The 72,089-nt window shown below is 46.7% G+C and overlaps 2 long non-coding RNA genes across 2 annotated transcripts; both read left to right on the plus strand.

The window, feature by feature from the left end:
* The first annotated feature begins 3,246 nt into the window (after positions 1 to 3,246).
* Positions 3,247 to 18,361, plus strand: LOC146170646 (uncharacterized). The gene is made up of 3 exons (XR_014703152.1): positions 3,247 to 3,428; positions 7,086 to 7,409; positions 15,446 to 18,361. It is a non-coding gene; the product is annotated as an uncharacterized LOC146170646 (long non-coding RNA).
* Positions 18,362 to 26,408: 8,047 nt separating this feature from the next.
* On the plus strand, positions 26,409 to 33,308 carry LOC146170647 (uncharacterized). Its single transcript, XR_014703151.1, has 2 exons — positions 26,409 to 32,330; positions 33,091 to 33,308. It is a non-coding gene; the product is annotated as an uncharacterized LOC146170647 (long non-coding RNA).
* The last annotated feature ends 38,781 nt before the right edge of the window (positions 33,309 to 72,089 follow it).

The raw sequence follows: 72,089 nt of genomic DNA on the forward strand, positions 1-72,089 counted from the left end.
TGGATTTCTTGTAGCAATTTCGTGGAGGAGGCCGTTCCAGTCTATGGTGGTTCGAATGAAAAACGAAGCAGTAAAGGCGGTCGTCCGGCGTGTGGGTTCGCAATGTGAAGTGGATGACTGGTTCGTTAAGATATGCGTGCTGCTGCAGTGATTAATGGGGCTTGATTAAGTGATGAAAAAAAAAAAAAACGTGACACAATAAAATGCTGGAAATGCGATGTCGACATAAAAGTGTCGATACACCGGATTCTGTTTTTAGGGATCAAAACCTGATTTTCTATGAGTATGATGCATGAATCAATGTAACAGCGCAATCTTTAACCAATTCTTTTTGACGAGATATGCTTGATTGGCCTCCAGATGTGTCGCATGCATTTTAAATTTTTGGCCTAACAAATGAATTATAAGCCAGTAGTTTTGAACACGGCGGTGCATTCCACAAATTCTCTGAGTTTTTGTCAGATGTTGATATAATGTTACTGACGTATGTCCTGACGTTACTGACGTATGATATAATGTTACTGACGTATGGCAGTGGCACGCCTGCTCCTTGCCACTGCCAGCAAGTCGACCAGCGGCTCGTCGTCCCTCAAAGCGTCCCTCCCGCTCCACTGGCGCTGTCGAAGACACAACCGGGGCCATAATTCTCACCAAACTCGGCGGGCCTGCACCACGTGTCGGCAGAAGAGGTTCCTGGAAGTCCAAAGGGAACAGCGATGGGCTGAACCGCGTCCATGCCACGGATAGAAGGTTTCAGGCCTGGGCATGTGTACGCGCTGGCGGCCTAACCAGACGCGGACGCCCGCCTGCCCTGAATTTCTAGCCTACGAGGCGGCTGCGGGCCAGCACCGGAGACGCAAGGAGGATTCCTCTGTTACCGACACCGCCGAACGAGCGCCGCCACTGCCAGGTTCTAAGAGCCCACGCAAGCGGGGGCCCCCCTAAAGAAAAAGGAAAGAAAGGAAGGCCTGTAGAGAGGAACACGGCCAACCGTCATGAAAGGAGTAGCTTAAAAGACGCCGAACGAAACGTTTGTCATTTGGAATTTCTATAATGTTTCTTCCATGTAGCCATTAAATCAGTTTGTGAAGTTTCACCGGAGTTTTATTCTGTGACCAAATTATGCCAACGCAGACACGACGACAACAACGATTACGACAACATGTGCGTCCCAAGACAAATCATGAATAGGGTTACACGTAAGCATTTACAAGAATGTACCTGTTCAAGCGGGGGGTTAACAGTTGCGTAAGGAAAGAAATAGGGAGCGCGATGGTGCGAGAAGGACAGGCAAGTGAATTTGCTGGTGATTACGGTCATTAGTGTAATATTGCACCATTCTGAATCGTTCTTAAACAAGTTCTAGAGAGCAGATTGGTGCGATGCGTTATAGATAGTGCGGTGACACAGTCGTCCGCAAATATGCGTATATTAGAGGAGACACATTAAAGTGAATCATTAAAATATATGAAAATAACAGGAAGGCAAGAGCAGATACTTGCAGCATACCGGAAGTTACTGGGAGGGGGCTAGACAAATTATTGTTGACCGAAACCATTTGCGTACGAATATACAAAAATTCCCGTATCCACATCAGAACATTAGGATCCAGGTTTAGTAGTTGAACTTTTAGTTGTAAGCGGTAGTTAGGCACTTTATCAGATGCTTTCTCTAAATCCAAAATAGATTGTACCGATTCGCACATCGATGACCAGGTTAAGACGCAAGTCATGAAGAAAATAGTTAATTGGGTTTCACAGGAGAAAGCTATGCGAAACCTATGCTGTGACGGGTGAAAATAGTTGTTACCATCTAAGAAAAAATAATTTGACAGTAGACGTGTATTTTGATTTTGCATGACACGCTTGTTAGCGAGATAGTTCGATAATTTAATGAAGAGCTTCTGTTGTCTTTCTTGTAGATTTGAATGACCTATGCCACTTACCAATCATCCGGAAAGGTAGTGAAGAAAGTGACTGAGAACAGTAATGACAGGCAATAAGCAGCCGGGTGTCTTGTGTTTCTTGGAATTTTATAGTTCATACCTTCATGCCACACGATGATGATAGTGCAGTCTTCAGAGTTATGGATGAAATTCCGTCTTCATAAACTGCGATGCTTAGTATGACACCTTTCATATTGCAAAAAGAAAAAAGAAAAAGAAAGGGCCTTTTGATTTCATTCGAGAATACTGAGGAAAATGCGGAATTAAATGTGCCAGCACATTCAACGCGTGTGTCATTGGTGAGGGTAAGTGCGTATTTTGGGTTAGAGTGTATTACTTGCCAAAACAGTTTTGGGTTAGTACGCAACAAATTTGGAAGTGTAGTATTATAAAAAGGACGTTTTATGCTGCGAATGACAGTCAAATATTCATCTTGAGCTACCTAACATATAGTTTTGCTATCAAATTGTGTTGCCGCTATCTTCCCAATAGAGGCGCTTATTTTTCGATTTGTTTTTAAAGAATCAGTAAAGCATGGTTTTTGGCTACTTGTACGAATGTTGACGGTTGGTATATGTTTATCAGGTGAATCATTTATTTATTTTTAAAGATTGCCCAGTTATCATGTGTCGATTGAATGTCATATGTAGCTTGTTATGCAGGAAAGTAGGTCTTAAGTTCTTGATTTATCGCCCCTTAATGACTATTTTCTTAAAGTGTTACAGTCTTCTTCAAGGTCATATTTGGCATTACAAGAAAAAAGAAGGCGGCTGGAATGACATTTTGGTCTATAATTCTCTGAAGGTAAGTAATGAATGAGACGGCATCGGGTTTACTAGCCAAAATAAAGTCAAGAATGATTTTAGATTGCGATAAGGTGCGCGTTGGTTCTGAAAGCAATTGTTATAAATTACCGTTGAAATGTATTGCAATAAAGTTGCCTTTTGCGGAACCTACTATTGAGGCAGGTGGAAGATTACGCAATTCTATGTTTGGGAAGGTAAAATCCCCGAAAAGGAGGATAGAGGCACTTGGGGTAGCTTGCTGTGAGTTAGATTAGGTTGTTATTTTGCTCGTTAGAAAAGTCATGGGTCGAATGGGGTCGCCTGTAGCAGACTCCCAGTAACAGTGCTATTGGTTATGAATGACACAGTTACTTAATTATTCCGGTCTTAGATTAGCCATTTTGGGGCTCCGCAGCCTCTTTAGGTGTTTTAAACCGCGCGCGCGTTTTCCTATTTGTGTTGTGTTTGCGCGAGCAGCGCGAGTGCGCATGAGTGAGCAGATAATCTTGGGGGCGGGATGTTAGCGGTGAAAGACGCGGGCAGATACGCGCGTCGAAGCAAGGCGCGAGGCCTTTTTTCGCCCCGGCGGGGCAAGCAGCGAGCGACATGGGCCAGCGGGGTGTGCAGGGACTACGGAAAGCAGACCGGCGTCACGAAGGTGGTAGGAGTGCCTGCAGAAACAGCCTGGGCGTATTCGCGTGAGTTGCTGTAACGCGAGGAGCAATGCTTCTTGTTCCGCCGTGAGCGCTTTGGCCTTATTGCTCGCCCTATTCGCTTCGCAGTGTGTTTTGTCTCGCCGCGGTAAAGCCCTGACATGTTTCCCGCTTCTCTTCGCTGTTCTATTGTCGCGCGCGTGAACAGCATGTTCTCAGCGCAGTAGCGCCTGATGTTGTTTCCTTTCTTTTTAATGCATTTTAGTTTATCCGGAATAAAGCGGGGTTATTAAGAGACTGGATTTGTCACTCTTCAGTCGAGACCATGGCTCGCGGACCGGTTTTTTGAAGGCGAGGCCTTCATCTGGCGCCCAATGTGGGGCCTGAACCCATGACCCTGAGGTTAAGTCTCATGCTCTACGGACAGAGCTAGCCGGGCCCTCTGTCGCTCACTGTTAAGTCAAAGTCCCTTCACGTCTAAATGACGAGTGGCGCCATAAAACGTCATTATTTCAGCTGTGAGAATCGGAGCGGTGACCACGACAAACGATTTCTAGGGAAAGTCTGCTCTGAACAGCTGCCAACTAGCATATCCGTTATGCTGTCAGAGTGTAGCTTGCCTTGACAGAAGCGTCCATTCAGTTCGTGGTGACATCCTCGATCATATTGATAAAGCCATACAACTGATTGAACGGATAAAGGAGGCCTTCCCGTTCACAGTATTTTGTTATCCTCTCCTCTTTGTTAACCTCATTACTTCATTTTTTTCTTGTACGATGTGCACCTAAACATCGAGCACATAAGGTGGGTGGCCCGAAATGGAACTCGCATACTGGGCTCGTGCCGTTCAGGCACTCGTCAGCTCTGTGATCTGTGGTCTGTTGAGATTCCCCTACTCATTCTGCCTGATTTTATCCTTGGAAAGGCCAAAGACATTGATGCTGATGATTACGACGCAGCTGCTGATTTCGTGGTGCCGGTTTTATGTAAACCACGATTTACAGGGGGCTTAGAGCGAGGAGACAAGGATAAGAGAGTGACACAGGACGGTCGCTCGTCTGCTGGCGCTAAACCTCCCTGTAAATCATGGCCTGCCAACTGTACCAAAACTCAGCTTTGCTTAAACTATGTGAACCGTACTTGCGCGGGCAGAGGAGACTTATCGGGAGATATAGGACTGTGGTCGTACAACCAGAAAGTTCGGTCAAAAATCAGGAGTCTCCCGCGGACGTCAGCAGAGTTGGCAGGCATGCGGAAGAGCCTTGCAACTCGGCCAAGTTGATGCCTGCGCTGGGCTTGTGATCCACGAGCTCATGGCTTTCCTCTGCATCGGCGATTCTGCAGAACGTGGCAATGCTCTGCCCCAGGCACTCTGCGGCCTCCGCAGAACAAGCTCGCGAGACCGTAGGCAGTCGGTAGCATAACGTGACTCAATCATTCTTCTCTGGTCCAACCTGTTCGGCCTTCGTCCTCGCTCAACATTTTTAACGCACGACGCGCCAACGCCAGGTCGTTGCGAAGAATAGCCCTATATTCATTGTAATCGGCCATTACAGGAGTTCAATGCAAATGCTAACACTTGAATTGGTTATGAGCGACACAGTAACTAAATTATTCCGATCTTAAATTAGACGTTTACATCAAAACATAAAATTTGCTGACGATCTGCTATGAGAACACCACCGCTCTTTGATAATTCACGGTCACTTGGGTGAACTTTGATATCAGACAAGTTGCGCCAGAACTTTGATATCACTAACGTCATTTTGTAGCCAGTTTTCTGTTAGAATAAGCAAGTTGCCTTGTGTTGATGCGATGATGTTAGAAACGAGCCTAATCTCCTCTGAAGATAACTGCGTACGTTAATGAAGATTGCGGGAAACGAAAGATCCCTTCTGGGAGTTAGTGTACTCTGTCTCTATTTATGGGATGCGGTGACTGCTACTCGATTTCTGTTAGTTATACACATCGTCGAAAGCTTACCATTTAGGGCCAATGCGATCTGAATTTGAGTCCGGACTTAATCAAGACTCAGATCATGATCTGAGCGTGAATGAGCCCGAGAGAGTCGATACATGTGTGCGTCCGCCGACCTGTGGGTGATTATAAAATGGTCTGAGCCTCGCGCCTGGAACCGCAGTGAGTCTGGTGAAACCAATACAGGGGGGCGCCACTCGCGAATAAAAAAGATAAAAATGCCGAATAAAAAAAAACACGAACAGGATGGCAGCAACGCGAGCACGAAAACGCAGAATTATTCCCTCCTGAACAAAAATCCAAACGGGTTGTTTGTTACTTAGAAATATTTTATCGCGCCTTTCAAATAAAAAATTCAACTGCACTATATCTCAGTTTTCACCACTTATGATCTAGTCATCCGAAACGGGTGACGTGCTGTGCGCAGTTCATTTTGGTCATTTTGCATTTGACGCTGACTCTAGTCACTGTAAGCGAAAACGCGATCAATTTATAGCTCTTGCTTAAGATGAAAATCGAAATGCCTGCAAATAGTACTCAACCCCATCCCGTCTTTGTGCTTATGAGTGTTGAATTGTATTGTTGATCGCAGCGTCAGTACAGCTCCTTAGTCGGCGGTCATTTTGAGTAGATTCCTTGAGCAGTCAGAGTACTTTTCGTGTTCCTGCATACGATATCGCGTGCTAAACAATGGCACAATTTATCTAAGTATCTGTAAGATGCTTGGATATCGCGTCTTCAATTTCTTAAATTTCAGTACACAGGGAAGCGTGCGACCCCCGAGTAAGGATCGTTTGTTCGTGCTGCCCAGAAGCTTGTCACCTGTTTCGGGATCTTTTCAGCGCATGGCCGCTGTTCGGCGCCGTTTTGTTTGATTGGTTCTCAGAATGGTCATGTGTTTCAATCTTGTGGCGCAAAATTTTGAGCTGTCGAAATGGCTTCTTGCAGTGCCGTCAAAATGACGTTAAGTTGCAGACACATCTTTAGCAGAGCTATTCACGCCGACTGAATAGTAGATATCAGTAACTGCGGACGGAAAAAAAAAACTGTATAGATGATTGGGAGGAAAAAACTTATGCTTGTATTACGGATGAGATAAAAGGTACTATTCCTGTAATCTGACTGGTTCACGTTGTGCAGCGGTAAATACGTCATGCATACACATCAGACTGTTATGACAAAATGAAGTTTCATGACATAAACAATGTCCTGTCATTGACGAAAATGGCAGAAGTTGGGCGCCACGTTAGGCGAGTGCATAAAGCCGCGAATTTGATGTGGAGTACAGGAGGCTGTCAACTCACCGCTGTTTGGTACAAAATTACTCTCGGTGGTGATGTAAGCTGAGACATCTTGCTGTAATTACAGAAAGTACTGAAACGACGCTATAAGAGTAGGTTTCAGCCGCGCAACCTTTTGAAGGATTAAAATGGAAGCGCAAATTTACAGCCGCACGAGGGCACTATCTGTCTTCCCGTCGCAAACGCTTTGCTCTCGCAGAGAAATCATTGATCCGTGAGGTTGCCAAGCGAAGCAATGGCGGTCTGCTAACTCAAGCGGCTTATCTGCGCGAGATGAGGCATTTCAGAGAGCACTGCGACGCTTTCGAATTATCTGTCTGGACAGTTCGTAAGTGCGACCACCCGAGGAGTCATATGGTGCTGTGACAGGCTCGGCGGCACCGTTAGACGCACGATGCTGAACTTCGTACTTTTCTTTGCACAGGCGCTACTGGAATGCAGTGGATCGGGCTGTGGCGACTTCCATGTGTCCCCGGGCCATCTGTCTTTTGTGACGTCGGTGACGCGACATCGGCAACCAAGTTTGCATACGGGTGTATTTGGGTCGCTTATATCGGTGCAATCAGATGGAAACCGCATGGAAGGACTATCACCGTTACCTCGTTTGGACACATCGTTTGGCGCAGCGGCAACATCCGAGACTTCGTGGGAACGGCCTAAAAAGACTGGACGGACAGCAGATCTCTTCAGTGGGCTCGGCGGCACCGTTAGACGCATGATGCTGAACTTCGTACTTTTCTTTGCACAGGTTAGTGACAAATGGTCATTCACAAGTTGCCTTAGAAGCGATTGTGCCTGCCTTGTCGTGCTGCCGATCCCCCAGTGTATTTTTTGTTGCTGCCATGAGTAATCGCGAGTGCTTTGCATGCTGTTGAAGCTAAGTGGCGATGTGGAGGAGAACCCTGTGCCTGATGAACAGAAACTGGATCAAATTCTGAGCACTGTCACGGAAATTAAGGCTACCCAAACTGCTTTGCAAGGTGAACTTGAGGGTGTTCAGTTCAGGCTCACTGAAATAGAAGACACATTAGCGTCGCTAAAGCTATGTAATGAAAAAGTGCAGAAATGTGAGGAATCTGTAGTGGTGATGCATAAGGAATTGTCCCAAATCACTAAAAGACTGGATGCCCTGGAAAATAGGAGCCGTAGAAATAATATTGTGACCTATGGATTGAAAGAGGAAAATAACGAGAGTGCCTCCGAGCTTCAAAAAAAAGTAGAAAACAATCTCTTGAGAAGCAAATTGGAAGTCCAGGTCAGATCCATAAAACGCATCCATCGTGTTGGCAGGAAAGATGCTGGCAATGAACGCCCTGTCATCTTGCGCTTTTATGATTTCACTGAAAAGGTTAAGGTTTTTCAAAGTTGCCATAAGCTAAAGAACAGTGGAATATCAATATCTGAGAATTTCTCGGTTCCTGTGCGCGAAATACGCAAAAAATTATGGCAGTATTTAAATTGAATCGTGACAATGGGGATAAAGTAAGTTTAGTTTTTGACAAGCTCAAAATAAACAATAATATGTACGCATGGGATCCCACAGAGGATAAAAGGGTACCAGTGAAGCAAACGAAAAACACATTTTCGAAATCTCATGGTGCTCCCGCTGAATGACGTTTTCACAATATACCATTAATCATTCTGAGTTTCAATGCTAGGAGCATTGTTAATAAGGATGATAAATTATAAGAATTATTCCTGCTTTACAGTTCAGACGTACTAATAATTACAGAAACGTGGTTGCACTCTTCCATACATGACTCGGAAATCGTCCCTGAGTCTTACACACTTCTTCTGATCGGAACAGCCGTGGTGGTGGGGTTGCTATTGCCATTAATCAGAACCTCTACTTCAAGGAAGTGGAAGGCATGGACGGCCATTAAAGTGTTTGGTGCATGATAACAACGGGTAATGATAAGCAGTAATCGGTGGTATTTTTAGGTGCCCGAACGCAACAGATGACTATCTTTTGAAAGGGCATGACTATTTGAATTCTAAAATGAAAGAACGGACTAAAATCATATTATCTGGAGATTTCAATTTACCCGTAATTGATTGGACCACCTTAACTCCTGGAAGAAAGGAAGTGACCAATTGCGAACTGCTTTTAAACCTAATGTTCAGTTTTTTGTTTACAACAGCTGGTTACTATTGCCGACACGCATTCAGTGTTAGACTAGCTCAGTGCTCAATCTTGTTATTGTATCTAGCATGTGAACCCCGGAACTTGTCATTGCGGAAAGTATATCAGACTATAAGTTACTCGCATTAACATTTCCACAGATGGGACAGCAGAGCACCGCAGTCCACCTTGAGCAGACACGTATTGTAACGAAAGGTTATAGTCTGGCTTATGACGTGAGCATCATCGACTTTATAGATTTAAAGTCGGATATTTATATTTTGGAAAACCGGTCAGTTGTTTAAGACTTACGGCTAAAGCTCAAGGAAACGATAATATACTGGGAAGAAAAATTCATTCCATCCAAGACGAAAAGAAGACAACGTAAAACGCCATATATTACCCGCAATATCATTCACCTAAAGCTAAAGAATTCGTAGAAGTAAAAAATCACTTGCGGAAATATGTGAACTCCCCCCCCCCCCCCCCCTGTTCATGAAAAAAATTAAAGAGGCGAGAGTAACGTTTTTTTCAAGCACAATGTCGAACTTTATGTCTACACAACCACAGAAATGTTGGCGCTATTCTTCAAAATCTGATGACGCGATCTCAAAAATATAAGTTGACGGATGTATCATAAATATCAGTGAGCGATTGCAAACTATTTAAATTCATACTTCCAATCTGTCTTCACACGTGCAACACCGGTGAATGCAACCCCTGCCCAGCACACTAGCCACATGCCCGAAGTGGTGATAACACAAACAGGCGTAATTAACTTACTCTTGCAAATAGATACGAAAAAGTGTCCTGGTCCTGATGGCATCTCAAACGTATTCATTAGACGCTATGCTGAGTAGACTGCTCCTTTTCTGTGCGCAAAATGTACCGAGTCACTTAAAACAGGTACTGTTCCACAAGATTGGCTCCATTCAAAGGTGAACCCTATTCACAAGGGCGGCAGCAAATTGCTGGGGAACGCATACCAACCTATATCATTAATCAGTTCTTGTTGCAAGGTAATGGAGCATATAATTCATAATGCTATCATAACATACTTAGAAGAGAACAACCTTCTATTCCCCAGACTACATGGCTTTCGAAATAAATTGTCAACAGCTACTCAACTGTTTGAAATCACACTGACCTGGCATCAATAATTATTTCTCGACTACAGGCTGATACAATCCTCATAAATTTCGCTAAAGCTTTCGATCGTGTTCACCATAAAAAATTGATTTTAAAACTAGAAACGATAGGTAGTGATCTGAAAATAGTAGCATGGATAGAAGCCTATCTTTCCAACCGTAAACAGTTCATGTCAATAAATGGTTTCGACTCAGATCACCTTGAAGTCCTTCGGGGGTCCCGCAGGGCTCCGTTCTTGGGCCCCTGCTGTTTCTCATATATGTAAATGATATCTATTTGTGTGCCGAACATGGAGTGACAATGAGATTTTCTGCAGATGACTGCGTGATTTATACAGCCGTGAACAGCTCTGGTGACCAAATGAAACTTCAGTCTTCTTTAAAAAACATTTCTGACTGGTGTGCAGCATGGGACATGCAAATTAACATATCGAAAACGGCGCATTTAAACATAACAAGAAAAAAATTCCTTTGTCTTACAACTACACATTATCTGGCTCCCCGATACCACACGTAGCCAAAGCAAAATACCTGGGGATCACACTAACCCAAGACCTTAAATGGCATGCACACATCGAGAACATATGTAGCAACGCATTCAAGCAGCTTGGTTTTCTTCGCCGCAGACTAGCAATGGCTCCACCGCACGTGAAGTTAACAGCCTATAAAACATTAGTACGACCTATCCTTGAGTATGCAAACATAATCTGGGATCCCCATCAAGCGTACCTGATCGAAAAGTTAGAAACAATTCAGTCGAAAGCACTACGATTCATATATTCAAAATACTCATGTCATGAAAGCGTAACAGCCATGCGCATCACTGCACAAATACAGATCTTGTTTTGTCGCCGGAAAGCGACTGTAATGAAGTTCCTTTACAACATTTATCATCATAGATTAAACATACATAAGGAAGACTACCTGTTAACACTCCAGCGTCGATCCACCCGAGGTAACCATAACTATTGCATAAGACCATTCTTGGCGCGTTGCAACACGTTTAAATACTCGTTTTTTCCTAAGGCTATCGAAATGTGGAATGCGTTACCAAGTGAAATTGTTAACATTACTATCCCTGACAGGCATCGATAGATCGCCAAGTACTGCCTTAAACTTCAGCTCCAACACTGCCATATTTGTCTAGCACTATGCATACACTTCAATGTCAACGAAATGGAGTCTTCCCACTATGGAAGAAGCAAGCAAATTTACTGGCAGCTTCTTTTTTAATAAGGTAATGTACGCGCCATGTATATGGAACATGTTTGCTTGCCACTTATGATGTATTTCACGTAAGGTTTTGCAGATGTGTGCATACAGGCTCACCATTTGCTTATTATTCGGAAAATAAAAATAATTACTCAAGAGCACGTTATGACACTACGCTGTAATCATATGATGTTGTTAACTGACTTTTTCCTTGACTGTTTTTTAATCCAGCCAAAAAAGAATCTTTCTTTATTGCTTTGCATTTTACCGTTACGACACTAATGAACATGTGCACGCGGCGTCACCATAGCTTCATACCACGATTTCCAGTCATCTTTCGCTTTCTTTCCCTTTTCTCATTTGATCCCCGTCTGTATGTGCAAATTGGCCCCCCTGGGCATTGACAAGTTAACCTCCCAGCTATACTCCGTTCTTCTGTTTCTGTCTCTCTTTCTCAGAAATCTTTCGCGTTACGCAGGAGCCCTTTCGCGCGCTAGCGCATGAAAATTTAACAGACTATGTATGCCTTCCACTAAATTGGTTGTGTGCGTGTCTGTAACTGGGTTACACTTGGTTATATTTTCATGCGCTGGTGCGCAAAAGGCTCTTGCGAACGCGAAAGATGTCTCTCTCTCTGCGCTGCTTTCCGCGCTCCACACAACTCAAGTTAACACTTTAAGAACTTAGCAGGCTTGCTGACCTGATGGTAGCGGGGTTTAAAACGGCTGTTCAAAAAGGTGGACAGAAAAGCCAGTAGCTAAGGCTAATTTTTGATATTCTGAGACTGGACATGGATCATGACGGATGCGCGGGCGCCGCTTAGCCAGTGCTGGAGCCACATCGCAAATCTGTCGATTCCATTGTTTACGACGGCGTTCTTAAACGTTTTAGTTCTTGCATTCAAATGCCGCTAATACGTGGATGTGAGAGGTCATCGGCGGTTACGAGGGGCAATGCCATTTTCCGCTCCTATTCTGTGCCAATCAACTGCGAATATTTCGTTGCCATTCTTTCTCTTCAGCTGTAACGTTCCTCGAGTCTCATAAACCCATTCAGCCTTTCCGTGCGTAGCTGCTGTTGAATGTGCACTCGCCAGCAGGCTCCCGCAAACGCAATGCCACCTCACGACCGCGCTCTTGCTCGCGCCGGCCGTTCGCGCATGTATTGTTACTTTTGATAAAGAGGGTATGGCATATGTCATCATTTTGATTTCAATCGCAAACTAGGCTTGCGACGGCGTTCTGAAGGGTAAAAGAAATAGAATGGCACCACCCGGAATACTGCAAATGAAACACATGTTTGATATAGAAGTTGTGAAATCTTCCACCACATGGAGGTCCATTAGTGATGCCGTACGCCATCGTTATGAACCCCGTCGCCTGTTGACAATCCCAACTGCATCTAGTACAACTACAGCAATGGCAGACGGATTTCGCATTATGGGGCTAGTAAGACATTTGCGTTATTATGCCCATAGATTTCGTGTACACTATTTCAATAGACACGAGTATCGAGCTCAGTGACCGGAGGAACAAAGCGGATGCCGAAAAATTGTATCGTTTGGTTTACAAATACTTTTGTGTGGTTTGGTAAGCCCCAGGCCACAGAGAATTCAGATATTAACTAGAGTTGCACTCAACACCTTTAAATATCGGTGCTTCGTCGATAAACATGCATTCGAACATTCTTGGTGACTGACGTAGCCGAAGCTAGCCACCGCCGGCGTTCAGATTCAGATGCAGTATATCGCTTTTGCTTCATTATCATGCAGTTAAACCATGCCGATAATACTGCGTGAAAAGATAAGTGCGTATCATCCCACGAGACAGGTAGATGATAATACACCGATGCACATAACCCTGTCCATTTATGCGCATTAGTTTATGGCAACATGCACAGTCTAGGGTAATGGTCATTTCCGGGGTAAAAAAAATAAAACGCTGAATAGGAAAGCGTACACTGTCAATCACACTTAGCGGGAAAATGCTTCCGCGTGATCATGCACCTGTGGAACGCCATTGCATTTAACTGGTCCGCGAATCAATGCTAAGCGACGCGCGAGAAGATTTACAACGATGTGGTGCTTCATGTTGACGGCCACTCTGCATCAGTTTGCTACCCGTTTGGGTACAATAGCGCTTCTCACGCGTGCAGCCCGCGGGGCCGGGTTCCTGTTTAGTATGATTGACTCCCCATGCGCGAAAAGAGAAATCCCACTGCGCGGACACACTGACAAGCTGCGTCGTTCCAAAGGCAGGGCTTGATTTTTCCCAACTACTGCCCTTGCGTCACCAGGGCACTCAAGTTGTATAGATTGGATTGTATAGATTGTATAGACTTTGTATAGACTGGATTGGCTGAAACTGAACGCGCGTCACCTGCTGATCGGACGCGGCGCACCAAAGAAAGCGAAACGTGCACACAATATTAAAGCATAACAATGGTTAGTCAGCCATAAATACAGTCAAAATAAAACGAAGGTTAAATGCTCCAAATATCAAACAGCCACAGCAAAAAAAAAGGCCTTAGCGCACCATAAAGACATCCAGACGAATTACCATAAAGCAATGCCTGAATGTAACGCCATCAAACAAAAACAACATAAAATGCAAAAGCTTTCTCCCGAAAGCTCACCCTGCTTATGATTGTTCATCGCATCGGCCCATCTAGCCGTCTATTATTTATTAAATGAGGTTTTCAGCGTTTATTTGTAACGCTACTCCCACCTCTCAAAAAGGTAGTCATTGGGGATATGTTTACCCGGAAAGCAAAAATGTCAACGTTGAAAAAGATTAAAGAACGCTGGATATGTCGAGGAAACGACTTCCGCATGTAGATGAAATTTCAGAGACTCGCCGTTTCTTAATTTTGTTCCATTCACTTCATTCCAGTGTGGCTTTCGTTTCAGTTTTAATTCGCTTTGTTCTTTTTCTGTTAATCGTTAGTTTCTCCGCGCTTTCTCTTATAATTTCGTTTCCTTTTGTATATTCACCTTTCCCTCCAGTTTCTTTTTTCCCGTCTTTCTTTGCTTTATTTTTGTCGGTACTATTTTTTTTCCTTTCATATACAATTTGTGCCCTCCTCCTATGAGCGTCTTTTGTAATTTCTCCGTTTCTTCCTTTTACTTTCCTTCTTTTTTTTCTCTTCGTGCGAACCAGTTTTTGCTTGTGCGCTGGTTGTAGAATGTTCAGCTATGTGTGAGCTTAAATGATAATGCATTCTAAACATTTCGGTGTGGATGACTTCCAGGGGACTTGCCAATTAACAACACCGTTCTTTTTTCCTAACTGGAGTCCCTGGGAACCTTTGGCCGAACTTTAACATTTATACGCAGTTGCCTTACTGATCATTTCGAAATAATAAACTTGGCCGACATTTTATTGCACCCAGCATCCATTAACAAATGTACGCCTCAGGGTTCAATTTTAGGACGACTGTATTTTTTAGCATGCATCAAGAATTTTTCTGGTTATTTCACCAAATCTAACTGCATTTTATGCGCTGATGACACTACATTATATACTAGTGACAGAAATATAAATTATCTAATCAAAACTTTGAAGCTGAACTAAAACTTACAGCTGACTGGTTTCAGGTAACCAGATTGAAATCAATCCTTTAAAGAAAAGGAAATTTTACGATGTTTAATTCGCAATCATAAACAAGCGATTAATATTGCTCTACTTTATTTGGATAACCAAATTATACCACTTTCTGAATGCACTACATTTCTTAGTGTCCCACGAGACAAACATCTGAGATTTAGTATGCACTCGGAATCATTGTCAGAATGGGCTTTTTGTATTGGGGTGCTTCTTAGAACACATCATTACTTTCAGCAACATATCCCCCGGGCACTTTTTTTAACATATTCACAATCAATTAACATACTGCATATCAACTTGGGGAACTGCATATCTCATTAATATATCAAGCATTCATCATTTACAAAATAGTGCAGTTCGAATATTTAGCTTTCCTCGGTCCTCTTCCCCCCCCCCTCCCCCTATACCGGAATCTTATTATCCTTTCTTTGCTGAGTCTGCTTCGCCACAACAGTTCTGCTAATGGTGATATTGTAATTACTGCTCTTTTTTCATCTTTGTTCAATTTTGCGGCAATTTGCTACTGCCCATAATTAACACTATCTATGACAAGCAAAACCTTCTGTTTTCAGCTATAACTATATGGAACTCACGGCCCTCATGCGCTAAAACAGATCAGTGTCCAGGTTTTTCAATAATAACGTCAAAGCAATAGCGGCTGTGACTCAGTGCTAAAGTGGTGTCTCTTCCTGTGCAGATCCTTGGATGCATCGACAAGCTGGTTTCATGGAACAATACTCCAAGTGGCGTCATCTGCGCATGCTTCGCAGACGGGTCATCGACTTACGAGCAGCATGCTGAAACCTTCGCCAGTGCATCGCCCCTGTGTGCCATAGCTACGGCTTGCCGGGTGGATCAACGGCTCGGCTCCTGAGTGTTCCATGGAACTTTGGTGCTTGTGAGCGCACCGTCGACTTCGGGAGCAGCGCGACGTCACCAGCCAAGAGCTTAAAAGCGCCATACGAGATCTCGTTCTTCAGTGGACAAAGCAACAGCGGCTGTGACACAATGCTAAAGCACTGTCCCTTCATTGTGCAGGTATGTTACCTTGAGAATACTCGGTGCCTAAAATCAGACAATCGATCATTGCTGCTGTTTCTTTGCCCACAAGACGCAGTTGGTTTGTGTTGGAACGCCATGTATTATATCAGCCACCTATTGTTGAGTGGAGGCGTGGAGCTCAATCCAGGACCTCCTTAATCTGACCCCCCAACGAAGCCCGGAAACTTATCAAAATGTAATCAGCCTAATTACAGCACTTCTGTACTGTCCACGTGCTCTGCAAAGACCGCTCAACAATCGGCTGCTGTAACGTGTCCAACTGAAACTGATAACATTGTGACCATGCATGCCGAAGTTGTTGAACGACACAAGCATATGGCTGAGGACCGTGGCAATATTAAGCCATTCCAAGCATTCGTTAACTCATGTTTTGATATGCTTGAAACCCGCGTGGCTGCACTTGAAGCGTCACCATCTAGCTTAACAGTTAGCGCGTTCCGAAATTAAAACACTAACTGAACTGTGGCTCGGTTGGTTGAAAAGAATGAGGACCATGATAACCGATCCAGTCGCAACAATATTGTTACGTTAGGCGATCCATGCGCTCATATGCGCATAAGAAGGAAAAAGAAGAATCTCGGTAGTTTTTGGTGAAGACGACGACGACGTTCAAGCAGTGTGGGCTGCTGGTGCCTGCAGGAAAGGCCTGTTGTGTGAAAGCCTTGTCTTCTTGTCCTAGCCGTTCGCCATCGCCTCGAGCCTACCGTACCCGATCACCTACTCCTCGCCGCAGCTTGTCCCCAACGTACCAAGGCCCCTACTCGGGAAACTAGGGAACGCAGCGCCCGGACGTGGCGCTGTGTTACCAACCCGGACAGCCAATTGTGTTTCGACCATCGCACCACGCAGCAATTTGATCAATGCCCTCGTAGATAGAGTCCCTGTTCCCGCTCTCATTGACACTGGAGCCCATATTTCAGTCCTTAGCTCTTCGTTCCGCCAACGCCTCAAAAAGTTCTTACGTCCGCTAACACCTCTGCAGTTCGTGTTGCTGATGGCAACACCGCTACCATCATCGGAATGGGCACCTCGCGCGCTAGCATCGCCGGCCACCACGTCCCTGTGCTCTTCGCCGTCCTTACTACTTGTCCTCAAGCCTTCATTTTAGGCCTATACTTTTTATCAGCCCATTCCGCTTTTATTGACTGTTCCTCCGGACGTCTGCGCCTAGCCCTGGTCCATTGTGTTCACGACCCTAGTGCTGACCATTCCCAGCCTCGCCTCCGCTCTAGTACATTTACTCGCCTACCTCCCGAGGCGGCAGTATACGTGCCCATGTAACCTTTTCCTTCCCTTCCTGACGGCGACTACGTTGTAAACCCCATCACCGACGTCGCTCTACAGCGCAATATCGTCCTACCTTATAACATTGTGCACGTCGCGAATAACCACACCTACATTCCCGTACTCAACTTTAGCATGTCTTCGCAAGTTCTCCCGGAGAGAGGTTTTCTTGCCGAGCTCTCACCTTTGTCCAGCTTTACTATATCAGCAGTACTGTCTGACCATGACGCCGAGGTACCTGCCTAACCAGTCTCGTCACAAAGCCCGGAGGACCGCATCTCAGCTATGGTTGCCTCTGGCCTGCGTCCCGAATAGGGCAGAGCCTGTGCCGGCCTTTTGCGGTCATACAGCGACATTTTTTATTTCGGTCACGGATCCCTGGGCCAAACGTCTGTCGTTACACATCGCATCGATACTGAGATGCCCGCCCTATTCATCTACGGCCTTACAGAGTTGCTGTTTCCGAACGCTGGATCATTCAAGAATAAGTGGAGAAAATGTTGGCCAGCAACATTATTGAGGCGTCGAGCAGCCCCTGGGCGTCTCCGGTAGTACTCATCAAAACAAAGACAACAGCTGAAAGTTATGCGCAGATTATCGACACCTAAATAAGATAACAAAGAAAGACATGTACCCTCCTGCAAGGATCAAAGACGCCCTCGACTGCCTGCATGGTACCAGAAACTTCTCTATTAACCTCAGTTCTGTATATTGGCAGATCTCTGTTGACGAAAGAGATCGCGAAAGTGCTTTTGTCACCCCGGATTGCCTCTATCAATTCAAGGTGATGCCTTTCGGCTTATGTAATTCCCCTGCGACCTTCGAGCGCTTGATGAACTCGTTACTACGCGGGTTCAAATGGAACACATGTCTGTGCTACCTCGATGAGGTCATCGTATTTTCATCAACATTTGAGGGCCACCTCCATCGTGTTTTGGTTATTCTTGGCGTCTTCCGAAGAGCTCGCCTTCAGTTGAACTCCAAGGAGTGTAGCTTAGGTGGCAGGGAACCGATGTCCTAGGATATTTAGTCAACACCCATGGCATCCAGCCGGACCCCGACAAAATTCGCGAAATTCTCGATGTAAGTGGTTTTCCTATCCCGAAATCTCGCAGCGACGTGCATAGCTTCCTCGGACTTTTCTCATATTTCCTGCGATTTGCACCAAACTTCGCGGAAATTGCCCGCCCACTTACGCAGCTTCTGAAAAAAGAAGTCGCCTTTTCGTGGGGCCACGAACTATCGGCCGCCTTCGCCGCTATTATTCTCCGCCTAAACGGTCCGCCGGTGCTGGCTCACTTCAATCCGTCAGCGCCCACAGAAGTAAGCACTGACGCAAGTGGGGATAGAATTGGTGCCGTTCTCGGAAAACATCAGCTCGTTTCCCCTCGCGTCATCGACTATGGCAGCCGACTCGACTCCTTTCTGCGGCCGAACAGTATTATTCCTTGACTGAACGTGAGTGCTTAGCCCCAGTTTGGGCCATTACGAAGTTCCACTCTTACTTGTATGGGTGGCCATTCACAGTAGTCACTGACCACCGCGCATTGTGTTGGCTTTCTACACTCAAAGACCCTACTGGCCGCCTTGGGCGTTGGCCTTGCGCTTACAGGAGTACAATATTTCAGTGGTCCCTGTCCCATCATCCATTCGACCCACCAAGCCAACTTGATTGTGACAATGATGCTTGCGTGCTCTCTATTTCTGACTTCTCCAATATTCGCCGTGAGCAACGCCAAGACCCTCAGCTTCGCAAAATTATCAATCGCCTTAGCGCCGATCGCCATGACCATTCCCTTCATTTGTTTGTGCTCCATGACGGCAGCTTATACCGGTACAGTATGCGATCTGATGGCCCCGACCTTCTACTAGTAGTCCCTCAGCACCTACGCACAGCCGTCCTTGAACAGCTTCACGACGTTCCCACAGCGGGTCGTCTAGGCGTCTCTCGCACATACGACAGTGTGCGCCGTCGGTTCTTTAGGCCAGGCCTATACTGCGCAATCCGGTGTTACGTGGCTTCTTGTGACCGCTGTCAACGCCGGAAAACAATCAGTTTACCAGCAGGACTTCTGCAAACGATCGACATCCATATAGACCCATTTTCTCGAGTGGGTCTGGATCTTTTAGGGCCTTTTCCACAGTCCGCACCGGGGAAGAAATTGATTGCGGTGGCCACCGATTACACCACACGCTACGCGGTCACACGAGCAATACCAACCTGTTGAGCAACTGATGTCACTCTTTCCCTCCTCAACGATGTTATACTCGTCCATGGAGCTCCCCGCCAACTGCTCACCGACCGTGGCCGTTGCTTTCTTGCGCGTATAGTCGACGAGATCCTAAGGTTGTGCAACGTTCGTCATTCTATGACAACTGCCTACCATCCACTGACGAACGGGCTTACCGAGAGCCTTAACCGGACATTGAATGACTTGCTGTCAATGTACGTTTCTGATGATCACCGCGACTGGGACATAATGCTGCCGTTTGTGACATTTGCATACAATCCGTCGCGTCACGGCACTACTGGCAACTGCCCCTTCTATCTTCTATACGGCCGTGAACCTCTGCTTCAATTTGATAGCCTGTTTCCTTCTGTCACCACTGCCAGCTCACGCTCGTGACGCCATAGCCCGAGCTGATGCTGCCGGCGTTGTTGCTCGCAACCGACTCGCAGCCTCCCAGCACTCCCAGAAACATCGCTGTGATTTCTGTCATCGCAACATCCATTATTCTTGCGGGTTTCTCGTGCTGCTTTGAAACCCAGCTCGCCGCGTTGGCTTCTGGGAAAAAAATTTGCCCCGTTATACAGGACCCTACCGTATTTAACAAGTCACTGCAGTGACATACGAAATTGCGCCCTTGCATTCCGCACGTCATACCTCTACATCACGCACCAAAATGGTTCACGTTGCACGCCTAAAGCCGTACTACACGAACCCTGGTTTGGACGCTAGTACGCACCGGGATGGTTCGTTTCAGCCGGCGGGTAGTTTTACGTTAGGCGATCCATGCGCTGATATGCGTATAAGGAAAAGAGAAGAATCTCGGTAGTTTATGACGAAGACGACGTTCAAGCAGTGTCAGCCCCCTCAAACCCCCTAACGTAGAGCGTTGCCACAGACCTGGTCGAAAGCGGAAAGAGCATCCACACCTAGTTATTCTCAAGCTACTGGACCGGGAAAAGTCTTTGGTCAAGAAAAATGTCTCAAAACCTAAAGGGTCTGATTATTACATAACTGAAGATTTTTCACCCAATGTTCGTGCTATTAGGAAAAGAATTTCGGATGCTTCTTCACATCTTCTATGACAGGGTTATGAGGTCAAACTGAGCTATGATCATGCTTTTATCGACGATGTTCGCTACATTAGCGACAGTGTGTCTAATGCTCTTATCAGAGACCCGAAATTTTTGAATTTTAACACTTGCCAGTCGCAATCTCGAGATTCCTGGCCTGCAGATAAAAAAAAATCTTCCACTGGTCAGGCTACGACGCCAGAAGGTGACGCCACATAGGACTGTGTGAGGGGCAGTGGATTGGCATCTGTGACTGCGCATCCCATTTCAGTTCTTTACACCAACATACGAAGTGTTCTACTGAAGCGCGATGAACTTATCTCTGTTGCTGATTCAGCTGACGCTGATATTGTGTTAATAACCGAAAAGTGGCTTTCGTCAAAGGTTGATGACTGAACATGTGATTTGCAAAAAAAGATTTAATATATACCGATTTGACAGAGGGCAGCCATGTGGCGGAGGTGTTATGATTGCAGTTGCGGACCACCTTGTTTCGTCATGCGTGAATATTGTGACCGATTTGGAAATGATATGGGTCGAACTTCGTGTGTCTCTTAAGAAACTGATTTTGGGAATTTGCTATCAGCCACCATCGTATGGCCGTACTTTTGTAGATGAACTACATTATGCTATCAATATGATTGTTGTACGCTTTCTTGACGTTCCTGTCATTTTAGTGGCGATTTCAACTACCTATCCATTGTGTGGTCAAACTCATCTGCTTATCCTAGCCCTTTCTCGACCAAATGCAGTTAGGTTCTTCACATGTGTGCAGATTTTAATCTATCATAACTTATCACTGAACCAGCCCGCACTGTCTCATCATCGTCCAGCGTGTTAACCAACTCACGCTGGCGTGCTGAACTTTTACTCAAGACGATTCACTAACACAAAACAAGACTGTAACGTGCGCGAACTTTCAACTGTTTCTTACAAGCACTTCTATCCTTATACAAACATATACAAAGAAAACATGTACAAACACGTATCAGAAACAAGTTTATAAGTGCAATTCATCAAATCCTAACCCTTGAGGCACCGCTTTCCATCACGCTGCCTGTTAACAGCTTGATCTCTCTTCACGTCAGAGCTATCGACGGATCGCTTACGCATTCCGTGGAAGCGGCCCGTGACATTTCATATGCTTCAAAGATTATTCTTTATCGCCGGTCTGTGAAATGTCCGATTACAGCTGTTTCCTCGAATATTGGGTTGCATGTTTTACAGCTATAACGTGCTTGGTGAGGTTGCTTGGGTGGTTATTTTTGCCGCAGTACCTGCTATGTTCATCCAATGTTATTTTTATGCAACTTTCAGTCTTGCCGATGTATCTCCTGCCGCATGACAGAGGGATGCTGTACACAACACACTTATCACAGCTTATGATCTTCTTTTGGTGGTCGATTCCGCATGTTGTGCTAACTCTCTTTTTCCTATTCCGGGAGTTAACTTTTCTGCACATTCATGTTAGTGTCGGGTGGGGGGGGTGAAAATAGAAGGGGGTTCCATGTTTTTAACAAGCGTTGAGGTGCCGGCTAGTTGGTAATACATTTTGGAATAACAGCGCGTAGGACGAGGACGAAGATAGAAGGACACAAACACAGCGCTGACTGACAACTGATTTAATTCCAGAAGTTTGCTGAACAATTCCAGAAGTTTGCTGACAACTGAAGTTTAATTCCATGTTTTGCTGCAAATTTCTTAAGTCGGTGCGATACCTTGTTTGCGTACGTTACCACGACTGGCCTCGCCCTTTCTTTTTCCTTCGTTTTCCCAGTTTCTGGTCCGATTACCTCTTTCATCAACTTCTCTACTATTGCACCAATCAAATGTTCGGGAAAGCCACTTGCGGCAAGCCTGTACACTTGCAGATGTACACTTCTTCCCATTTGGAGATCACATGATTTCTTAACGCACTGTCGGAGGGAAGAGTATGCTACACTCCTTTTTACAAGCTTAGATTGACATGTGTCATATCTCATTATTGGCTTTTCACATTTAGTTCTTTACATCCAGCATGTATCATCCGGGCACAAGTGTATTTCAATGTCATGGAACCTGATAGTGGAGTTTTCCGGCATTTCATGCGTTAATTCTAAACCTGCGAACACCTTTATAAATATCCGTTATACAGGACCAATATCAAGCGACTTGAATATACGGTAGGGCAAACAAAGTAGAAAGTCATTCACATACCGGATACATTCTACAAACCCAAGTGCCTCTAGCTCATTTATCAGCGTACGGTCGCCTTTAGCCATGTACAGATTAGAAATCAAAGGCGTTTTTCAGGAACCTATGCAGATCCCGTCTCGTTGGCCGTACGCTATGCCATCATGCTCGACAAACAACGAAGTCATGTACACACGCAGTAATTAAAAAAAAACCACGTGCACTAATTCCACATTGCTTCTCAAATTTTATAACCCCATACTCGTCTATGCACTCCTCCACTGCTGTGAGTTTGGCTTTTTCGCAGAATGTTATAAAACACGTCACTAACATCGATAGATAGGCATCCTACAGGTTCATTTTGCTTGAAAAATGCAATAATTTTCTCTGATCTTGGCCCCATGAACGGGTCATTGATGGGGGAGCGTGGATAGGTTTGTCTGAAGATACTTGGCTACATGCCTTTGCCATGTGCTCCGGTTCTCGACGATCATTCGGAACGCGACCCTTCCTTGTGAATCTTCACGGCAAAGAACGGTCTCAGTGAAAGCTCACTACTTCTTTCACCTCATCACTAAACTTATCAAGACACATACGTCCACAAGTCATCGCCACCCCAAAGCGTACCTGGTTAAAGTGTTCCTCACAGAGGTCCCATGGCTCGAAGTTACTGTTGATGGCTTCCAGAGCTTTCCGGTCATAGTCACCCTTGTTCATGACCACGAATCTTGCTGTCTTGTGGGATAGCAATAGTCTAAGATTCCTCTGCTTCAAGAACGACTGTTTTTCCCTCGACGCACCCTCTATTCTTTGGTCTTGACTATCTCGGGATGCACTGCAGTCTTTCAGGCACACAAGAGTCCTTCTGGTTAGCAGGCGTCCGGTCCGCGACTGCGTGACATTGCTGATCAGCTGCAGAGACTTCATGTGCGGCTGCGGTGCGAAATTGAGGACTTTATCCAGAGTCGTGGTCTGTATGCCTGGTAGCTAGAAATATGAAAGGTTGACCCAAACGCATCATTGCCGTTTCCCTTTCTCTCTGCGTGGTAGCTTTCCGATAGGGCTACATTCCATTGCTGCTCTCAGCTTTGCTCGGCCAAGTTCAGGAAGTACAATGTCATGAGATGGGAGGGGATGATCAAGTCGGAGAGTAATAATGGAATATAGCCATGGGAAAGCTACCGCGCAAGAGAAAAGGAAACGGCAATGATGCGTTTGGGTCAAGCTTTCAGACTGCTAGCTACCAGGCATAGCGACCGCGACTCTGGATTAAGGCCCGAAGTTCGCACCACAGCCGCACTTGAAGCCTCTGCAGCTGATTAACACGGTTCACGCAGTCGAGGACCGGGCGCCAGCTAACCAGAAGGACTCTCGTGTGTCTGAAGCACTGCATCGCATCCTGAAATACTCATCACCCAAGAATAGAGGGTGCGCCGAGGGAAAAACAGTGTATTCCTTGAAGCAGAGGAACCTAAGACTGTTGTTATCAGACAAGAAAGCAATATTCGTGGTCATGAACCAGGATGACTATGACCCAAAAACTCTGGAATCCATCAACAGTCACTTCAAGGCAACGGACGTTTGTGAGGAGCTCCTCAACCAGGCACGCTTGGGGGTGGCGAAGAGTTGTGGACGTATGGGTCTTGATAAGCTAGGGATTGAGGTGAAAGGAAGTAGTGAGCTTTCACTGAGACCATTCTTTGCCGTGAAGGCTCACAAGAAAGAGTCGCCGTTCCGAATGATCGTCGAGAACCGGGGCACATGGCAAACACATGTAGCCAAGTATCTAAAGGTACACTTATCCGCGATCCCCATCAATGACCCATTCATGGGGCCAGGATCGGAGGAAAGTTTTGCATTTTTCAAGCAAAATGAACCTGTAGAATGCCTATCCATTGATGTTAGACATGCTTCATAACATTTCGCAGAAAGCCGCAATCATAGCAGTGGAGGAGTGCATAGACCAATATGCGGTTATAAAATTTGAGAAGCAGTGTCGAACTAGTGCATGCGGCTTTTTGGAATTACTGCGTGTGTACTTCACTTCGTTGCTTGTCGACCATGATGGCATAGTGTACGGCCAACGAGACGTTATCTGCGTAGGCTCATGCATAGCGGCTTTGATTTGTAATCTGTACATGGCGAAAGGAGACTGTACACTGAGAAATGAGCTAGAGGCCCTTAAGTTTGAAGCATGTTTCCGGTATGTGAATGACCTTCTACTTTCTTTGCCCTACCGTATGATCAAGTCGCTTGATATTTGTTCTCTAATACGGTAGGGCAAAGTAGAAAGTCATCCACATACCAGAAACATTCTACAAACCCAAGGGCCTCTAGATCGTTTCTCAGCATACGGACGCCTGTCGCAATGTACAGATTAGAAATCAAACGCGCTATGCATCAGCCTTTGCGGATCTCGTCTCCTTGGCCGTACACTATGCCATCATGCTCGACAACCAACGAAGTCACGTACACACGCAGTAATTCCCAAAACCACATGCACTACTTAAACACTGCTTCTCAAATTTTAAAACCCCATATTTGTCTACGCACTCCTCTTGTGCTGTGAGTGCAGCTTTCTGCGGAATGTTATAAAACATGTCTAACATCGATGGATAGGCATCCTACAGGATCATTTCGCTTGAAAAATGCAATAATTTCCTTCGAACCTGGCACCATGAACGGGTCATTGATGGGGATCGCGGATAGGTGTGCCTGAAGATACTTGGCTACATGTATTTGCCATGTGCCCCGTTTCTCGACGATCATTCGGAATGGAGACACTTCTCTGCGAGTCTTCACGGCAAATAATGGTCTCAGTGAAAGCTCACGACTTCCTTTCACCTCAATCCTTAGCTTATCAAGACCCGTACGTCCACAATTCTTTGCCACCCCCAAGCATACCTGGTTGAAGCGCTCCTCACAGAGGTCCGTTGCCTTGAAATGACTGTTGATGGCTTCCAGAGCTTTCCGGTCATAGTCACCCTTGTTCATGACCACGAATCTTGCTATCTTGTCTGATAACAAGAGTCTAAGGTTCCTCTGCCTCAAGACGACACTGTTTTGCCCTTGGCGCATCCTCTATTCTTTGGTCTTGAGTATTTCAGGATGCACTGCAGTCCTCCAGACACACGACAGTCCTTCTGGTTAGCTGGCACCCGATCAGCTTCTGTGTGCACCATGCTGATCAGCTGCGGAGGCTTCATGTGTGGCTGCGAGGCGAACTGTGGGCCTTTATCCAGAGTCTTGGTCACTATGATTTGTAGCTGGTAGTCTGAAAGTTTGACCCAAACGCATCATTGCCGTTTCATTTTCTCTTGTGTGGTAGTATTTCCTAGAGCTATATTCCATTATTGCTCTCCAATTTGATCATCCCATCCCGTCTCATGAGAAGGTACTTCCTGAACTTGGCCGAGCAAAGCGGACAGCAACCATGGGATATAGCCCTCGAAAAGCTACCACGCAGAGATAAAACAAAACAGCAATAATTCGTTTGGGTCAACCTTTAAGACTGCCAGCTACCAGGCATTGTGACCATCACTTTGGAAAAAGGCCCCAAGTTAGCATCGCAGCAGCACATGAAGCCTCTGCAGCTGATCATCTTGGTGCACGCAGTCGTCGTGGACCGGGTGCCAGCTAACTAGAAGGACTCGCATGTGTCTGAAGGACTGGAGTGCATCCTGAAACACTAAACTCCAAGGAATAGAGGGTGCGCCGAGGGAAAAACAGTGTCTTCCTTGAACCAGAGGAATCTTACTTGGTTGCTATCAGACAAGACACCTAGATTCGTGGTCATGAAGAAGGATGACTAGGACTGGAAAGCTCTGGAAGCCATCAACAGTAATTTCGAGGCAACGGACCTCTGTGAGGAGCACCTCAACCAGGTATGCTTGGGGGTTGGCGAAGAGTTGTGGATGTATGGGTCTTGATAAGCGAAAGATTGAGATGAAAGGAAGTACTCAGCTTTCACTGAGACCATTATTTGCCTTGAAGACTCACAAGGAAGAGTCGCCGTTCCGAATGATCGTCGAGGACCGGAGCACGTGGCAAAGGCATGTAGCCAAGTATCTTCAGGCACACCTGTCCGCGTTCCCCATCAATGACCCTTTCATGGTGCCAGGGTTGGAGGATATTATTGCATTTTTTCAAGCAAAATGAACCTGCAGGATGCCTATGCATCGATGTTAAAGGAATGTATTATAACATTCTGCAGAAAGCCGCACTCACAGCAGAGTAGTAGTGCATAGACTAACATGGGGTTATGAAATTTAAGAAGCAGTGTGGAATTTTGGAATTACTGTGTTTGTACATGACTTCTTTGTTTGTCGAGCATGATGGCATAGTGTAGGGCCAACGAGACGGGATCTGCATAGGGTTTCTAATCTGTACATGGCGAAATGCGACCATGCGCTGAGAAATGAGCTAGAGCCTTTGGGTTTGTATAATGTTTCCGGTATGTGGATGACTTTCTACTGTGTTTGCCCTACCGTAGGATCAAGTCGCTTGATATTCGTCCTGTATTACTGCAATTTAGAACGGTGTTCGCAGGTTTAGAATTTACGCATGAAATGCAGAACTCCACTATCAGGTTCCTCGACATTGAAATACACTTGTATCCGGATCATACATGCTGGATGTACAGAACTAAATGTGAAAATACAACATACAAAAGGACCACATAAATTCGAAATTTTTGTTAAATACAAAGGCGTACTCATCCAATGTCCTGTCTAAACCTTTTGAGCAGTCGCTTGTTACAGGCTGCCTACCCGATGACTGCAAGGTTGGAAAAGTAATTCCTCTGCATAAGTCTGGCGATAAACACTGTCCTAAAAACCATCGTCCCGTTCGCTCACCTGCATACCATGCAAGATCATGGAATAGGTCATCTTCTCTCATCATGCTACATTTTTTTAACTAATTCTTTTTTCAGTAATTTTCAGGATGGTTTTCGAAAAACATTCTCCTGTGAGACCCAGCTTCTATGTTTCACTCATGACCTCCATTGCATTGTTGACGGTGGTTCGTTGGCAGACTGCATATGCCGGGAGTTTTGTAAAGCTTTTGATAAAGTCTCACATGAATTACTTCTCTTTAAACTAGGCAGATTGAACTTAGATGCTTTCATGGCTTCACTCTTTTCTTGCTAATCAATCTCAGTTCGTTACAGCAAATAATACCGACTCTAAGTTTTCCCGAGTTGATTCAGGTGTGCCGCGAGGTTCAGGCTTGGGACCCTTGCTTTTCCTCATACATAAATGACTTTCCGGTAAACCTTATTTAATCAATTTCTCTCTTTGCGGATGATTGTGTTATCTATCGTAAAATTAACAATGGTCATGACGTCTCTATATTACAATCCGATTTAGCAGAATTTCTGAATGTTGTCAGCGCTGGAATATGAAGCTTAACACAAAAATGTGTAAACATACGCGTGCCACTCGAGTTAGCACATCAGCCCCTTCGTACTACCTCAACACTGGTCCTCTTTAATCTGTCTCTTCATAGAAATATTTAGGTGTTCACATAACTAATAACTTATCATGGAAATGGCATGTTCGTCACGTAGTTAATAATGCTAACCAAACTCTTGGCTACTTCAGAAGAAACTTTTCATTTTGTCCTAGCGCGCTAAAACTTCTCCTTTACAAAAATTTGTTGGTCCAAAACTGGAGTTTGCAGCTTCTGTCTGGGACCCAAGCGTCGTTTTACTCATTACTGAACTAGAAAGTGTGCAGAATCGCGCATATTCCTTTTTATTGTCTAGCTATTATCGCACTTCTAGCGTGACTCTCATGAAATCTTCACTTTCATTGCCTCTTCTAACAGAACGCAGAAAATTATTTCGGCTAAGTTTGTTTCATAAGATTTTTTCCTATAATAGATATGTCAGACAGAAACTTCTAACGCAACCGTCCTACACTTCTTCACGCATTGATCACCGTCACAAAGTAGGAAATCCATTATGTCGCACCAAATACTGCCATGACTCCTTCATTCCAGACACTTCTAAGTTAGAATCGCCTTCCTTGTGCTATTGCCGAAATTACAGATGCCGTTTATTTACGTACAGCTGTTACTAACCTTTTTTGCTCCAGTGTTTAACATACTCTTGCTGCCGTTTTTCGGTGCTTTTTCTTGTTAAACATCTATGCTTGGCTGCGTTGCTGTTGATTTTGTATTTTTCTATCTTGTTGCGCAGTCGTTATCATTTACTGTATAATGACAATTTATTTTTGTGTTATTTTTTACTGTATTGGGTTTTTAATTTTTTGTGTTCACCCCCACTCTCCTCTGTAATGCTCTTGGGCCCTGGGGATAAATAAATAAATGTAAAAAGCATTTTTATTAGCCAAGTTATAACCAGACTGTTGAGATTTTCTTTTTGATTTTATTGATGTATCGTTGCTCTTGTTGTTCATGGATTTACCTTACCGATACTTTCAGCGTTATCACAGCATTAAATCTTAGAAATGCTACAGAACCTTTAATCGGAAACATCATTCATAATATAATCGCCGCAGAACACAGGGGCATAAAATTAAACTCTGTTGGGTACCAAGCAACGTTAGAATCAGCTGCAAATAAGAGCTGATGCATGTGCTGCAGCAGCCCGTCATACTAAAATACAGCCAGTCTACATACCACATAAAGATGTTCTAAAAGTTGTAAAGAGAAAACTGAGAGCAAAATGGCAGAGCTCATGGAACAACGAAATAAATAATAAATTGCACCTTGTCAAGTAGATCGTTGAAGAATGGAAATCGCGCAGTCACCAAAAACGCTTCATCGAAGTCATTTTATGTCGCCTTGGCATCGAACACACCCTTCTGACAAACAGCTTCATTCTAAAGAAAGACGAAAGACCTCTCTGTGAAAGATGCGGAGGTGAACTAACAATAAACCACGTCCTACTTTCGTGCGCTGAACTAAAGAAGTGAAGGAAAAAAAGTGAAGGAAGGAAAAAAAGGAAAAAGTGCAAAATTGCTTTATACAGCTGCGAGTAAAGTTCGAGCCTGCTTACAGCGGTAAGCAACTCTCGACGAGAGATGAACCTCAAAGAAAGAAAAGAAAAAAAAATATATGTGGGACAGTACAATGGTGAGATACTTTCAGGTTTTCGCTTAAAGGTGTGAGCGCCAAGCATGAAGGTTTTTACGAGAAGTTTGATGTGGAGGGTATCAAACAAGCGGGGGGAAAAAAAGAGGGGGGAAAATAAAAAAAAAACCCGAGGAAAACTGTCAAGGGATAATGATTGATATATGTGCTTAGCATTAAACTTGCTGGGCTCGTAATGACGACATTGCCCTATTGTTTTCATTTATCCCAGTATTAAGTGTTCTAAACTTATACATAAAGTATGACTCACGCTGCTCCCGTTCCATGTATTATTGAATCCCCGCTGAAGAACTGTTAGTTTGACTGAGTCGAATGAGTGCTGTTTCTGGTTGATATGTTTTGAAAAAGGAAGGTTGGGCAGAGAGCGGACATCGGCACGGTGATAATTAAACCGCATTCGTATAGGGGCAGCTGTCTGGCCAATATACTGCATTCGGCATACATTGCATTCTAGGAGATACATTACGTTTGAGGCATCGCAATCAAAGTTACCATCTATTCTCCACTTAAAATTTGACGTTGTGCTTGTTGCGCAGCTTGATGTCTGCATGTGCCTGCACACCCGGAATCTACTCTTTCCTCAAGGAGGGCACCCCAACCGCGGGTTATTACCTATTTTTCAGTGGACTAGGATGTTGCGAATGTTTTTCGGTCGTCTGTAGAGAACCTGGGGAGGAGTCGTGAAAGTATTGGAGAGACGATCGCTCTGTTCTAGAACGTTGAAATGTTTCTTTAGGATTCTGTTCACGTTGGGGGGGTTACTCGTGTAGGGAGTACCAGGCTTGTTCGACGGTCTATGTTTTCCTTTCGTGGACGTCCCTCCAGTATTTCCTCTCGGTTGAGTTCATATGCCTTTTTTATGGCGTCGTCAACAATATCTGGCGGGTATCGTTGTTTAGTCAGGACTTTCCGCATACGTTTTGCGTTTGGTGCGAAGTCCTGATATTGGGAACAAATTCTTTTGAATCGATGAGCCTGAGAATACGGAATGCTTGTTTTTGAGTGATAAGGACGACAGCTTTGTGCGTATTGTTGTCGGACCGGGGGTTTTCTGTATACGCTAGTGGTGAGCGAACCTTCATAAACCGCAATTTCAACGTCTTCAAAGTTAATTTTGTTTTGGGAATATGTGTGCGTGAAGGATATGCTAGGATGGAGGAGATTGAAGTTTTCAATGAAATGTAGGAGTGATTGTTCTGTGTCAGTCCAAACTAAGAAAATATCATCCAAGCAGCATTTGTATAGGATGTGCTTAATAGGGGAAGTAAGTAAAAATTCAAATTCAATGCTATGCATGAAGATGTTAGCATAAGTAGGGGCCATTTTTGTACCCATGGCGGTGTCGTTAATTTGTAAGTAGTGTTCATTGTCGAATTCAAATTTGTTGTATTCTAGAACTAGTTTCGTCAATACCTCTAGGACTTCTGGAGTTGGGATCCTTCCTCACTATTCTGATTATAGGCCTCAATTAGAGCTTTGATTCTGTCGGAATGCGGGATATTTGTATATAGAGAGACTACATCTAAGGTTACAAGGAAGGCCCCCTGAGGACGATTTACCCTTGCTATTTCGCGAAGGAAGTGGTTGGTGTCATGTATGTGGGATAGGTGTGTTTCAGGTATGTGTCCAATTAATGTGTCAATGTAACTGGAGATTGGTTCTGTGATTGTGCCGATGCCGGATACTATAGGGCGGCCAGGGTTAACCCTTCTATGAATTTTCGGAAGCATGTAGAATCGGCCCGGCGACGGGTGTGATGCGGTCAGGGCTTTGCATAATCGCAGAAGATGTCCCCACTTTTTGCGAGCTCATCTAGAGTCCCTGTAAGAAGTTTTGATGCTTTAGAGTGGGGTCCGCTTTTAGGTGTTTATAAAATTTAGTGTTACAGAGTTGTCTAATTCCTTCCTCAATATTGTAACGTGGTGGTGACCAGGGTCGCTGACACAAATGAAGGCACAGGCTTGATGGTACTTAAATTACCTCTTTATTGGGCTGACTTGCAACCGCAAAAGAACTAAGCAACTCGGCGGCGGCGATAGCAACAAACGTGCTGGTCGATCGTCGAACAAAGAATGTCCGTCACACTCATCAACGCTCAATTTAAAGGCTGCCCAGAACAATCTAGATAACGTCGCAAACAGCTACCAGCACGGGCTGGAACATTGTGGAAAGACACCCGAGCGGCGGAACCTTCGAGACAGATCTCGGTGCATCTTGTGCTGCAACGAAACTGATAAAGGTGTGACTCGCGACATCGAGCAATAACAAGCAAAGTTTACGGAACTGATACGCGGTCCAGAATCAGAGTGATAAGCCTGAATGCCGGCGGCTGTTAAAAAAACAACAAATACAGTTTTGAAGGCTTCGCCATAGAGAAATTGATTGGTAAAGAGCGGTCACTCGGCAAAAACTGGTCCCAGAAAATGACGCGCGACTTTTTGCGCTGCCGTCGATTGATGAATGGCGGCACCAATGCGCGGACGCGCGCGCGACGGCACTCGCTGCAGCGGTAGCCCGACGGAGCGCTAGGAGACAAGAAGTTGTCGAGGGGAGCGGTTGTGTGCTCGTGCCTCGCCGCGCTTGTGCGGCACAGACCTCTTGTGGGCTGCTGCGCGGAACGACAGCGGTTTGGAACGATGGCAAGGTGAGCAACGTGTTTTGCTTAACTACGCTGCCTTTCAAGCAGTTTACGCTGGCCATGCCGGCCGGGACTTTGTTGTCAAACTGTGCAGTATTTCAGGCAGTTTAGCTCAGTACGGCGGCGACTGCGCTTCACAAAGTCGCAAGTGAAGGGCAAGCTAACAGGCATGACAAGGCGTGCTGACCGCCGCGGTGACGTGACATGGCGATTTTGCGAACGGCTAGTTTTGCGTGGCGTCGCGTTTAACAGGGCAACCGCAAGGTGTGAAATGTTTCATTCTTGTCAAACTGCGAGACATTTCGGGCAGTTTAGCTCAGCACGGTGTTCTGCGCTTCACAAAGTCGCGTATGAAGAAAAGCCAACATGGCGTGCCCGCCGGTCGCGGTTTTGCGAACAGCTAGTTTTGCGTGGTGTCGCGTTGCATGTAACGTGACAACGTTAAAGTGAGAAATGTTTTATAATGCAGCAAGCTTCATTGCTCCAGCTGTTCAGTGCTCTTGAGGAATGTTGTTAATTTAGTGGCTGTTATTTCACTCACTGTAGAAATGCATTTTCAGATAGGTTCGGTTAGCCTGCATTTCCTGACCTCTACGTTGCAACAGTAGCTTTTGTATCAATTTTACGAATCACAGCTTTTCTGTTCTGGACCATAACTGCTGCTCACCAAGTCTTCAGTACGCACCCACATGCAATTGTGTGCGTGGTGCAGTGGCCTTACATTTCATTGCAACCTTCTGCATCATGTTCATTCCTTTTCCAACAGCACTGAATGGACCCACGGACTGCAGCCGAAGCGCGGCAGATGCGACGAGTGAACGGAGTGGCATTCCCCCCAAGTGTCAGTACTCTCTGCCCTGAACAATACAAGTTACCCTTTCTAAGGTAGCCGGGACTGAGACTGTGTAGTTTATGTATAATGCCTGTTTTGTTACATATCATTTGCCATATTTTGGAAATAAACGTTATGCTATTTTTTGTCGCTACCGAAGTGCTGTTTCTCGCCTTGTGTATTTTTATTTTTCTGTATTTTGCACATCGCCTTATGTGTGCAAAGTTTTGTCAATGCATCCGCCTACATGTGTTGCGTCTCTTGTATGTTTTATATGCAGCAAAATAAATGTTCATTTCACAAAGCACTTGGCGTCTTTTCTGCAATACTGTTTTGCAAAGGCTGTGGCGCAGCTGCGTTGATGGCCAATTTAGTGAACTGGGAATCTATTTTTCATGTTGTTATGCATGCTGAGCATAAATAGAAACACTAGCAGACCGTGTAAAACCAAAATAATGCGCCAAAAGGGCAGGGAAGGACGCAGCGCATGCTAGTATTCAAATAACGCGCCTTTCAGCAAGACCGGAAGTAGTTGCCGCCGGCCGCTTGGTGCACTACAGTCAAATGGGCCGCGTGGCCCTGTGGGAGTGTCCGCTCTTTACCAATCTCTTTCTCAATGGTTTCGCGGCATTACTCCCCCCCCCCTTAAAAAAACATCGCCTCGATGTTCCAAAACAAAGCACCTTAAACATAAACCTTGCAAAGTTTAAACACCACAGATTCTTTAACGCGTGTAATATGGCTTCATTCGTACAACATGTACTAATTTCTGGGCATGCGCGTCGCCGTTGTAATGCTGACGTTCCGTCGGGAATGACTTCATAGTCCAGTGGTCCGGCGCGGCGAATGATTTTGTACGGCCCAAAGTCTCGACGCAACAACTTTTCACTTAGTCCGCGACGGCGAATTGGTGTCCAAATCCACACTTGGTCTCGTGGGTTGTACTTTGTCGTCGTCGTAAGTTGTATCGTCGGCTGTCGGTGCGCTGTTGGTCTTTAATACGCAGACGTGCGAGTCGTCGGGCTTCCTCTGCAATGCTGCAGGTAGGCAGCGACGTCAAGGTTGTCCTCGTTAGTTACGTGCGTCAGCATTGCGTCGAGCTTCGTCGTGGGCTCCCTGCCGTACACATGCTTAAACGGGGTCGCTCTGGTCGTCTCCAGGACTGCCCTGTTATACGCGAAGATCATGTACGGCAAGATGGCGTCCCAGGTCTTGTGTTCAGCGTCGATGTACATGGCGATCATGTCCGCGATTGTTTTATGCAGGCGCTCCGTAAGGCCATTGGTCTGGGGATTGTACGCAGTTGTTCGTCGATGGCTTGTATGACTGTATTCCAGGATGGCTTGAGTCAACTCTGCCGTAAACGCCGTTCCCCTGTCCGTGATGAGCACTTCTGGGGCGCCATGTCGCAAGAGAATTTGTTCGACAAAAAACTTGGCGACTTCTGCCGCGGTACCATTGGGTAGGGCTTATTCTTCGGCGTAACGGGTAAGGTAGTCAGTGGCCACGATGATAAACTTGTTACCCATAGACGAAGATGAAGAGGGGCAAAGGAGATCCATCCCAATTTGTTGAAAGGGCATGACTGGGGGCGGAATCGGGTTTAGTAGTCCTGCTGGTCTGATCGGCGGCGTCTTGCGTCGTTGGCACTCACGACACGTCTTCACGTAGTGGGCAACTTCGGCAGGCAGTCGCGGCCAGTAGTACTTCTCCTGGATTCGATGCAACGTGCGCGCAAATCCGAGGTGGCCTGCTGTGGGCTCATCGTGCAACGTCTGCAGAATTTCCTGCCGGAGGTTTTTAGGCACTACAAGAAGCTGCGCGGTATTGTTGGCTGCGAAGTTCTTCACTAGGAGGCCATTGCTTAACGTGAACTATGATAAATATCGCAAACAAACAAAGATTACGGAACTGATACGCGGTCCAGAATCAGAGTGATAAGTCTGAATGCCGGCGGCTGTTAAACAACAACAAATACAGTTTTGAAGTTTCGCGGCAATATATTTGTCATTGTCCATGACCAATATGCCGCCTCTTTTATCTGCCGGTTTGATGACCACATCTTTCCGTCTGTTAAGCGCCTTCAATGCATCAAATTCCTTTTTGGAAAGGTTTTACTTCCCTGGTCTCTAGTCCTTATAAGCTATGATTACGTCGTTCTGGACGGCACTAATGTACGGTACATGTAAGGACAGTTTTCCTCGGGGTTTTTTCCCCCTTTCCGCCCCTTTTTTTCCCCGCTTCTTTGATACCCTCCACATCCCACTTCTCGTAAAAACCTTCTTCATGCTTGGCGCTCGCACCTTTTAGCGAAAACCTCAAAGTATTTCAGCATTCTACTGTCCCACATATTTTTTTTTCTTTTCTTTCTTTGATGTTCATCTCTCGTCGCGAGTTGCTTACCGCTCTAAGCAGGCTCGAACTCTACTCGTAGATGTCACGTTCTTCTAACCAGTAATGTCCACCTGGTTGTCGCGTTTTTTTTTTTTTTTTTCATCCTGTCGGGCCGCGGGTCGGAGCAAGGGTGGGGAGGGTAACAGACGCAGCAGAGAAAAAGAACAAATCTTCAAAAACAAGGCCTTGACCATTGATAGTTGACCACTTCTCCCAAAAACCTCCTTCACGCTTGGCGCTACCATCTTTTAGTGAGAACGGAAAAAGATTTCTCACCATCTGCAGCAAACACGTTCCCCCACCTGTGATTTTTTTTCCCGAGGTTGTTCAGCGGCTGCCTGTATTGTATACAGATGACTCCCGGCAGCCGTTGCCTTGGGTGGATGAGCCTTTGGGACTAGCCTGCTCTCCGCACCTGTGTGTGTATGTGTGTGTTGTGCGTGCCCAGCTGGTTCACCTATATGTGCCCATATTATGTTTGTATCTCCTCTTGCCAACACTATAAGAAGACGAACAAGAATCATGTACCCTCAGTCTTGAGAAAGGCAGTGCTCCTGCCGAAACGTCGACTCCAAATAAACTTGGAAGCAGTATGAAGCATTTTTTCATAGATGTGGACGTCGTGTATAGACCCTATTCACTATCAGGTTTAGCAGGCGGCCGTTGTGGCAACCCTGTATTGAGGATACGCCATAGCATTGGGCTTTTCGAAACTCCTCCTCCTCCCTGCTCCCTCCCTTCGACCTCCCTGCTGCGCGCCGTTCATTTGTCGGACACATGAGACGCCGTTTGGAACGCTGTCCAACCAGAGCTCGGATTTCACCACCGCTGTACCCTGATTCGCCGTGGGCCCTCTCTCTCTTTGATGTTAGGTTGTTCGTGCCATGGTTGCCAGTAAAGCAGAAATGACGTCACGTGAATAAGCTCTATAGGCAAGTGGCTATTTATGTCTGTAGAAAGGTTGCATCGAGTATTAAGTAGGCGAGTTACACTTGTCACCAATCAAAACATGCAATCCTGAAACGTGATCCGGATTTTCACTCATACTTCGCATTTTGCTTTGGTTCCTAGCGGTTTTAACTGTGAGCTCCTAAATAAACAATCTTCCTAATAATAAGTGCTTGCTAGCTATTGTATGTTTTACCCTATCATACATCTGTATTTTCATATGCGTGTACATAAATACTTTGGTTAAAAACCCATTGCATGCTAGACTGTCTATATTCCTTTCTTGTGCAACAGTTCCTATGAAACTGACTCTACAAAGCATTGGTAAGTCTTAAACACCCTCTTAATTTTAGGAAACTGCTTAGACAGCTTTCCAGCAATCTCGAATCAGTGTGCAATCTGGCCACTCATTTTGGACTGTTGAAATACACATACAGTGCAAGCGTATCTACAAGAAATCATCTCGAGCTGCCTCATTTTGCTTTGCCTTGCATTATGCTTCCACTTGACAATATATAGCATAATCTATCACTCTAACTCTCTCCGGAAGGACCAGTTGTATTTTTAATTGTCGTATTTTTAGTTAGCCAGAGTGCTGTCATCGTGCTATAGTCAATGTTTGAAAATTGGTGTGTCATATTTTCGCCCCTGTATTTACAGGATTGTTTTTCGTTGCCTGTCTAGAACTATGGAAATTTAGAACCTTGTTTCAGACTCTATTGCTGTAATTTCTGACTACTAACTCGCACAGGTTTATGCAATTTTATCTGTCTCCCTGCCCCTTTCAGTTACGTCACCGGGTGTTGATGTAGTTGATATAAATACAGAAAAACGCTTTGCATAAGCACTCACATTTGGTTTCTGTTTCAGCGCCTGCATTTTGATGGAGTAAGGAGGAAGAATGGAAAAAAGTGTGTGACTCAGGTGTTTTAACATGCTGTTGAAACGAGTTATACGGATCTTTGTTGGCAGTGTAATGTTTCTGCTCTTCACTAGGCGGTCAAGGCTAGCCATGGCTTTCTTTCCCAGAAGCAGGCGTTTCCTAATTTCATGGCTGCAGTCTCCTTCCGGGGTAATCTTGGAGCTCAAGAAAAGAAAATCTGTCACAGATTCCACTTCTTGCCCCTTGATACTCTAGGACTTGATAGGGCAAGACGCCATGATCTTTGTCTTTTTATTGTTCGGTTTAAGCCCAAACTTCTCACTCTCTTCTTTTACGCGCATCAGAAGTCTCTTGAGTTCCACTTCACTTTCTGCCATTAAAGTGGTATCGTCCGCATATCTGAGCTTGTTGATACGTTTTCCAGCATCTTCACTCCAACTGAAGACTCGTACAGACCGGCCTTCCTCGTGATGCACTCAGCATATAGGTTAAATTGGCAGGGCGACAGTATGCAGCCTTGTCTCACTCCGTTCTTAATCGGAAACCAATCAGTAAGACCATGCCCAGTTCTGACTGTGGCCTCTTGCCCTTCATACAGGTTCCTGAGGAGACAGATGAGGTGAATTGGAACTCCCATCTCTTGGAGAGCTTGCCACAATCTGCTGTGATCTACACAGTCAAACGCTTTCGCATAATCAATAAAGCAGAAGTAGGTGGGTTTCTGGAAATCTCTTGCTTTTTCCACTTTTCTGCGAAGGTTAGCAATCTGGTCTCTAGTTCCTCTGCCCTTGTGACACCCAGCTTGCACGTCCGGGAGCTCCCGATTCACATACTGCTGCAGCCTACCTTGGAGGATTTTTAACATCACCTTGCTAGCATGCGAAATAAGCGCGATCGTGCGGTAGTTGGAACAATCTTTGGCACTTCCTTTTTTTGGGATGGGAATGTAAACTGACCTCCTCCAATCTTGTGGCCACTGCAGGGTTGTCCAAATTTGCTGCCATCATGAATACTTTAACAGCGTCGTCATGGTTAAGGTTTCGAAGCAACTCAGCTGGAATGCCATCAATGCCGCTAGCTTTGTTCTTAGCAAGGCTGGCTAAGGCCCATTCTACTTCACTATTCAGGATGCCCGGCTCGACTGTGCGGACTGTTGCTTACGCTGTGATGCCGACGTTGAGCCATTTATCGGAGTCCGGTAGTGTATATAGATGGTATACCGTCAACCTGACGAGACTGAGGCCTAGTTGAACTTGGGTCCAGTCTTTCACGGCTTGGACTGACTGAGATTGGTTTTGCCGCTTGTATTCACAGATTTCCCGCTTCGCGCCTAAGTTCAGCTCCATTCGTTTGCGTTTAACTCCAACTATGCCAAAAGTCAGACTAAAGTCGAGAGTTACAGGCTCCTGCTTCTTTGCACTCTTTTTCCCTAGTTAAACTTCTTGATTTTCCATTCTTCTGATTCTCTTTCTTGCTTTGTACTGTTTTTGTAAGGAAGCGAGGAAGTCTAGTTGGCAGGCTACTATACAGAGGGCTATCAAACAGCCCTTTCCTGTGCCGTTTGTATGTTCCTATGAAACACACTGTAAGCTGAAGTACAGTTTAAAACGACGGCTAGCCGACTACGAAGAGCTCAAACCTTGTCAAGGCCGCATCGTTGACTCAAGGCGAAGCCGACATGCGGATCGCTGTGGTGCAAAATGTGGTAGTTCGGCAGCGCAACAGTGACGAAAACCAGGAGCATGAGAAGGACAGGCGTCCAGGACGGGACGCCCGGTCCTGTTTGCGTGGTCGTCGCGTTTCTTTTGTCGCTCTACTTCCTTAGTGTGTCTTTACCCTGACCGATACGGCTTCATAGAACATGCTTTTGTGTTCTGGGCTAGAAAAACTTCAGTTCCCACCCCCAATTTCGGCGCTTGTCTATCTTCTTATTGTTTCTTTCTTACGTTTTTACCGGCTTCTCTTCTGTTCACGTTCAGCAGAATTTATTGCAACCACATGTTGCTGTTTTCCCGACTGCGGCCACTGGTTGCGGCGCTGCCGCTGCCCCCATAAATCTCCCGGTTGCCTCATTTTGGGGTCTTTCTCAGTCAGCTGACCTTCGGTTTGCTGTGTACAATCCCTGTCAACCACACAACCTTTTTCCTCCTCTTCCCTTCCTTTCCGCTCTTGCCCCCCCCCCCCCCGTCCCCCTTCCCTCCTAAAACGACGACACGCCCGATTTGGTTCTTTCCAACTCCACAGGACTCGTTCAGGCATCCTACCGTATCGGCTGTCGCATTGGTTCCCGGCATGCGCACCCTTCATAAACTTGCGTTCAGACTCCCCTGCTTTTTTCAAACAATGTCCATATGAACGAGACAAAAATACATGGGCCGAATAGGCTGTGTGCATTCATCCCATCTACATTGTTCAGAGAGCGAGTTTCTATATTAACGTGACATAAATACTTTGAAAAATCTTCGGCCCTAGAAAAATTGTCCATTATTCGGGTCCTCCATATAAACGGATGTCATATTAACGGGGCACAAGTTTTCCATAACAGCCACTCATGAAATGACTTGTGAAGACTAAATCCCCAACGAAACAAAAAAAGAGGAAAAGACAGGAAAACCCCAATTAATCATAAAACTCAGCCAACGCCGAATAAACCTTCAGAAAATTTCTAAGAGGAATGCTGTTTATGTTATGAGGTCCCAACCGGCCACTCCTGGGCGTTAGTTTATAATTCTGTGATCCCGTGGCGTACTGCAAGAATTTGCGAAATTGCTTCTTTGAACACCACGCTTAAATTAAAAAATTACAACTGTCGGAACTGCTAGGAAAAAGGGTTTCATTTCATTTCATTTCATTTTATTACCCTCAAGCGCATACGCATTACAGAGGGGAGTGGTACATCATATATGATAGAAAGCATAGAACACTAAATGAACAAAACATAACAAAGGCTAAACGAACAAGGGAATACAGAACAACGAAAACAATCTTACAATAAAGAAAGTTATACAAGCGGAATAAATTGAAAACAATCATAAGCGGTGAGAGAACAGCATTATACAGCGAAAAGAACAACAGCACTGGGAGCAAACAAGCATGAAAAACTAAAAACGGAAATAAGATAATAGTCAGGGGGCAAAAAAGTGTCACGGATCAGCTTCAAGATATTGCATCAGTGATGAGTGAAATGAATCGTGATCTTGGATTAATGCGATATCGGGCGGAAGGCGATTCCACTCTACTGACGTACGAGGTAGAAAGGAATGAAAAAGGGCATTAGTATTGCAAGTTATGACATTTACTTTGTAAGCATGATCAACGCGGGAGGAGCGATACGATGGCTGCGAAATGAAAGTATGCCTCAATTCGTTATGATGATAAATTTTGTGAAAAAGGCTAAGACGTGAAATTTTCCTTCTAAGCTCGAGAGATGGCAAAGATAACGTTAGTTTCATTGAAGTTATGCTGCTAGTGCGACTGTGATTGGAAAGAATGAAACGCGCTGAATTATTTTGAACCATCTCAAGTGAGGATTTCAAGTTCGTGAAACCGGGATCCCAGATTGCAGAAGCATATTCAATCTTTGAACGTACCAATGCTTTGTACATAGTCATTTTAACAGGTGACTTCGAAAAGTTACGGCGCAAATACCCAAGCATGCGGTTACTGTTGTTAATAATGTAATCAATATGTTGCTTCCAGCTGAGGTCATTAGTAATATGCACACCCAAATATTTGTACGAAGTTACAGTATCTAAAGGAGTGTTATTCAATACATAGCAAGCAGGGGGGAAATTACTGCGCGACACTCGCATAGCTTTACATTTTTTAACATTTAGGTCCATACACCATGTGCTGCACCATTTAGTTATGTTATTGAGGTCAGATTGTATAGCAGAAACATCGGCGGGTTCAGCAATCTCGCGATAAATAACACAGTCATCGGCAAATAAGTGAATAGGGGAAGTCACACAGTTAGGAAGGTCATTAATATAAACTAAAAAAAGAAGAGGGCCCAAAACTGACCCTTGCGGTACACCTGACGTAACAGGTGTTGACGGTGAATTATTGTTGTTAGCAAAGACATGCTGTGATCGACCGATGAGGAAAACTTCGACCCAGGTAAGAAGATGTCTGTCAATATTAAGACACTTGAGTTTAAGTAGTAAAAGATGATGGTTTATTTTGTCAAAGGCCTTAGAAAAACCCAAGAAGATACAATCAGCCAAGAAACGGTTGTCAATAAGGGTTAGCATGGAGTTTGTGAAACAAAGTAGCTGTGTCTCGCATGAGTATGATTTCCTGAAGCCATGTTGCGCTGGATTGAAAAAAAGGTTCGAGTCAAGAAAACTAGCTAGGTGTGAGCAAATGACATGTTCAAGAATTTTACATGGTATGCTAGTAAGAGATATGGGGCGATAATTAAGGGGAGATTGCTTGTTACCGGATTTATGAAGTGGAATCACCTTCGCCTGCTTCCAATGTACAGGAATAGCGCCAGTATCTAAAGATTGTTGAAATATTTTTGCCAAAAGGACAGAGGAGTACATGTTTGTTTCTTTAAGGAATCTTGCATTTATATTGTCAACACCTGAGGAACATGAAGGTTTTAGTGTTTCAATTAGCTTTGCAATCCCGTCGGCATCTATTGATATTGGATGCATAATCGTATAGCCCGAAAACGAATGTGTAGGCAATTGAAGATTAGTTGCAGATGAAAAGTTCAGTGTGAATATATTGTTTAAAATCTATGCGCACTCCCTGCTAGGCACAGGTAAGTCGTTCTGGTCAAGTAAAGAAATCTCTGAGTTGCTCTGGGAGTTAGTTACGATGTTCCAAAATTTGCTAGGGTTATTAGTGAGCAAGGATGGTAGAGTGTATTTCAAAAAAGTAGATTTTGCAGAAGCGACAGCTTGAGAGTAGGTGTGAGATGCATTAGTGTATGCTTGCCAGCGTGACGCAGTCTGCTGCAGTTTTGCTGCCCGAAATAAGCGTTTTTTTCTGTTCGAAAGTCGATTTAAGTACGGATTATACCATGGCGAATGTCTATGTACTGTTAGTATTTTCTTGGGAATGTAAGCCTCAGTTAGATATGAAATTTTATTGACGAACAGGTCCCAGTTCTCTTGGACAGAACGATGTTCAAAACCACTAAGATAGTTGTCAAGGAAGAGCGAAAGTTCTCTATTTATCTCTTCAAAGTTTGCCTTTTTGTAAATAAATATAATCTTGCGTTTTTTCGTAGCTGAAGACGCGGTAAAGTTTAGGTCGAAATGAAGTAAAGAATGATCACTGAGTCCCGGCATGAAAATTATTGGGCCTATCATATCAAGGTTAGTGGTGAGGATCAGGTCAAGAATGTTAGCAGAACTGCCGATAACACGCGTTGGGCCATCAACAACCTGATCAAAATTGAAAAGGGAGCACATATCGAGAAAAGCTTGACAATTCGAAGAATATGGTGTGCAGGTAGGCGGTGTCGATGTCCAGTTTATTGATGGATAATTGAAATCGCCTAGAAGAAATACCGGGGATGCTGGATAACGAAGGACGACGGTGTTAACCGCGTCATGCAATTCATTCACGAATGTGATGTCTGCATTAGGTGGACGATAACAGACGCCAATGATGTGTACTCTGTTGTTTAAAATGACGCCGCACCAGACAGATTCTATGTTGCATGAAACATTAATTCTGAACGATGATAGGTTTTTAGAAACTGCGAGCAGGGTTCCACCCCCTTGTCTTCCATCTCTGTCACAACGATAGACATTGAAAGGCTTGGTGTGAGTAAAAATTTCGCTGTCGCTTTCACGAGCACTTAACAAAGTTTCAGTGAGCGCCACCAGGTCGGCATCACACGAATTGATAGCTGCGATGATATCATCTCTTTTGCCTAAAATCCTCCGGATATTACTATAAAGGACTGATATAGGGCGCCGATGACCACTACCCCTGGCTAAGTGTTATGAAACATTACGCGTGGGACTTGAATTCGAAATGTCTCCCATCTCGCATGCGCGAGCAGCATTGGATGTAGAGGGTCGAGCGCGTGCAGATGAATCATCGGATGGGCTGCTACGAGAAGGAGAATGATAACGCAGCCGGGGCAGCTCAATGAAACTGTCTGTTCTAGGGTCATAAACATATTGCCTTTTATTTACAGTTAGTTTGTCGTAGCGAAGCCTAAAGGATGGTGAACCAGGCAAAGATTTTGCGAAAGCAGTTAACCTTTTGCGAGCGAGCCTAGTTGCTGCGCAGTAGTCTTCAGAAACTGAAATGTCATTTAATTGTTTTCAGCTCATCACGATGTGACATCACTTCTTCTTTCGCTTTAAAGTGCGAAAATTTTATTATCACTGGTCGGCATTTTTCTTGAACAAAAGGGCCACCAAGGCGGTGGGCTCGTTCTATTTTGTCTGGTTTAAATTCTGACCCAAAACTGGATGAAAAGCAAACTAATAACGTTTTTTTCTGTGTCATTCCACGTTTCATTGCTATCGGGTACGCCATAAAATATTAAATTATTTCTGCGAGATCTGTCTTCCAGATCATTGATGCGGGAAAGAAGCTCATTATTCTGTTGCGCCAAGTCATTAATGGTGTCGTTTGTTAAGAGAAGTTCTCCTTCGAGACTACTAACCATGCTGACTTCTGTTTCAACAGAAGCGAGTCGAGTATCAATATTAGACAGCCGCTTTGCTAAACATTCCTGATTGGCTTTTACGTCATTCACAGCCTCCGTGAACATGGCTTGGGCCTCCGCTGACGCCTCACAGGCGGTTTTAATAAAGGACAACGCAGCCATGACTTCATTATGACGATGGGCGCACGACGTGTCGTCTTCATCAGCTACTTGGGTCTGCCGCTCTGTAGTTTGCTTGCGATTAGGCCCGGGGTTTAGCTCAACGTCACCCGAACATAGCAACAACATAAGCAACACCTCCTTGCAGTCACAACACACGTCACAGAGCACTTGTGGGCACGGAAGCAGCAGTAAAAACGATTTGATGTTTTCCTAGCATGTAGAGAACACGATTGACCAACCTGGATAACGTGAAGACGACGATCGTTAGCCATGTGCTCTATCGTGCTGCTTCCATGCCCACTGACGTGTCGCGGCTGGCTGTTGGCTTTTAAGGCAGGCGTGGATGATGTTCCTGTTGATGCGGCTGAACCGATGAACAAGGATTCCGATCCAACGAAGGCAGCGCCTGGGTTCGAAGAAAGGTCGCACACCTGAACACGGCATGGCTGCAGGCAGGTAGCGACGTACGGGTCCGGTGCACTTCTGGCCAGGCATGGTAGAAGCCAAGCCAAAACCTGGATAACGTGAAGACGACGATCGTTAGCCATGTGCTCTATCGTGCTGCTTCCATGCCAAACGTGAACCGCTTTGCTTCCGGGAACATCGGCTCGTCCGTCAAATTTCGCCGGAGCAAAATGTCCAACTCGCAACCACCTAAAAAAAACACGTACACACGATATACATACGTGTACGTCCGAACCGAATACTGGATGCCATTTCGCCAACAATTCTGAGACGAGCTTCTTTCTGGTATTCACTTGTTTTCCTTCGACGACTGAACTAATCAGTTGAACGGTGGTGTCTCCGAAGCAGCTTCCCCGCATGCACCGTAGGTGAATCTAGAGAAACCGTTTCCCCGTTAGTGTCGTATAGTTACAGCACATAAACGTAAAATAAAGACAAGAACAACTGAAAGGAGACGAGCAAGCAGCCCGGAGGGACCGCGCCCCCCGCTGTGCACGCGCTCCTCCCTTCACCCTCCGTCTGTAGGCATCTGGTTTTGCTCATGCGGTGAATGCCGAACTGTCAACAATACACACCAAAAGGTAGTGGCGTATGTGTGCCAGCTCCGCATTCAAAGAGTAGATCGCGCTTTCCAATACTTGCAAAAGAAAAAGAAAAACTAAATGACCGCACGGGTAAGTGGAAAGGAGGGTTGTGCTATGCGCCTCTGAAAAGATGCCAAAGAAAGAGCCTAATGTGAGGGAAGAAGCCTGTTCTCTTTTCGGCAGTGTACGAACTTAATTGACATACAAGAAAATATATATATTGAAAGGGGGTGTTTACTGTCCTTTGACAGGGATAATAGCCCTCTCCAAGTTGCACAAAGAACCACACAAGAGCACAGCCAGTCTAGGCCTTCCACAAGCGAGCTCGAGCAGCGCAGCGGCACTTTCTCGTCCTTATCCTCGTCTTCGTGGTATTCTCTCCTACTTCATCCTTGTCTTCGTATATCCTCATGTAGTTCACTACAATTTCCCCCGGGGCGAGGTGGAGCCATCCTGGCGACCTATGGTGAGGGCAAGAGGAGCGGATCGTAGTACATTTTAAGGCGGCTCACGTGCACAGTTTCGCGGCCGCGATGACGCATGTCCGAAGAGGTAGTGAGTGGCTCCACGATGTAATTCACAGGGGAGGTTTGACGGATAATGCGGTAGGGGCCGTGATACTCGGTTCGAAATTTTGATGACAGTCCCGGTGGGGTGCCGGGAACCCAAAGCCAAACAAGGGATCCTGCAGGAAAAACGTGTGGCGTCTCATCTTTGTCGTGGTGATGCTTTTGGCGGCCTTGAGATTCCGATGTAAAACACCGGGCCAACTGGCGACATTTCTCCGCATATTTGGCAACGTCTGAAAGGAGAGTACACTCGGAGGAGTCAGGACGATATGGTAAAATAGTGTCCATCGTGGACGACGCCTCACGCCCATAAAGGAGGAAAAAAGGGCTAAATCCAGTAGTTGACTGTGTGGCGGTGTTGTAAGCGTATGTCACGAAAGGAAGAACAGCGTCCCAGTTCGTCTGATCGGCGGCAACGTACATCGTCAGCATATTTCCGAGAGTACGATTGAAGTGCTCAGTCAGCCCGTTAGTTTGAGGGTGGTAGGCCGTTGTGGTCCGATGTATGACGCGACATTCGGCCAGTAGAGCTTCAACGACGTTGGATAGGAAGACGCGTCCTCGGTCACTTAGCAGCTCTCGCGGTGCGCCGTGGCGAAGAACAAAATGATGGGGTAAGAACAGGGCAACTTCACGGGCAGTAGCGGCGGGTAAAGCGGCGGTCTCGGCATACCGGGTGAGGTGGTCGATGCCGACGATAATCCACCGGTTCCCAGAAACCGTGCAGGGAAGTGGCCCGTAAAGGTCAACGCCAACGCGGTCAAAAGGGTGGGCCGGGCATGGAAGTGGTTGTAAGGGGCCAGAAGCACGAGGTGTGGATGACTTCCGGCGCTGACAGGCGATGCAGGAGCGGACGTATTTGCGAATATAACCGTACATGCCGCGCCAATAGTAGCGTTGAGAGATTCTTTGAAACGTCTTGACGACACCAGGATGGGCACACTGAGGGTCGGCATGGAAAGAGGTGCAAATTTCATGTCGTAAATGGCGAGGAATGACGAGAAGCCATCGTCGACCATCAGTCATATAATTGCGGCGGTAGAGAAGACCATCTCGTAGGGCGAAGTGTGGTGCTTGACGGCGTAAAGCCCGAGAAGGTGCAGCAGCGTTAGAAGTGGACACGACGTCAATAAGAGAGGCGAGCCACGGGTCTTTGCGCTGCTCCGCAGGCATGTCAGCAATGGTTAGAGAGGGGAGAACGAGACAGTGCGTCGGCGTCCATGTGTTTACGGCCAGAGCGATATATAACGCGGATGTCAAATTCCTGTAGGCGGAGAGCCCATCGTGCGAGGCGGCCGGACGGGTCTTTAAGAGAGGACAGCCAACATAACGCGTGGTGGTCCGTGACGACGTCAAACTGGCGACCGTAAAGGTAGGGTCGGAATTTCGTCAATGCCCACACAATTGCCAAACACTCCTTTTCCGTAACTGAGTAGTTGCATTCGGCTTTAGAGAGGACACGACTCGCGTGCGCGACGACGTATTCGTGAAAACCGTTTTTCCGTTGTGCCAAGACAGCTCCGAGGCCAACGCCACTCGCATCAGTATGGACCTCGGTGGGTGCTGTCGGGTCGTAGTGGCGAAGGATTGGTGGCGAAGTCAAAAGACGGCGCAATGCCTTGAACGCTTCGTCGCACTCGACCGACCACGCAGTTAAGTCATTGTTTCCTCCGAGTAGTTTCGTCAGGGGTGCAATTATTGAAGCAAAATTCTGCACGAAGCGCCGAAAATAGGAGCATAGACCTATGAAGCTTCGAAGTTGCTTGAGCGAAACCGGCTTAGGAAACTCCGCCACTGCGTGCAGCTTGGCCGGATCAGGGCGAACACCTTCCTTAGAGACGATGTGCCCCAAAATAGTCAACTCCCTGGCACCGAAGTGACACTTCTTAAGATTCAGTTGCAGGCCGGCGTCAGTAAGGCAAACCAAAACTTGCCGCAAGCGCTCTAGGTGCGTAGCGAAGTCGGTGGAAAAGACAACAATGTCGTCCAAGTAGCAGAGGCAGATGTGCCACTTGAACTTCCGCAAGATGTTATCCATCATCCTTTCGAATGTGGCGGGCGCATTGCACAGACCGAAGGGCATCACATTAAATTCATAGAGGCCATCCGGCGTCACAAATGCGGTCTTCTCTCTGTCACAGGCGGCCATTGGTACTTGCCAGTAACCTGAACGTAAATCAAGAGATGAAAAGTACTCAGCACCTTGGAGGCAATCAAGAGCGTCGTCTATACGCGGAAGGGGGTAATTGTCCTTGTGGGTAATTTTGTTGAGGCGCCGGTAGTCGATACAAAAGCGAAACGAGCCATCTTTCTTTTTCACTAGCACCACTGGTGAAGACCAGGGGCTTTGTGATGGACGGATTACACCACGTTGCAGCATGTCCTCAACTTGCTCACTGATCACGCGACGCTCTGCCGCTGACACACGATAGGGGCGCTGTCGAAAAGGCGAGTTAGAGCCGGTCTGAATGTGATGCGCGACTGTGGAAGTACGGCCGAGAGGTGTGTGGGCGGCGTCGAAGGCGAAGCGAAATGTCTGTAAAAGGGCCACAAGCTGAGTCCGGTAGGTGGAAGGAAGAGCGTCATCGATGGCGGTTCGGAAGAAGTCGTCTGGCAACGAATCAGGCGTCGGATCGGACTGCAGAGCATCAATGTAGTTGCTGCGGTAGGTCTCGGAGGCGTCCAGGTCAGAGAGAAGGTGGGCTGGTTGAATAGAACCCGGAGATTCCCCACGTAGCAGAGTAATCGGGTGCGGAGACGGATTGTAGATGAGTAGCTTCGTGAAGCCACCGTGAACATCGAGAACAGCAGATGGCAGCGGCAGGTGCTTGCGGGGGATGAAGGATGCAGACGGTGTAAATAAAACACTAACGTCTGACACAGCAGGACACAAAAGAGGCACAAGGGCACAAGCCTCTGGTGCTACGTCGACATCTTCAGCGATGGTGAGCTTTTGAGGACACACTGAACGGTTGTCGTCGGGCAGTGCGTCGCACAGTGCAGAAAATTCTACTTCAGCTCGGGCGCAATCGATCACGGCGTTATGTTTAGACAAGAAGTCCCATCCGAGGATCACGTCGTGGGAACAAGATGACAAAACGACGAACTCGACACTGTACAAAATACCTTCAATGACGACACGCGCTGTACATGCTGCTAAAGGTGCAATTCTCTCTTCACTGGCAGTGCGGAGTGACAAACCGTTAAATGACGTCGTAACTTTTCGTAATCGTCGGCAGAGTTGCTCATGAATCACTGACACTGCAGCACCCGTATCGACCAGCGCATATACGGACAGACCATCGATAGAAATCATTATAACGTTCGTGGGAGAAATATGAGGCCTTGAGCTTTTCGCAGAGTACGCAGTTCTTGCCTCAGGAACCGCGGAGCTTAATTTCCCTCATCAGCAGGGGGTGGTCGCCGGCGCATTGGTGACAGTGACCTGCGACGTGGAGAAGGAGAACGATTGGTCGTGTACGAACGCTGTTCGGCGGCGTATGCAGGAGAAGACGGAGCAGAACGAAACAGCGGTGGGGAGTACTCCGAAGACGCAGGCTCGGGACGCGCAGCCATGCGGCGACGGCACCGACGGGCCACGTGTCCAGGGCAACCACAGTAGTAACAAATTGGGCGATTGTCAGAAGTACGCCACGGGTTGTAATAGCGCGGAGTCGCAGGATCAAGCGGAGCCGTTTGAGGAAGCGGTGCATGGCGTTGGACAGGCTGCACGGGTGGTAACGGCTCAGGCGGAGGCCGCGCAGCCACTGCCGCGTAGGTCAAAGGGGCTGGGACAGACGGTTGGCTATATTGTAGTGGTGCTCCGACGTATGTCAAAGGAGCGACGGCAGGAGCTTCAGGAAGCGTAGGAAGTGCTTCTGCGACTTGTTCGCGGATGACTTGCTGCAACTTTGGCGCCAAAGAAGAGGAAGCGTCAGGACGATGGGGAACGAGGGACAGTTGACGGGCAACTTCTTCTCGAATGAACTGCTTGATTTGTTGCAGCAAGGGGGACTGTTCTTCGTCAGCTGTTAAAGCTGCAAGAGGCTCCTGGTGTGAGAGCGAAGAACGAGTGATTTGACGGCGCTTGCGTAATTCCTCAAAATTTTGGCATGCATTGATGACGTCGACCACGGTTGCTGGGTTTCTGGCCAGAAGCATCTGGCACGCGTCATCGTCGATTCCTTGTAAAATATGACTAATCTTGGCCTGTTCTGCCATTGAAGCGTCCACGCGCTTGCACAGATCTACAACATCTTCAATATAACTCGTAAAAGTTTCGCCGGGTAGCTGTGCACGGCGGCGCAAGCGTTGCTCAGCGCGCGGCTTGCGCACTGCAGGCCTACCGAAGATATCGGAAAAAGTAGTCTTGAAAGCAGACCACGAGGAGATATCGGCCTCGTGGTTGCGGAACCACAGGTTGGCAACGTCCGTCAGGTAGAATATCATGTTATTTAATTTGAGACCGTCGTCCCATTTGTTGTGCGTACTGACCCGCTCATATGATGACAGCCAATCTTCCACGTCGTGGTCGCCGGTTCCGCTGAAGATAGGAGGATCACGCTGGCGCAAAGCTCCAGCGCAAAACACGGCGGAAGAGGGGCCGGTTGGACTGGGGGTGGTAGCGTCGGTCATTGCTTGTGTCGGGAGTGTGCGGCTTCGAAGCTCCAGGACGGCAGGAAATCCTGACCTCCACCAAGTGAAAGGGGGTGTTTACTGTCCTTTAACAGGGATAATAGCCCTCTCCAAGTTGCACAAAGACCGACACAAGAGCACAGCCAGTCCAGGCCTTCCACAAGCGAGCTCGAGCAGCGCAGCGGCACTTTGTCGTCCTTATCCTCGTCTTCGTGGTATTCTCTCCTACTTCATCCATGTCTTCGTATATCCTCATGTAGTTCACTACAATATAAATAAATACCATGTTGCCGAAAGTAATAACCAATATCGCACAATAAAAACAGAAGAGAACTGCTCTTCCCAGAGCGTATGAAAGGTTTGAGACATCGACTTAATACTGCATTCCTCAGTGCTAGCATGTAATTGGCTTCATATCACGTACATCTAAATTGATTTTTAAAGAAAAAAACAAATATCTGAAAGAATTATTCCGACATCTGGCCACAACAATTTTCATCCTATTGATTTGTGCGTCTCGAGCAGACAGGAGCACAAAACAGGCATGTTCACTTCGCCACACCAATTCGTCCGTCTAGACACCAAAATGTCGAGCCGGAAACCATCTCAATACTTTTTAGCTCATAAAAACATGTAGGAGTACGCTTTTCAAATTTCGTTTTCTGCTCCTGAATAAGTTAAGAATCCCTTAGTCTCCTCCTTCCTCCTGCATTGCTTGATTTCACTAGAATTTGAGAGAGAAATAAAGGGCCCTAGCGGAGCGAAATCATTTTTTTTTCATTGCGCTGTACTGCATACAGGCCCCATATATTTTTTGTCCCTTCTATCTCAGCATATGGTTAACATGCGCAGGCTTTTTCCTGTTTACCAGTTGCGTCTTATAAGCTGTGCCGTCCATTTCATCCTGTTGCATGTTTTACCGCTACACTAGCACCATCACCTTTAAATCTGTTAGAAGAAACAAGCAGCACAAGACCAAAGAGAGGTTGTTCTGGAGAATACAAGAATATAAATTTACAGGACAGGAATATAAAACGATAACGTACAATTCGAAAGGGAGGACTTCGATAAAATGCACAGATGGTATTGTGCCGGTTTTTCTGGTTTGTTCATGTTTTTTTTATCTGTCAGTATCACGTCCTCTAACAATTTCGCTGCACCATTTCCTGTTAGGTTCCGTGCAATGTACAGCGGGGTCCTTTATCGAATTTAAGGCAGCAGCCGTGACGTTATCGCCTGGAAACGGGAATGCACAAGACACAGTTCTGGTCCGCGCCTTCTGCGCAATGATAATTTGCTTCACTTTTTAGTTTGCTGGTTTCCTTGCGGCATCGGACAAAAGCACCGCCGGTCAACGTGAGTTATGTGCTTTCCGCGCTCCTGGGTGTTTGAGCCTGCGGCAAGCATCGGCACAAACAAGTCAGAGGAAACGGGGGTGGCAGGCGGGGGGCATGAGGAGTTCGTGAAGTAAAAAAAAAATCTCCTTCCTAGTAGACCAGAGGGAAGCGTACTCGGGCTTCGGACATTACGGTGGAATGCCGAAAGCTGGGCAGGGGCTGCGGCATTCGGTCGTCCGATTGGGGGGTAACCAAACACCGAGAGTCGGCGGGCACACCGCGGCAGTATGCTCGAGCTCCGCGTCAAAAGGGGCGCTCTTCGAAGACAGCCGCGGCAACAGCGAAAAGCCTGGACCTCACTATTTCGACGTCACACAATGACGACCTCACTCAACCTGAAACTCACGCGTGAGTTTGAGGTTCAATTTGGTGACCTCACACAAAAAATTTCTAGCTGTCACCGACCTCACCTCGACCTCACCTCACCCTCACCTCATTCCGTGAGGTTTAGGTCATTTTGAGGTTCAGGTCAATCTCATGAGGCCGAAACCTCAAGAGGTTGTCCACCTCTGCTTAGGAGACACCCTCAAAGATCCGGAAGACGGCGATGCGCATGTGACGCCTTTGTTGCCACTGCGCAGAAACTTTGTTCTCCAGTAGAATGCGGCAGCGTAGTAGGTACATTAAGCTCAGGACTAAGTTTTTTTTTTTCATAGTTTCTAGCGACCCTATTATTCTACGACGCGCATCACCAAATGTGGCGGTAGAGACAGAAAAGAAGGGTGTACGACTGAAAACCGGCCGAGAAACTGGGGTAATCAACTTCAAAACAACTCCCTTCTCTTTCCTTCGCAGCATTCTCCGTCCTCGAGCAAAGAGCTTGCAGTCGGAGTGATTGCCCGCGCCGACCATTAACGCGCGTTATAGGTGTTCACTCAACGACGGAATGGACAGGAGCGAGGACGGTTGTTGGTCACTTTGCTTACTGGCGCCAACCGATTTCCTTTCGGCTTCTGCGGTGGCTTATTCGCCCTCTCGGACTGCATGATTTCGATGGCCTTTTCTAGATTTAGGTGTATGCTGCACGTGCCGCCCCCCCCCCCCCCATTTCTCTCCTCAAATATGTGTGCACAACACTAACCTTGGTTTAAGATACGTTGTTCCTATGCTATGCTCAGAAGGTTAAATAAAGATCAGGCTTCCGAGATAGCACAGCTTTTGCCACTTTGGTCGTGAAGGAGAGCTTTGGCTTTAAAAGAAAACAGTCCACGGCTCTCCTCCTCCTAAGCAGCAATATGTACTTAGCAAAGCCCGGCACGTGAATTATGAAACAAAAATAAAAACGAAAAAAGCAGATGACTCAAATGCCTCGAACAGTGGCCAAATAATCCCGATCTTGGTAAATAGAAGCAGATATACGGAAAGTGGCGCACTCTGTATTTTTACGTCAGTTATATCGACCTATCATTGCGGATTTAGGGTTTGTTGGTATTTTTCAGGAAGTCCAATTTCCCAAGTGGAAGCGAGATTTTACAAGTACCAATAATAACAATCACTTCAGTGCGAGCTCATTCCAAGGAGACCGTAAAAACACAGGGAGCATTATTGTTGTAGCATTTTTATGACTTCGAATAAGTTCTAAGCAGGTGGTTTACATTTTCATGCTTAAAACAAAGAAGCAGAACTCTCCTGCTATTTTCACCTGACTTCAGTTCCGTTTATTACCTTAATTAATACATAGAGGCATTACATAAGGCGTAGGTTCTTATACAAACACTAGTGATCATGGTAATTAGTTACTGGGAACAATGGTCAGATAAAAGTTGCGAAAACGAAGATGGTCATTTTCGTGGATTTCTTGTAGCAATTTCGTGGAGGAGGCCGTTCCAGTCTATGGTGGTTCGAATGAAAAACGAAGCAGTAAAGGCGGTCGTCCGGCGTGTGGGTTCGCAATGTGAAGTGGATGACTGGTTCGTTATGATATGCGTGCTGCTGCTGTGATTAATGGGGCTTGATTAAGTGATGACAAAAAAAAAAAAAACGTGACACAATAAAATGCTGGAAATGCGATGTCGACATAAAAGTGTCGATACACCGGATTCTGTTTTTAGGGATCAAAACCTGATTTTCTATGAGTATGATGCATGAATCAATGTAACAGCGCAATCTTTAACCAATTCTTTTTGACGAGATATGCTTGATTGGGCTCCAGATGTGTCGCATGCATTTTAAATTTTTGGCCTAACAAATGAATTATAAGCCAGTAGTTTTGAACACGGCGGTGCATTCCACAAATTCTCTGAGTTTTTGTCAGATGTTGATATAATGTTACTGACGTATGTCCTGACGTTACTGACGTATGATATAATGTTACTGACGTATGGCAGTGGCACGGCTGCTCCTTGCCACTGCCAGCAAGTCGACCAGCGGCTCGTCGCCCCTCAAAGCGTCCCTCCCGATCCACTGGCGCTGTCGAAGACACAACCGGGGCCATAATTCTCACCAAACTCGGCGGGCCTGCACCACGTGTCGGCAGAAGAGGTTCCTGGAAGTCCAAAGGGAACAGCGATGGGCTGAACCGCGTCCATGCCACGGATAGAAGGTTTCAGGCCTGGGCATGTGTACGCGCTGGCGGCCTAACCAGACGCGGACGCCCGCCTGCCCTGAATTTCTAGCCTACGAGGCGGCTGCGGGCCAGCACCGGAGACGCAAGGAGGATTCCTCTGTTACCGACACCGCCGAACGAGCGCCGCCACTGCCAGGTTCTAAGGGCCCACGCAAGCGGGGGCCCCCCTAAAGAAAAAGGAAAGCAAGGAAGGCCTGTAGAGAGGAACACGGCCAACCGTCATGAAAGGAGTAGCTTAAAAGACGCCGAACGAAACGTTTGTCAGTTGGAATTTCTGTAATGTTTCTTCCATGTAGCCATTAAATCAGTTTGTGAAGTTTCACCGGAGTTTTATTCTGTGACCAAATTATGCCAACGCAGACACGACGACAACAACGATTACGACAACATGTGCGTCCCAAGACAAATCATGAATAGGGTTACACGTAAGCATTTACAAGAATGTACCTGTTCAAGCGGGGGGTTAACACTTGCGTAAGGAAAGAAATAGGGAGCGCGATGGTGCGAGAAGGACAGGCAAGTGAATTTGCTGGTGATTACGGTCATTAGTGTAATATTGCACCATTCTGAATCGTTCTTAAACAAGTTCTAGAGAGCAGATTGGTGCGATGCGTTATAGATAGTGCGGTGACACAGTCGTCCGCAAATATGCGTATATTAGAGGAGACACATTAAAGTGAATCATTAAAATATATGAAAATAACAGGAAGCCAAGAGCAGATACTTGCAGCATACCGGAAGTTACTGTGAGGGGGCTAGACAAACTATTGTTGACCGAAACCATTTGCGTAAGAATATACAAAAATTCCCGTATCCACATCAGAACATTAGGATCCAAATTTAGTAGTTGAACTTTTGGTTGTAAGCGGTAGTTAGGCACTTTATCAAATGCTTTCTCTAAATCCAAAATAGATTGCACCGATTCGCACATCGATGACCAGGTTAAGACGCAAGTCATGAAGAAAATAGTTAATTGGGTTTCACAGGAGAAAGCTATGCGAAACCTATGCTGTGACGGGTGAAAATAGTTGTTACTATCTAAGAAAAAATAATTTGACAGTAGACGACGTGTATTATGATTCTGCATGACACGCTTGTTAGCGAGATAGTTCGATAATTTAATGAAGAGCTTCTGTTGTCTTTCTTGTAGATTTGAATGACCTATGCCACTTACCAATCATCCGGAAAGGTAGTGAAGAAAGTGACTGAGAACAGTAATGACAGGCAATAAGCAGCCGGGTGTCTTGTGTTTCTTGGAATTTTTTAGTTCATACCTTCATGCCACACGATGATGATAGTGAAGTCTTCAGAGTTATGGATGAAATTCCGTCTTCATAAACTGCGATGCTTAGTATGACACCTTTCATATTGCAAAAAGAAAAAAGAAAAAGAAAGGGCCTTTTGATTTCATTCGAGAATACTGAGGAAAATGCGGAATTAAATGTGCCAGCACATTCAACGGGTGTGTCATTGGTGAGGGTAAGTGCGTATTTTGGGTTAGAGTGTATTACTTGCCAAAACAATTTTGGGTTAGTACGCAACAAAATTGGAAGTGTAGTATTATAAAAAGGACGTTTTATGCTGCGAATGACAGTCAAATATTCATCTTGAGCTACCTAACATATAGTTTTGCTATCAAATTGTGTTGCCGCTATCTTCCCAATAGAGGCGCTTATTTTTCGAATTTTTTTTAAAGAATCAGTAAAGCATGGTTTTTGGTTACTTGTACGAATGTTGACGGTTAGTATATGTTTATCAGGTGAATCATTTATTTATTTTTAAAGATTGCCCAGTTATCATGTGTCGATTGAATGTCATATGTAGCTTGTTATGCAGGAAAGTAGGTCTTAAGTTCTTGATTTATCGCCCCTTAATGACTATTTTCTTAAAGTGTTACAGTCTTCTTCAAGGTCATATTTGGTATTACAAGAAAAAAGAAGGCGGCTGGAATGACATTTTGGTCTATAATTCTCTGAAGGTAAGTAATGAATGAGACGGCATCGGGTTTACTAGCCAAAATAAAGTCAAGAATGATTTTAGATTGCGATAAGGTGCGCGTTGGTTCTGAAAGCAATTGTGATAAATTACCGTTGAAATGTACTTCAATAAAGTTGCCTTTTGCGGAACCTACTATTGATGCAGGTTGAAGATTACGCCATTCTATGTTTGGGAAGTTAAAATCCCCGAAAAGGAGGATAGAGGCACTTGGGGTAGCTTGCTGTGGGTTCGATTAGGTTGTTATTTTGCTCGTTAGAAAAGTCATGGGTGGAATGGGGACGCCTGTAGGAGACTCCTAGTAACAGTGCTATTGGTTATGAATGACACGGTAACTTAATTATTCCGGTCTTAGATTAGACGTTGTGGGGCTCCGCAGCCTCTTTAGGTGTTTTAAACCGCGCGCGCGTTTTCCTATTTCTGTTGTGTTTGCGCGAGCAGCGCGTGTGCGCATGAGTGAGCAGATAATCTTGGGAGAGGGCCACTAACACTTCACGTGAATCCCTCGTGCTCCCAAAAGGAACTTCTCTCCCATGCATGGTGGATGTTCAACCTTTGTCATTGATGGTGCTCACCGCCCCTCTGCCTCAGCGTCGTGTTTCGCCAGACGTCTCTCTTTCTGTTCTCACAAAGACTATTAATCCCAACCTCACGCCAAACCAACGCCAAGAACTTCTGACATTACTTCGACACCACCAAGCCATTTTTGATGCCACTTCCCCACTACTGGGACGGACAAGTGTGGCGCACCATCGCATCATTACTGAAGGTAACTCTATCGTTCGCCGACGGCCTTATCGAGTTTCCCTCTCTGAACGAAAAGTAAATGAAGAAAATGTAAATGACATGCTCCATCGTAATATTATTCGTCCCTCGACGAGCCCATGGTCCTCCCCAGTAGTGTTAGTTAAAAAAAAGGACGGCTCGGTACTCTTTTGTGTTGATTACCGCGCACTCAACAAAATTACCCGCAAAGATGTATACCCAATGCCAAGAATTGATGACGCCCTTGACTCTGTCCAAGGCGCCGAACATTTCTCGACTTTGGACCTCCGCTCAGGTTATTGGCAAATACCTATGCACGAGGACGATAAAGAAAAACCCGCTTTCGCAACTCCCGATGGCCTTTACGAATTTAATGTTATACTTTTCGGACTTTGTAACGTACCAGCGACATTTGAAAGATTGATTGATACTGTGTTTCGTGGCCTAAAATGGAGAAGCTGTTTATGTTACTTGGATGACATTGTCATCTTTTCGTCAACATTTAACGACCATCTCACGCGCCTGATTGAGGTCCTCGCGTGTCTCGCTTCAGCGGGCCTTCAGCTCAACACCAAGAGGTGCCACTTTGCACAGAAGGAAATTAAAATATTGGGACATCTAGTCAGCCATGACGGCATTCGTCCAGACCCTGAAAAAATCATCGCGGTCTTGAACTTTGCTCGTCCACAACGGACTACAGAATTGCGCAGTTTTCTCGGCCTGGCGTCTTATTCCCGGCGTTTTATAATGCATTTGTAATAGGGCGTTTATTGACGCTCAGATGGAGAGCTGTGAGGACAGGACCTTGCAACGGCGAGCCCAGCGTACTTCTTTGTCTTCGTCGCACAGCGCACAGGTGCATGTCGATGGCTGAAGTGCTGACTATCACAGTACATTTTCCCCCCGGGTAAAAAAAAGGAGCCATCCTGGCGACTTATGGCGCGGAAAGCACAGCGGGGTCATAGAATGGCTTCAATCGGTTCACGTGAACTGTTTCACGACCACGGCGACGCAAGTCCGCAGAGGGCGTGATGGGCTCAACTACGTAGTTGACTGCAGATGTTTGCTGGAGGACCCTATATGGCCCGTGGTAGCGCGCAAGAAGCTTATTTGAAAGGCCAGGGGTTGAGGAGGGCACCCAGAGCCACACCAGTGTGTCCGGGAGATATGACGAAGCTTCGCCGGTATCACGGAGGTATTTTTGTTGCCACTGATTTTCTGTTGTGAGAGAGCGGACGAGCTGACGGCATTCTTCTGCGTACGTGACGGCATCGGATAGCGGGGAAGATTCGGAAACGTCAGGGCGGTAGGGAAAAAGTGTGTCCATAGTACAGGGTGGCTCGCGCCCGTAAAGGAGAAAGAATGGAGAGAATCCAGTAGTGGCCTGTGTCGCGGTGTTATATGCGTAAGTAACAAACGGTAGAACTTGGTCCCAATTGGAATGGTCGGTGTTCACGTACATAGCCAGCATGTCACCGAGAGTGCGGTTAAAACGTTCGGTCAGTCCATTCGTCTGAGGGTGGTACGAGGTAGCGGTGCGGTGTATGATGCGGCATTCTTTCAGGAGAGCCTCAAGAGCGTCTGATAAGAAAACGCGTCCGCAGTCACTGAGCAGTTCGCGAGGGGCACCATGGCGAAGAACCAGGTTTTTCAGAATAAAGGCAGCCACGTCGCGTGCGGAAGCAGAGGGCAATGATGATGTCTCAGTGTAGCGGGTTAGATGATCCACTGCCACGATAATCCAGCGGTTGCCAGCTGAAGTTGTAGGAAGGGGACCGTATAGATCTATGCCGACACGATCAAACGGACGGGCAGGACAGGGCAACGGCTGCAACGAAGCAGGGGACTTGAGAGGAGTTTTTCGGCGTTGGCAAGACTGGCAGGAGCGGACAAAATGGCGGACAAAGCGGTACATTCCACGCCAGAAGAAGCGTAGACGCAAGCGCGTGTAGGTTTTCAACACTCCGCCGTGGGCGCACTGGGGATCAGTATGGAAAGCAGCACAAATTTCGGCGCGGAGATGACGGGGGATGACTAAAAGCCACTTCCTTCCGTCGTGAAGATAATTGCGGCGATAGAGCAGCCCGTCACAAATTGAAAAATGGTGAGCTTGGCGGGCAAGCGCCCGAGACAGACGACCTGGAGAGTGACTAGTCCAGAAGTGTAGATATCCACGGGTCGCGCCGCTGTTCCGTGGCCATGTCAATAGTGGCAAGCGAAGACAAATCGTAGGCGCAGATCTCATCAGGCAACGAAGAGGGAGGCAGCGGTGAGCGCGAAAGAGCGTCCGCGTCAGTATGCTTGAGGCCTGAGCGATATATGACACGAATGTCATACTCTTGGAGGCGAAGAGCCCAGCGAGCAAGGCGGCCGGACGGGTCCTTGAGGGACGCCAGCCAGCAGAGAGCGTGATGATCAGTGACCACATAAAATGGTCGGCCATAGACATACGGACGGAATTTGCCGATGGCCCAAATAATGGCCAAGCATTCTCTTTCCGTAACAGAATAATTGGACTCTGCCTTGGTCAAGGTGCGGCTTGCGTACGCCACCACATAGTCTCGGATACCAGGTTTGCGTTGGGTGAGAACGGCGCCTATCCCAATACCGCTAGCGTCAGTGTGAATCTCAGTTGGCGTATTCGGGTCGAAGTGGCGGAGGATGGGAGGCGAAACTAAAAGACGGCGTAAAGTGTTGAAGGCGTCATACAAGCAGGTGTCCATGCGCAGAGGTCGGAGCTGCCGGAGAGGAGCTGGATGAGAGGAGCAATAATAGAGGCGAAATTTAAGATGAAGCGGCGAAAGTAGGAGCACAGGCCAATGAAACTTCGTAGCTGCTTCAGTGATTTTGGGCGTGGGAATTCGGCAACTGCACGAAGTTTGGTGGGATCGGGAAGAATGCCATCCTTAGAAACGACATGACCTAGAATTGTTAGTCGGCGAGCAGCAAAGCGGCACTTCTTCAGATTCAGTTGGAGGCCGGCGGTAGCGAGACAAGTGAGAACGTCCTTCAGTCGGAGCAGGTGGGATTGAAAATCGGTAGAAAAGACTACGATATCATCGAGATAGCAAAGACAGGTTCGCCACTTGAATCCACGAAGCACAGTGTCCATGAGGCGTTCAAATGTGGCCGGGGCGTTGCAAAGCCCAAAGGGCATGACGTTGAATTCATATAATCCATCTGGTGTGATGAAGGCAGTTTTAGAGCGGTCAGCGTCAGCCATTGGCACCTGCCAGTAGTCAGATCGTAAATCCAACGAGGAGAAAAACTCGGCGCCCTGCAAGCAGTCTAGTGCGTCATCGATGCGTGGCAGAGGATAGACGTCCTTGCGCGTGATCTTGTTGAGCCGGCGGTAGCCGACACAAAACCGGAAGGAGCCATCTTTCTTAGGTACCAACACAACTGGAGACGCCCAGGGACTGTGGGCTGGCCGAATGACACCACGACGGAGCATGTCGTCCACATGATCAGCAATTACTTGGCGCTCCGAAGCCGACACGCGATAGGGGCGCTGGCGCAAAGGTGCAGTTTTACCGGTGTCGATGGTGTGCTCTACGACAGACGTGCGGCCCAAGTCAATTTGAGGAAAGTCGAATGAAGAAGCGAAGGTCTGCAAGAGGGCGACAAGTTGATCACGTTGCGCAAGTGGAAGATCAGCATCAATAGCATGTTGGAAAGCGTCGGAGGGCGTCGAAGCGGGCGCAACATCGCAAGAGCACAGACTAACGTCGAAGGAGGGGGTTGAGTCAGCAAGAGTGGTGATATGACTGGGATCAAGCTCTTGAAGACGTCCAATGCATTCGCCACGGAGCAGGACTGCTGGGCAAGAAAATGGATTCGAGGCGTAAAGTGCACTCTTGCCGTCTTGAATTTCGAGAACTGCGAACGGAAAAAGGAGGCAGGGATGACGGGAGGTGGCTTCGGAAGGTGTAAAAATCGCAGTCAAAGGAGTTACCCACTCACAAGACAGTGGTACGAGGGCAGCAGAGAACGGAGGAATGTCGGTGTCATGGGCGACGAGAAGTTTTGCAGTGCGGGGAGGGGTATCACAGAAGGGGGCATCACAGAGGGGGGCGAAGGCAATTTGCGCACGAGCACAGTCAATAACGGCTTGATGAGTCGATAGAAAATCGTATCCGAGGATGATATCATGCGAGCAGTTCGGCAGAACAATAAACTCGATGGGGTACAAGACGTCTTGAATGAGCACACGGGCTGTGCAAGATGCGGAGGGGTGAATGTGCTGTGATGAGGCGGTGCGGAGCGAAAAGTCGGAAATCGGAGTGGTCACTTTGCGAATTCGACGGCAGAGCGCTTCACTGATGACGGAGACGGCTGCACCGGTATCGACGAGAGCGAGAACTGTGGCGCCTTCTACAGAAACTTTGATAACATTAGCGGGACGACATGGAGGACTTGAGGAATTCGAAACAAGCACAGTTCTTGCCCCCGGAACTGCGACTGTTAGTTTCCCTCAACGGTGCTGGTAGAACGTCGCAGCATTGGAGAAAGCGATCGGCGCCGAGGAGAATGTGATCGACGAGTGGTATAGGTTTGGCGATCTTGTGGGACAAATTGAGAACCGGGCGGAATCATTTGCGGGCGTGAGTCGGTATCGTACGGGTAAAGTCGAATGTCAGGCTGTGAAGGTTGGAGGCGCTGGCGACAAAGGCGCGCAACATGGCCCGGCCGACCGCAGGCATAGCAAATCGGAAGGTTGTCCGTAGTACGCCAAGGTTTCATAGGATGTGGGCGAAACCTTGAGGGTGGGGCTTGAAACGAAGGCTCAGCATGCGGCGGTGAACGGTAGGCAGGGACCTGCACATAGGAGCCAGACGTGGGTGAAGGTGGTGGCCTAGCCGTTACTTGGGCATACGTGAGAGGTGCCGTCACAGGCGGCACCACGGGGTTGGACGGCAAGACATCAGCGACGTGTTCTTGCACGACACGGCGTATAGCAGGAGCCAAAGATGGAGCCAGTTCAGGAACGAGGCGGCCCGAGTCTTGAAAATGGGGAAGGAGTGAGATTTGACGTGCGACCTGTTCACGAATAAAATCTTTGATCTTTTGATTCAGCGGGCTCCCTTCAGAAGTTGGCGAACCACCCAGGGCTAATGCGGATACGCCTTCGTCGCACACACTGGAGCGGCGCCTAGAAGCGCGCCGCTTGCGGAGCTCGTCGTAGCTCTGGCAAAGCTTCACGAGTTCACTAACGCTGGTGGGATCTTTCGCTACCAGCATCTGGAAGGCGTCCTCAGAAATGCCCTCGAGGATGTAGCGGATTTTGTTTGCTTCCGGCATGGCCGGGTCGACTCGTTTGCAGAGATCAACGACGTCTTCTATGTAGCTGGTAAAGGTCTCATCAGCGCGCTGAACACGATCGTGTAAACGTTGTTCGGCACGAAGCTTACGCACTGCCGGGCGGCCGAACACTTCCGCGAAATTCTTTTTAAATGTCGACCAAGATGACAGGTCAGCCTCATGGTTGCGAAACCACAGGTTCGCCACGTCCGTCAGATAGAATATGACGTTACTGAGCTTGTATGAGTCATCCCACTTGTTGTAGCTGCTTACTCTTTCATAGGATGACAGCCAGTCGTCGACATCTTGATCGGCCGTGCCGCTGAACAGGCAAGGGTCACGCTGGCGCACGACGCCAGCACACATGATCGTGGGTGGAACGGCCGGCAGCGTCGAAGTGGACTCGTCTTGCATGGCGGTCGTAGAGGGTAGTTTACGGCTTCGCAGTTCCAGTTTGGGTGGGATCGTTTCCGGCACCTCCGCCAATTGTAATAGGGCGTTAATTGACGCTCAGATGGAGAGCTGTGAGGACAGGACCTTGCAACGGCGAGCCTAGCGTACTTCTTTGTCTTCGTCGCACAACGCACAGGTGCATGTCGATGGCTGAAGTGCTGACTATCACAGTACACATTTTGCAAGTATTGCTGCTCCACTTCATGAACTACTTAAAGCACGCAGCCCTTTCGTGTGGACAGAACAGTGCGAAGCTGCTTTTAATAACCTGAAGCACGCCCTCACATCAGACCCTGTTCTTCGCCACTTCGGTAACAGCGCTCCAACCATCCTGCACACTGATGCCAGTGGTCTCGGTCTTGGCGCTGTACTTCTGCAGCGCGATGCAACTTCGCGTGAGAAAGTGATTGCCTTCGCCAGTCGGACTATCACTCCATCTGAGAAAAACTACACCATTACCGAGCAGGAGTGCCTTGCCGTCGTATGGGCTGTCCAAAAGTTTCGCCCCTACCTATACGGTCGGCACTTCCCAGTTGTGACCAATCATCATGCCCTTTGGTGGTTGTCTTCGCTCAAAAATTTGACAGGCCGACTTGGCCGTTGGATTCTACGCCTGCAAGAATACAATTTCGACGTCACTTATAAATCGGGTCGCCAACACCAAGACGCCGACGCTCTTTCTCGCTATCCACTTTCGGAATCGGCTTGCTGTTTTTCTTCCCAATGCATTTTCACCTATGACCACAGCCGACCATCTCTTTCCCCGACGTATATTACAAGTTTCACTTGACGACTCTGAGAACAAACACGCTCTCCGCTCACAGCAATTAGCCGATGCCTACTGCCGTGAAATCATCGACCGCCTTATTGGCGCTTCGGACCCACCCAATGCTCGGCTTCGCCGACAACTCCGCAATTTCAAGCTCGAAGATGGCATCCTATTCCGCTTCGTGTATTGCCCTGATGGAACTCGCTGGATCCCAGTCGTGCCGCGTGTGCTTCGCCCACGTATACTGGCGGCTCTCCGCGATGACGCTACTGCAGGTCACCTTGGTGTTGACAAAACCTACCACCACATGAAAAAACGATTCTTTTGGCCTGGCCTATCTTCCAGCGTTGCCAAATACGTCGCATCCTGCCCTCTGTGCCAACCTCGCAAACGGCCGACTTCTTCGCCCGCTGGCCTTCTACAACCTGTTCCCTGTCCCGCCACGCCATTCGACGTAGTCGGCATCGACTTATATGGTCCCCTACCTCTCTCCGAGGGGGGTAACCATTAATTTATAACAGCTGTCGACCACCTTACACGCTACGCTGAGACAGCACCTGTACCGACCGGTTCCGCTCAAGAAGTAGCAAATTTCTTTTTGCGATCAATTGTATTGCGTCATGGCGCTCCTCGGCTGCTCCTAAGTGACTGCGGGACGGCCTTCTTATCGACAATCGTTGCCGAAGTTTTTTACGCGTCATCCACCCTTCATAAGACAACCTCAAGCTACCATCCCCAGACTAACGGGCTGACTGAGCGATTTCACCGCACCTTATCGGATATGATCTCCATGTACATCACACCGGATCATCGAAATTGTGACACTATTCTACCATTCGTCACTTTCGCCTATAACACAGCAGTACAGCGGACTGCCGGTTATTCTCCATTTTTCCTCGTTTATGGCAGTCCTCCCACTACAATTCTCGACGCTTCCTTCTTCTCTACGCCCGACTACTCCACATCAGTACCTACCCAGTTCTTATCTCGTGTGGCCAGATGACGTCATCTTGCCCGCCTGAACACAGCAGCGTGCCAGGAAGACCGCAAGAGTCGCTACGATTCTACGCATCGCGTGGTCTCTTATCGTCCCGGTGACGAAGTACTGCTTTATACACCACTGCGCACCCCTGGCCTTGGTGACAAATTCCACCACCGCTACCTTGTTCCCTACGAGATCATCAGCCAAACTTCTCCAGTTAACTACAAAGTCACGCCTGTTGATCACCCAGCCGATCGACGCCACCGTGGAACTGAAATTGTTCATGTTTCTCGCTTGAAACCGTTTGTGCGCCGCGGTACATCGGTTAGTTAAAAGCGGCCAGTCTGGCCGCTTCCAACCCCCCGGGCAGATTGTGTGAGCCTTCTGTGGACCTTCTTTCATTTTTACATGCGATGATCTTCTTCTTTCATTTGTACATACCATCATCATCGTCGCGCGGCGCCGGCTCCGGCGCGCGGCTGGGTTCGTGATCAGATTAAAACGCTAGACAAGGCTTCGCTGTCCTTGCCGTCACGACCTCGCCGTCTCGACCTTGCCTTCTTTTACAATAATAATAATAATAATAAAAATAATTGGTTCACATGAAAGGAAAGACGCAGTATCTGTCACAAGGTTTCTGTGGACATCTGAACCGAGCCGTAGAGCAAGGAAGGAATGTGAAAGAGAAAGTGGAAAGAGAGAACGAGGAGCCGTAGCGGAGGGCTACGGAGTAATTTCGACCACCTGGGGAACTTGCAGTGACATGACACACCTCGCGGACGCCTCTTGGTTTCACCTCAGTCGAAACGCAGCCGCACCCCAACACGGAAAGGCATACATCAATCTATCGGAAAGTTGAAACAACTGATGAGCTCCTCCTAAATATCGCATTAGGAAGTAACGTAATCGTCGGCAATTTTTTTCTTTATTGCCGCCGCAATTGCATAGTCGAAAAGAAAAGCATTAACTACCAAACCAATGGCGCACAAGGCGCAAAGGTTTTCTCATCATTTTCTTTGTCTTAAAAAAACGGTTTCTCAGCAAAAGTTTTATTACACGTTTACATTGACATGTGGGATGACAAATTACCAAAACTGAAAACGTACATGGTTAAAAATGGTACTTAGCATCAAAGTTGCAAAGAGAGTTGGAAAGCATCTACGCGGACGATGTGACCGCCTGGATGTGCGAAGGGAACGACTCGTACATCACATCCAGGCTCCAAGAGGCAGCAGATATAATCAGCAAACACGCGGAGGACGTAAGTCTATGCTGTTCGCCAGAAAATTCGGAGCTCCTGGTAATGACCAGCAGTAATGGGAAGATAACTACAGATATCAAAATTAAAGTAAACGGGAACGAAGTCCCGAAAGTCGATAAAATTAGAATATTAGGTATGATTATCAACCGCAGGGGTAGTAAAAAAAGCCTGATTAAGAAATTAAAAGATCAGGCGGAGCTCGTAGTCAGATTATTTACGAAGACGTCCAACAGAAGGAGTGGTCTCACCGAGGCTAGTAGACTCAGACTCGTACAAGCTTTTGTCACGAGCAGAATCTGCTACACGACTCCATCCCTAAATATCAACAAGACCGAAGAACGCGAATTAAATACCATAATTAGGAGATGCACGAAGTTCGCTCTAGGACTCCCCATAATTACTTTTAACGACATTCCAGAGAAAATTTGGTTGCATAATGAGTGGAAAGAGCTAGCTAGCTGCGGAGGTTAGGCTGTCCCAGACAGAGCGACTCGCAGGAGCGCCGGCGGGTAGAGAAATCCTCGACTGGGTAAACCTACTAGCGCCCGGGGAAGGCGAAAGTGTCAGAGAAAGTATAGATTGAGAAATCAGAAAGCATCTATAAGTCTCGCCCATACCGAAGAACATACACTCTGAACACGACGAGGGGAGGAGGAAAAGCAGAGCTAAGCACCTCGCTAACTAATTGGACAAATTCCCGCCGGGATCTGTCGCCTACACCGATGTATCGATCGGGAAAGAAGGCGACGTAACCTCGGTCACCCTATTGGACACCGTCATCGCCATAGGAATCGAAAGAATCCGAGATCTACGGCAGGTAGAGGCGGAGGAGATTGCAATAGTCATTGCCATTGCACGACCAGGCGTGAAACACGTCATCAGCGATAGCAAAGCGGCGGTTAGGAATTCTAGCAAGGGTAGAGTCAGCAATCGTGCTGCAAAAATTCTGAACGAGTCGTCTCTCGCCGAAAGCGTGACCATAATCTGGACCCCAGCACACGCCCGTCTCGCCGGCAACGACGCTGAACTCACGTTCGCCCGCTCCTCGCTACCTAGGGGTGCTGCGGACGTCTCCACAAGAACGTTTAAAAGCAAATAATGTATTGGTACGTTTAGGGATGTTACCGACAACCTGGAGAAAGACCGGAGGATATATCCGCAACCGGATAGATCCCTGAGTAAAAAGGAATCACACGACTGGAGACGACTCCAAGCTCGAAATTTGTTTGGCCGCTGTGGAGGAGTTGGACGGCTGCCAGAGGGCGGAAGAGGGATGGTGCAGAAACCGCAATTTGCAAATTTTGCGGCCATATGGCAACATTAGATCACATAATATGGAGATGCGTTCGAGCCCTAGGGCGCAACGCAATTAAAGCTAGTGACGAATGGGAGACCACGCTAAGAAGCTCCGAAGAAAAAACAGTGATTCGCCGTCCGCCTGGCGGCTGAGGTTGAAGACCTCTTCTCCTAGACGGGGCCGGGTGTCTTCCGGCCGTGGTACGACAGACTGCCTCCCCGGACGCCTCCGTGCGGACCCAGAGGTGGCTGCCGCGCCATATTCGGCGCAAATAAATGTTCTTCCTCCTCCTCCTCCGCTGCCTCGTGCGGACCGAAGAGAAAATAGAGAAAAAAGAAAAAGAAGAGGGATCAGCCGTCGTCCACCACCGAAGCGTTGGCGGGTGCTATGACGCCCTACATTTGCGATAATGCGGCCAGTTGTGCGGGAGCACTAAAATCCCCGAGTGGTCGAAATTACTCCGTGGCCCTCCAATGCGGCACCTCATTTTCTCTTTCTGCGTTCTCTCCAAACTACATCGCTTCTCTGACGGCTCGGTTCAGCTGTCCGCTGAGTAGCCTGACAGGTACTGCGCCTTTCCTATAAACCATTTTATTTAGACATGAAATGGACGCGGAATATATCGAATTGTTACGGAATATTCGCTACCAATACAGGATATCGCGATGGGTTAGCCTAGAAGCCCTGTGCCTCTTTTAGAAATAACCGCACCCACAAATGGTCCATATTTGAAATGGCATGTGCTGCGATATAAACTATCCAGTTTTTATTAGTATGGCAAACTCTTTTCTGAGAGATCACGTCTTTGGCGCTATAGATGAGCTAGCAGCTTTTTAAAAGCTGTCTTATGAATTGTCAGGATTCGTCCCAATACATAGAGTAAGAAGGCTACACAAGTGATATTGTTGCAAAGAACCTGTATGAGATAAATTTTCAGTGTATGTACATGTCTGAGGGCTTGTCAGACCAGTAAGTGTAAAAAACAATGTACTTTAGTTTTGTAGAATAATATGAAAAATAAAATTTTTTTAAAAGTATAGTTCACAAAAACACTACCACGTGTCTCTCGAATTTGAACGCCTCATTCACTTCTTACAATCCTCCTACGTGGTTGGGGGAGACGCGCCAGCAGTATTCATGCTTTGTGCGTTCACGCCCAGCCCTTCGAGGCCAGTTTACTATTTTCTGTTTTTTTTCCCACCTATGGTGTCCCAGGGACAGAAAGGATCAGCCCCTCAAGGGTTGATCAAATCCATCTTCATGTATACTCTTTTCGTGTAATTAAATGTATTTCTCCTCCTCCTCGTTCGGTTCAGCACCGTAAAAAGTTACATTTTTTTTTTCATAAAACACCGCGTATTAAGCACACTCCCCTGTAATCGAGTGTGCGAAATCTCAGGGCAGCATTTTGTCTATTTCAGTATTTAAATTTTACAATTTGGTCTTTTCTAGAGAAGCGACAGAGGATTAAGCATCAGGTTTAACCAGAATTCGTTTCGCCCGCTAATCATTCCATTATCTTTGCACCACGCTGCTACAAATACCTGCGCTATGTCTGGTTCGCCCACCCTTTTCACGACGGCACGCACCGCCACATTACCCTGCCAGATCCCTCAGGCTTATCAACGGTGCTCGTTACACAGCTCGTCGCTGTTCTCGGTACGGTCTACGCAATGAATGCTTGAATGCAACAAGTGAAGTGACGCGCTGATCTCCAGCGCAATGCTGCATTTGAGAAATCTGGCTATTTTAAACACAGAAACGCGAGCGTCCTTCCGAAGATGGCTAAAAAAAATTAAAATAAAAAGGGATGCCTCGCGCTACCGCCACAATGCCGTGACAAAACTTGCAGATCACGTAAGTAATAGGCTGTCAGATAAGTGAACAAGAGTGCATGCTCCTTAAGAATCGCGGACCCGTACCGAATTCCTGCTAGGAGTGACGACTATAATCAAAGCAAATAAGTTTTCCCGCATGGCTGCATATATAGCCCCTACCACCGCTGCAGCGCGGCTCCCTTGGAATGCTTGTGCACTTACTCCACTGCGGATGAGTCGCATAAATCAAACACGTAGTGATTAGAGTATAAGCTTTGCTCTTCGCACTGCAAATACCTAGGTCATGTGGCGCCGCAAATTTTGCCTTCAACCGAGAAAAGAAAATGCACGGGTCTGCCAGGTAGCTCTAGTTGAGCGACCACCTCGCGCGGACAGACGAGTAATGAGAGAAATAAAAAGAAACAAAGAGAAAGAAGCTCCTCGCAACAGCCGCCAGCGAAACGTTGGCGGGTGCCGTGACGGCACGCATAATAAATACCAAAACGCCGGTGGCAAAGCAGCCTCCGCCGAAAACGGCCACGGAGGGCCGAGAGCTATCACTGTTCTGAAAAGCGAGAGCATTTGCAGCGCTATATATACGGCTAGTCACGTGGTCTGGCGATCACGCGATCGACGCAAGAGAAGCGAGCGCACGCGCTTTCTCACGCCACGCGCACGCGCAGCCGCTCCTCGTGGTTTCAAGGCCATTGCGCTGCTTTGCACACCTTGGAGGGATTTCGCTTTAGTTTGTTGCTACAAGGGCTTGCTCTGACTGCGTGGCTGCCACACCTTGTTTGTGTCAGCTTAGCCTAAAAGCCCTGTGCCTCTTTTAGAAATTACTTCACTCGCAAAATTTAACTTGTCCGTGATTGACAAGCGCATGTGCTGCGCTATAAACAATCCAATTTATCTTAGTATAGCAAAATGCGTTCTGTGGGATTGTGTCTTCGACACTATAGATGGGTTAGCGTGGTGTTAAGCACTGTAACTTGAAGTGAGGAAAGAGTCTTCAAGGTTTGTGTCCGTAACTTTCCTCGGCTCGCGTGCGCACAGCTTTGAAACGGCTCATCATTTGATGATACGCTATCAATGATATGCGAAAGCGCTGGACAAAGCCAAGGTTGCCGCGGCCAGGAGGTTGTCCTTGAAGTCCATGTAAGACGCCCGATTACTGTCCGCAGCATCCGGTGTCATACGCGACCGCTGGCGGATGCGTTTTGATTGAGGCTCAAGTAGAAGTCAGTGCGCTGTACAACCCCAGCGGATGTGCATAGGCATGTATGTACTTAGGAAGTGGAGGGTCCTGGCTGTTTTGCGGAACCCACGCAAAAAGTCATGCTTCCGAAGCTGTATGGGATAATTACAATGTTCTACACAAATTTACATGAAGAACTGACAACGCCAGTGGCAGGAAGTATTCCTCCGACGATTTTCTACAACATTTATCCTTGTTGTGAACGGCATAGTGACCGCGCCTATCCTTACGTACTTGGAAGGGAGGGACGTACGTTTAATGCTATGATGGTCTGATTCCATAGAGTAATAAGGCTACGCAAGTGTTAATGTTGCAAAGTTCCTGTATTAGATATATATTCAGTCTATGTCGTGAGCAAAAGTGGTATACAACACTCAACCGGTGGCGGAGCTCGGGAAAACTGCATTGCGACTTGATCTAACAACAGCTATCGGGATCGAGACAAAAGTGGCAGTGGCGCATTTTATAAAGGTGCACATGTCACGGCCGCTGTCTCTACCGCTATATGGCATTATTATGCCGTTTTCCCCGAGCTCCGTCACTGGCTGAGTCTTGTATACCACTTTTGTTCACGACTATACATGACTGAGTGCTTGTCAGACTAATATGTGTCCCAGAGAAATGTGCCTGAGGATTGTAGATTATTATGAAAAATAAAAATCTTTTAAACGGTCAGTGATCCGATAGTTGTTACACGTGGAATACGGCAAGGATGCCCACTCATCTATTCTCTACGTGCTTTGCAAAGAGCCTTTATTGCAGCAGATCCAAAACTACAGATCTATACGTGGTTTCCCTCTCCCAGGTCAGGGTGAGGTGATGGTTTCAGCAGTCATAATCTGCGAGTGCTTGCCAAATTTGCTCCATACCAGTCTTACTCTTCTTGTTATTTCCCATTCATGGTCCGTATCTGCGGTTGCTACCTGTCCTATGTGGACATATCGCTTTACTACTTCCAGTGCTTCGCTACCTAACGTAAACTGCTGTTCCTCCTCGAGACTTTTGAACATTACCTTAGTCTTCTACATTTTGATTTTAAAGTCTACCTTATTACTTTTCCTGTCTAGGTCATCAATCATTCTTTGCAATTTATCTCCCGAGTTACTTAGTAAGGCAATGTCATCAGCAAATCACAGATTGCTGAGGAATTCTCCATCTACCCCTCTCCCTAACTGCTCGCGTTTCAAATCTTTGACTACTTCCTCTATGCAAGCAGTGAATAGTTCTGGGGAGATCGTGTCTCCTTGCCTAGCACCTTTGTTTATAGAAAATTTGTCACCTTATGCAGAACTATGGTCGCTGTGCAGTCACTTTAAATATCTTTCAGTACTTTCATATACGGCTCGTCTACAGCCTGATTTCGCAATGCCTGCATGACCGCCGAGGTTTCGACTGAGTCAAATGCTTTTTCGTAATCAGCGAATGCTATGTATGAGGGCTGGTTGTATATCCTGAGAATTCTATTACCTGGTTGATGGCATGGATATGAAGAATAGTAGAGTGCACCCTTTCCGAAAACCTGCTTCATCTTTTGCTTTATTGCCGTCTAAAGTTTTTCTGATTTTATTAGCGATTATCTTAGCCCCTTAGGATAGTTGAAAGTGGTTTGGCTTTGATTTTATTAGCCTGATTTTATTAGCCTTGTATACCACGTATCTTAGCCTCCTTAGGATAGTTGAAAGTGGTTTGGCTTTGGTTTGTCTCATTTGCATTTGGTCTCATTCATTCATGACTTGTCTAATACGCACAATATACACATAAAGGTATATATGTACGTCTTTTACGGGGAACG

Source organism: Amblyomma maculatum, unplaced genomic scaffold (genome assembly GCF_055883805.1).
Source record: "Amblyomma maculatum isolate TAMU_Amacu unplaced genomic scaffold, ASM5588380v1 scaffold_106, whole genome shotgun sequence".
In the NCBI taxonomy this organism is placed as follows: domain Eukaryota; kingdom Metazoa; phylum Arthropoda; class Arachnida; order Ixodida; family Ixodidae; genus Amblyomma; species Amblyomma maculatum.